The sequence below is a fragment of the Lathyrus oleraceus genome, chromosome 5 (assembly GCF_024323335.1).
Source record: "Lathyrus oleraceus cultivar Zhongwan6 chromosome 5, CAAS_Psat_ZW6_1.0, whole genome shotgun sequence".
NCBI lineage: Eukaryota > Viridiplantae > Streptophyta > Magnoliopsida > Fabales > Fabaceae > Lathyrus > Lathyrus oleraceus.
This window is the reverse complement of record NC_066583.1, coordinates 638,952,859-639,024,947: the sequence shown is the minus strand read 5'-3', so window position 1 is coordinate 639,024,947 and position 72,089 is coordinate 638,952,859. Positions and strand designations below refer to the sequence as shown.

At 33.6% G+C, this 72,089-nt stretch overlaps 3 protein-coding genes across 3 annotated transcripts in view; 1 reads left to right on the top strand and 2 right to left on the bottom strand.

Moving 5' to 3' along the window:
* The first annotated feature begins 12,946 nt into the window (after window positions 1–12,946).
* LOC127087519 (protein CHROMOSOME TRANSMISSION FIDELITY 7) lies at window positions 12,947–15,795 on the top strand. The gene is made up of 5 exons (XM_051028408.1): window positions 12,947–13,521; window positions 13,611–13,700; window positions 13,804–13,872; window positions 14,837–15,177; window positions 15,429–15,795. Exons 1-5 carry the CDS (start codon window positions 13,138–13,140, stop codon window positions 15,553–15,555), a joined length of 1,011 nt encoding a protein of 336 aa, XP_050884365.1. The 5' UTR covers window positions 12,947–13,137; the 3' UTR covers window positions 15,556–15,795.
* A 15,369-nt stretch (window positions 15,796–31,164) lies between these two features.
* On the bottom strand, window positions 31,165–43,648 carry LOC127087518 (N-terminal acetyltransferase A complex auxiliary subunit NAA15). Its single transcript, XM_051028407.1, has 26 exons — window positions 43,342–43,648; window positions 42,545–42,623; window positions 42,240–42,322; window positions 42,002–42,151; window positions 41,308–41,423; window positions 39,895–40,000; window positions 39,478–39,549; window positions 39,269–39,384; window positions 38,728–38,860; window positions 38,497–38,574; window positions 38,361–38,414; window positions 38,171–38,241; window positions 37,142–37,196; window positions 36,946–37,041; window positions 35,940–36,068; window positions 35,743–35,825; window positions 35,418–35,648; window positions 34,670–34,802; window positions 34,485–34,592; window positions 33,590–33,721; window positions 33,343–33,399; window positions 32,884–32,981; window positions 32,680–32,738; window positions 32,466–32,577; window positions 32,223–32,323; window positions 31,165–31,875 (listed from the first exon to the last, which is right to left on the bottom strand). The coding sequence occupies exons 1-26, from the start codon at window positions 43,390–43,392 to the stop codon at window positions 31,673–31,675; spliced, it is 2,706 nt and encodes a 901-aa protein (XP_050884364.1). The 5' UTR covers window positions 43,393–43,648; the 3' UTR covers window positions 31,165–31,672.
* Window positions 43,649–71,303: 27,655 nt separating this feature from the next.
* The window catches only part of LOC127087517 (DNA-repair protein XRCC1), a 4,439-nt gene continuing 3,653 nt past the window's right edge, over window positions 71,304–72,089 (bottom strand). Inside the window, exon 8 of the mRNA XM_051028406.1 lies at window positions 71,304–71,850. Within this exon, the coding sequence (XP_050884363.1) occupies window positions 71,509–71,850 (342 nt within the window). The 3' untranslated portion in view covers window positions 71,304–71,508. The remainder of the gene's footprint in view (window positions 71,851–72,089) is intronic.

Sequence of the window (72,089 nt, the reverse complement as noted above, 5' to 3'; positions counted from 1 at the left end):
TCTCAACATGCAAATGGAAAACAAAACAAACATCTCTCACGCATATGTCGCATACTAGGGAACAAACATAATTAAACAACCTGGATGGACAAACCGACTTGCTCTGATACCACTATGTAACATCCTAAATTTCCCCCCGATTAAATTTAAAACATTTATCAGAGTACAACATATCAACATGTAATTTAGGATGATACACTACAACATACAATCAACCTGCTCAATCAAAAAGACATGTAACACTTGACAGTTATAAAAATAGTAGTAATAACTACATGTCTGAATGTTAACTTTTATTAAATAGCAGCGGAACAACAATAACAAACAGTTAACTCACATATCCAACATCAACATAACATGTCATTATAAGAAATGTTAAAACATAACGAAAGACACAATGTTCCAAATTCCCCGATGTTACGCATCAGAGCAGACACCGACACTAAAATAAAATGGAAGTATCTTCCACTTGCATCAGAGCTCCTACTGCAGATTATCTGCATGTTACCCACATGGAGGTAACATTCAAATATAAGGGGTGAGATATCAAGATTATATAAAGGAAAGCATGATAATAAGTAAGCATCATATTATCACATGCACGTCACTCATTCCACAACACAATTCCACATAATCCACACAATGGCTATTCACACATAATAGCAACATATAAACCATTCAACATAACAACAACATAATCAACCATCCTACAAATATCAACATAATCAACCATCTAACACAATAACAAATGCAACCAATGTACAATGCAATGAGACTCAACAACTCGACTCAGTGCATATGCTACCAATACGCGAACATTCAGGTTCACCACTTCGATCCTCACCTCCTAGGATCAAATTCATAAATCCATTACCATCACATTTGATAACATCTCATTATTCCATCATCTCTGAAATCAGCTACCGACCCAATCCACACAATGGGATTTGAGCTTTACCAGCAACTAACCATTCGTTTAACAACATGAATGCATGCAATATACAACACATGCAACAACAATATCATGCACAAAGACCCGTCTCCATTGTCAATGTATGCTGCCAATACTGGCCATCATGCATCAAACACATGTTATACAACTCAATAACTTCAACATACAACATAGTAAGCAACAATAATGCATTAAATGTTATGGCACGCCACCGCATAAATAGTACAATGTATATCAACACCATCACTCAGAAAAAATATTCTATTTTAGGTACCGAAACTAATTTTAAATGACAATACACACTCTTAGTTTTACGACGCTTTAAATCGCGCGTCAAATGGAGTTACAAAGCTCAAGTTACGTCATTTTCAATTTCTCAAATTTTCACGTAACGGTGATAACATGTTACGCTCAAATCGATAACCGGTTATGAACTCAAAAACAGTCCAGAAACCTATTTTTCAAGTGGTAACCGGTTACACTTAGATCGGTAACCGGTTACAGGTTCGAAGAATAGCCTAGAAACTTATGTTTCACCGTTTGAGGCCTTTCAGATATCTGATTTCGATTTCGTAAAAACCTATGATCTCATAATTCAACATACTATAATTATTTAATGATCAAAACAAAAATTTACATTATATCACAGATTATAATAAAAAACCACTCATTCTCATCAATTCATATGTACCCCAAACCTTCCAACAACAACAATTGCAACAATTCATCATTCCAACTCTGACCCGAAACCACATCAATTCACACAACTTTTACATCACACAATCTAATCAAATTTCATGAATTTAACAAAAACATTTTCATCATTCACACAATTCAACATTCATCATTCCCACAATTCAACATAGAGAAGAAAACACAAAACCTACATGGCAAATCTACCCACCATCATCATGTTAACCCTTAGATAATCAGAACCCCACCCTTACTTTATTAGAGTTCCTAACAATAGCTTCTTTAACCTTCAAATAATGGTGAATCTCCCCTTCAGTCCTAGTCTCTTCTTCTCTCTTTCTTTGCTTCTTCTATTTTCTCCCAAAAGTTACGTACTCCGAGTTTCTATCCCAATTCCCCTTTTCTATATTCCTTATATTATAATTCCTATTATTTTATTAACTTATTATATTATCACTATTTTCTTAATAATAATAATAATAATGATAATAATTCACTCAAATTAAATAATTAAATTAATATACATATAATATTAATTAATTAAATAAATAATAACTAATATAATTAATTAGTTTTACTCACCACACCACCCTTTCTACACTTTCACTCATACACTCTCCAACATCTTAATTCATATAAATCTAAGACAACTACCCCACACCAAGGGTACACAAATCATCAAAACACCAATCAACACAACACGGCCACATCTATCACATAATTAAATTACGAAAAATAATTTAAATAAAATTGGGGCATTACACCAAAGAAGTCAGATCTTCACCTTTGATACCCAAATCTTTTTAGATTCTGATGCGTTAGTAGTTCTTAGAGGTCTAAGGTTACTACCTTTTGACTTTCTTAGTTTATCATAATAGGAGGCCTATAAATGGATAAACCTATTATAAAACAAGCATTTATAGATATGGATATTCAATTCATTCCTATTTAAGCTTTTCTTAAGTGATCCATTCTTCTTAAAATTTAGTCCAATTTTATTTATGGAAGACCTTTTATTTGATAAAATCAAATATAGTTTTTATTTACTTTTTACTTAGGGTTTCATGAAAAAACTTCACTTCCTTTTTCATTGAGACACAAATCTCACATTTACTATCTTGGTTTCTAAGATTATCCATTTCATATCTTATCATTTCATTGTTATTCTCTAGAAACTTAATATAGTCTTTAAGATCTAAGTTGTTTTTTTAAATCTTACCATGTTTCTCAATTAACTTTGTAATTTTGTTTAAAAAGTTGATTGTATGATAGATTTGTTACCGCACAATCATCTTTTTCGCGATAGGCTTTCGAGGAAACTTGCTCATTTTCTTTATTTGATGAAGGATATTCGAAGATTCTATCAAAGGTTGATACTTCAATATCTCTCCTCGATGTTGAATCTCTGACGACATTGCTTATTAAGACTTCTTTCACATTTCTTCTTTAAAATATTCCATTGTATGAAAATTTTTCATATTCTTCATACTTTATCCTTAATGAAGTTTCTCCATTATTAGACGTTGAATCTTCTGATGATCGTTCGTTCACTGATATTGTTCTTTCAAAAGAAACTATTGAAGATGACTTTTCTTATTCTTCTTCTTCAAAAGAGTTATTTGATGAAGTTGCTAAAGATCATTATAGGTTTGAGCTCATTCTTTCATCTTTTAATAGTTGAATCAACTCATTAATTTTCTCGATGACTTCTTTTTTGGGATTTTCCTAAAAATTATAGGTATTCCCACCTTTCGATTTAAGGATTGGATCAACTTTCTGATTCCAATTCTTAACTCTTAGATATTTGTTAGAGACAAATGTTCTAACATAACTTCCAAGATTTCTAAAGTTTGAACACCATATGTGAAAGTAACATTCATATTCATCTAATTTTCATCTCGTATGTTCACTCTCTCTTGTTCAATACTTGGAAATACTCCGTAAATCATTTAAAGAGTGTCTCATATTTCCTTGGTGAAATTACAATTAAATACATACATAAATTGACTTTCATTTAAATATATAACTAAACAATTTTTAGCTTTGAAATCAAGTGTAAACTGTCTCTTGTTTTCTTTAGATCAAAGGAAATAAGGTTTATCTACTACTTCACCATTAACACTACGAGTAGGGATAAACAAACCGTTGATTAATGTTTCCCACAATTCAATAATAAAATTTTGAATTAATATCTTAACTCTAACTTTTCATAATTCAAACATATCATCATTAAACGGTGGAAGTGTATTTAGGAAAGTCCTATTGTTGAAAGAAGTGTTAGATGTCATCTTTCTCCTGAGATGGTTAGTTTTTATGTAGGAGTTAGACTCTGATGTCACTTGTTGGACATGTGACTCCATACAAAAGAGGGGGATGAACTATGGAGGTTAAAATAAAATCATTTGTAAGTTTGAAAACATTTTATAAATAAATGAATAAATAAGCAGCGAAAGACCAAAGAAAATGAAATTATTGGAAAGTAAGAGATAGGGGAGAAGAAAGGATACCATAGAATTATACACGTTCATCGCTAAGGTGAACTACTTATGTCCCAAGAATCGGTAAAATAGGAGTGACAACCAAAACAAGTTGAAGATCTGACGAGAACAAAATGGCTTGGAGGTAGAATGAATGAACCATAAACTGATATGAGCAACCTCAGTCATTGTTTCTTGTCGAGACTCCTCACCTCTTTTCATTGTTTTCATCTTTTGATTTAGTGAGCATACCATGTCTGTTTTAGAAGTTGGACAGTGTATTGTGTCTTATAATACAACATTGAATTGTCCATCCTTGTATATGGTCACATGAGGAATGCATAAGTGTTTTTGGAATTGTTAAGCTAATAATCATGATTGAGCAATGAAAAATGAATAAATCCATAGTAAAAAACATGCAATAGTTAATTGTTGAAACATCTTGAAATTCAAATCTTGATTCTATTTATTCTTAAGTAACGAGGAGATTTGGCTTGTTAATCATATTTCATGCTTTCTATTGTAGAAAAGAAGAAGATATCACATAGCAAGAAACTGAATATTCATTATTCTTTTATTAATTAAACCGAATTTTCATTTTAATCCATCAACAAAAATGTGATGAATCATGAATTATATGGTATTTTAATCAAATGATTGCTTTGGCAAAAAATACTTAATTGACTAATAACTTGTTTTCAGATCCTTTCTTCATAATTTTTTCTTCATATCTTGCTACTTTCCTATCTGAAACACGCCTTGATGCAGTATATAATTTAAAGTATCGTTCAACACACTAACTCTCACCATGGTTACGACAAAGAAGAGAAGGATGGCTGAAACATCGTCATCGTCGATTCACGCTCAGAAATCATAAAGCATGCATGTTGAGATTATTGATTAAAAGTGTTTGAAAGTGGATGTTATGTTGCCCGAGAACAATGGACAATGCATGTGCTGAACTTTTCTGAAAATGGTTGTTTGAGAGGAATCAGTGTCAAATAAACTAGTGGTTTAGTGTAAAAAATGGTTGAAAACCAATGTGTATAGAAGAAGTCACTGATTTTGTAATACATAAAGTCCCACAACTCGTAGAAACTATTTAATTTGAATATATCATTCAGAAATAAGAATTAATAAAAACTTGTGGGCTACATAGATGGCTGCATAGATGAGCCTTATGTTAAGTCCAATAAATATGTTTTTAAAATTAATTAATTAATTTCTATATGAAATTTTAAAAAAACTTTAAAAAAAATATTAATTCATAATTTATTTATAAAATGACATGGACAATAAAAAATCAACATGTCTCATGACACATATACAAATTTTTTACACTTTAGCGTTTTTTTGATCAAAATTGAGGATGAGAGACCAAAATTGTTTAAAAATAAAATAGGGGGACTGATTTCGAGAATATAGCAAAATAGAAGGGTCAAAACTATAATTTAACACACACACACACACACACACACATATATATATATATATATATATATATATATATATATATATATATATATATATATATATATATATATATATATATATATATATATATATGTTTAAAAATAAAATAGGGGGCTGATTTTGAGAATATAGCAAAATAGGGGGTCAAAACTGTAATTTAACACACAGACACACACACACATATATATATATATATATATATATATATATATATATATATATATATATATATATATATATATATATATATATATATATATATATATATGTGTGTGTGTGTGTGTGTGTGTGTGTGTTAAATTACAGTTTTGACCCCCCTATTTTACTATATTCTCGAAATCAGTCCCCCTATTTTATTTTTAAACATATATATATATATATATATATATGTGTGTGTGTGTGTGTGTTAAATTACAGTTTTGACCCCCCTATTTTGCTATATTCTCGAAATCAATCCCCCTATTTTATTTTTAAACATATATATATATATATATATATATATATATATATATATATATATATATATATATATATATATATGTTTAAAAATAAAATAGGGGGATTGATTTCGAGAATATAGCAAAATAGGGGGGTCAAAACTGTAATTTAACACACACACACACACACACACACACACATATATATATATATATATATATATATATATATATATATATATATATATATATATATATATATATATATATATATATATATATATATATATATAATAATTTAATAACAAATAATATTTAATACAAATTTTGGATAATATTTGTTCTTCATAATTAAACATTTAAAAAGTTATTATATGATTAAATTATTTATTGTTAAAATTCTATAATGAGTTATAACATATAATTATCGATGATATTTATTATAGAAAGATATATTATTAAATTTTATTTTACAATAATTTGTTAAAAAAAAAAAGAAATATTAGTATTATTTACAATTAAGTCGTTTGGCTATATAGACAATAAACTATATTAATAGATTTAAAATATTTTTGAGCAATTTGACTTAGGTTAGTCTAATCTAACACGATATTTATAAGGTTTTATAATTTTTTTTAATTGGTTCGACTTTTTTCATGCAACTAAATCAATTGTAATAAATTTTTGAGGTCCATATCATAGTGTCTCAAAACAACTTTGTCTCATAACACAACATTTTAAATTTTGAAAGAAAAACTCAATTGTGTTTCTTAGAGAACATCCAAAAAAAAATTCAAAATTAAAAAAAAAATACATTCATCGTAGAAGAAGAAACACACATAGCAATTAGATAAAACTTAATAAATAAATATAAGATCTTTTATTGAAACATCACATAGATCATTTGAGAGGTGTTGTTGGTCTTGGATCTTTACGTGTGAATAAGATATAAAGATAAATCAATGTAGGTGGAAAAATCGAGAAGTGATGTAGAGTATGTGTGATGTTGTAAAATCTTAAAATACCTAAAGATATAAATAAATGAAAGGAAATATGAGAAAGATGTTGATGAATGATTTAAAGACGTCACAAATGAAAAAATGTTAGGGATAAAATAAAATACTTCAATTCAAAGTGAATAAAGATCCAAATTTTCACTTAAATAAAATATGATCTTTTTTATTAGTGATTAGTTTTAAAAATTAGAACAGGTCCTCCATATTGTTTGAGACAACCTTGATAACAATATTTTAAATATATTGTTTATAATTTTTGTCATTACATACCGATATTAATGACAATAATCCTTTTCACATATCTTTAATTATATACTACACTTCAATTTTATAAAAAATCGCCATTAATATGATTATATGGGAAAAGTATGTCACTCGTCCCTGTAAGTTGCCGAGATTTTGGTTTTCGTCGAAGTATCTTTTTCCTTAAATATTCCTTGAATGTTGAGATTCTTTTACTTTTCGTCTCAGACGTCAACCTTCTGTTACAAAAAGGACAATGTGACAAACGTTTATGTTCCAATTGTTGATTCAGTATGTGGCATTGCTTCTATAGCCCGATGGTTTTAAAAGGAATAGTGAAATAAAAAAATATTTGATATTTAAAATTCATCCTTCTCTTCCTCATTCCAAATCGTTCAAATTCATCTTCTTCCTTCCTCGGTTTCTGCATATTGAAGCATGTATTCTATGTCTATTGGGAACTCCACCGCATTTCAAATCCTAGAATGTGATTGCAATATCTCAATGAGGATGTTCATATCCAATTCCAATGAAACCCTAAAATAAGATATTATGAATGTTCAAATTGATGGGTAAGTTTGATTTCAACGTGTTCATTTTCTCTAATTAGGTTAATGTACATTCACTACTACAAAAAACGCATATTACAACGATTTGAAAAGGGATACCACCATGTTGGATAAACCGTTGTGAGGTAAAATGTGATTATATGTATAATTCTTTCCATCATGGTCGGGCAACCATGATTATAAGCTATGTAGCGTGCTGCCTACCACAACTGTTACTTTAATCAACTGTTATGATATTCTTTAATGCATAACATTTAACAACAGTTAGTATAAACAACCGTTGTGATATATACACCGAGTTTATTATAAATTATATGGAATACTTATTTCCTCAATGCTCACTAAACATATAACTTTTCAATCTGATCTAGAATATTATAATATGACTAATCAAGTCATATTAGAATACAAAGTTCACGTTCAATGCTAGACAAGAGTTTTTCAACTCCTTATCCGCATTTTACTCTTTAATAGTTAATTTTTTTTAATGATCCTAGTTCTTCAACCACACATTCCTTCACCTCTAGTTTATTTTACAAAATATTATTTACTTTGTAAACAAAACTAGAGGTGGAGAAATGAGTGGTTGAGGAACTACAATCATTAAATAAAGTTCTAACAATTAGAGAATAATATGCATATAACATATTGAATTTTTTTCTTCTAGAATTGAATGTGTACTTTATAATATAATTTTATCTATCTTATTATAATTTTCTAATGCAATATGAAAAGTTATATATTCAGAAAGGGATTGGAAAAACACTCAGACCATATAAGATATAATAAACTCATCTTTTAAACAAACATTAATAACAACATTTATCAACAACAAACCATAAACAACATACATGATACAAAAAACATATCAACTCATAAAATGTTTCAGAAATGCACACTTGTGCTATTTTGAATGGATGTCATTATGGATCTTTCACACAAGTTTGCAACGCTCACTTTAGCTTTGTCCTCGTTATTGAAACAAGCATCCCTACCTAAAAGTCAAAACAAACAGAAAGTTCAAACATTGTGAAACAAGATATTGAAACATAAACAATAATACATAAATAGATTTTAAAACATAAACTATAGTAAGACGGGCATGTAAAGTAGCCATTTGCTAAGATTTGATGCAACAAAGATATCCTTCGAAGAATACGAGTTAGATGCATAAGTTTGGAGTTTCCATATGAGAGAGACGAGTGATAAAGATGTTGGGGTTTTATTTTAAGAGAGACGAGTGAAAGGGATGTTAGGTTTTTTTAGAGAAAGAACTGTAATGTAATGAAGTGAGAGATAACTTCTCTTATATATAAATAAGTAACATCTTTCACCATGATTGACAATACAAACCATGATGAAATGATTGTAACTTACACCACTGTTCATTATAAAAATCACGGTGATATACAATGTTAAACCCGTTATATAACGAGAAATGGAAAATTGTTGGTGTTGGGATTCAAACCATTTCACTTCAGATACATTTCAATGTGGTTGATACATTTGACCGTTGTGAAACATCCTTTAGCAAATACAAAAAAAAAACGCCCAACAAAGAACTATTACCATGGTTAACAAAAAGTCGTTGTCATATTGGTGTTACGAAAGGTTTATTTTGTAGTAGTGATTATTCATATTAATTGACAATCTTGCTTTTTCTCCAAATTTATAGGTAGTGACAAGTTGTAAGTTGTTCTTATGGGATGATACAATTGATTTCCATCATCCATATGTTTGTACCATATCAAGTGAACCCAAAATACCACGCGCTTGCAAATTCTCAGAGGTTGTGAATGACTTAACTAGTATTATTAAAGACTTTGAATGTAAGAAAAAATAGAAGATGAAGATGAAGTTGAACAACGAAAGGAGTAAAGCCAAGTTGTTTAATATTTTGTTAATTGTCTATTGGATTATGTTATTTACATATTTAAATATGTCTAATTGATGATTGTAAAGTGTTTGAATGTAATATTTTAAGCATGTCTCATTTTGGTTTTCGTCCCTGTAAATCTGGGAGTTTATGATTTTCATCTTTGTTATGGTTTATTAATGAATGAAGATGAAGATTTTGCAAGAATTACACAACCTATCTACTTAAAATGGCATAAACTGTTAAGTACGCAATGCACATATTGCAATCAAAGATGTCTACTTAATAAATATAAAGTATTTGAATGTAATAATCAAATGTCTGTATCTTTTTGCTTATCGTCCCTGTAAGTTTCAGAGTTTTTGATTTATGTCCCTGTAATGGTTTATTGATTAATGAAGATCAAGATTTTGCAAGAATTACACAAACTATTTAGTACAAATTAATTAAATTTTTTAGTTAGAAATTAACAAATTGCATCATAAATATTGAATTTGTTTTATATAAAAAAATGCATATAACCCAAAAGACATATGAGCTGGTAAAAAAATACATATGAACTTGTCTAAAAATACATAACAAATAGGTCTCAAAACACATAATTATAAAGTCTCAAAATGCATATGAAGTAGTCTCAAAATACATAGCCAATAGGTCTCAAAATACAAAAAGACATAACTCTTACTACATAACTAAGTTGCATTATGTCTACAAAGTTAAAGGTCGTGTTTGATCATTTCCACCCCGAGTTCAATTTTCTTGCAACCTTTAGTTTGATTTTCTTTTTCTGCATAACAACGCAAACACATATCAAAGGGAAATTATGTGCATATAAACTTATAAACCACATGACATAAAAATATGTGCATAAAGTTGCATAAAATCAACTAGTTTAAGAACTGCATGAGTTGCAGAAACAAGAACTTCATGTACCTCATTATCAACAATGTCGATAAAATGTAATTAGGTGTAGAAAAACTTATATCAAAATCATCTACAACATGAGCAATATGAACAAATGCAGATGGAGCAGTATGAACAATTTCAAATGTAACATAATTTATATTTGGTTGAGGTTGTGTTGCCTTTAATGATGCAGCAAGATATGTAACAAACATTTCAAACTCAAGATCAATATCAGTACAAATGTTGTTGGTGCTTGTGTTGAAATACCATAAATAGATGGATTCTTGGGTTGAAATACCAGATGTAGTTAGTGCTTGTGTTGAATTACCAGAAGCAAGTGGTTCTTGGGTTGAAGTATCAAAAGCAGGTGGTTATTAGGTTGAAGTACCAAATGCAGTTGGTGCTTGTGTTGAATTATCAGATACAATTATAGCTTGATTATTCTTTAGTTTTCTTTGAAAATATAATACTAATAGGCCAATAACATAAATAAATGATACAAATTATGACTTTGTATACCTTTATTTTTTTAGAACTATAGTGTCAACCACAAAACTAGTGCATCTTCTTGCATTATGGCCATGTATACCACATCTTATTCAACAATAACTTGTCTTTGTCCTTCTCTTGTTAGTGTTTTCATAAGGTTCCCTCCTCCTCAATTTCTTTGGCCTTCCAGGTCCTCTTTTAAACTTCAATATCAACCTTTGCCCACATGTCTTGTCCATTAATAAGACTTACATTAATTTTATAGCATGCCATATAAGTATCCTTTGAGTAATAATCATCCACAAATTCTTCAAGGCGTTGGCTCTTAATGCAACTGCTACATGTCTACAAGGGATTGTTGTGTTAAAGTGGATACTCATCCAAGTCCCACATCGAGTAACGTGAATAAAAAAGAGTAAAATGTTATTAAAATATAGAGAGTTAGTTTGAGTTTAATTTATTCACCATAACAATTCTAGTCTTTTGGGTGTATTGAGGATTTGGGTAGTTCTGTGTCTAAAGAGGGTTTACAATTTTTCCGTACAAAAATTATGGTTGAAAGAGTTTTATATTTTTCCGTCCAAAAATAGTTGTTGAAATGGTTTTATATTTTTATGTTCAAAAATAGTTGTTGAGAGGATTTGCAATTTTTCTCTCAAAAAATTGAAAGTTAGTAATAAATTTTTTATTGTGAGTTGATTTTATTTTATTTGTATAAGTTATTGGAGATTTACTTTGGCTATATTCCCAACAGGGATGCATACTAATCCGTAGAAATAAGAAATACATGTCCTTTTTAACATGTCAACAATGAAACTATGTATGACATGCATATGTTAAACTTGTCATATTGTTTCACCGTACCAATTTGGAACCCAATTACCTGCATGTTCAACCTTCTTATCTAACCTAAACCTAAGTTTATGCATTATTCTATGTTGACACCTATCAATTGTTTCTATTAAACTAATATTCATATTCATCAAGTAATTTCTTATCCATTCACACATGATTAAGATTGGTTTATCTCTTACAATTAATATTGTGTTATTAAAGACATCAGACAAATTATTCATAAGTACGTCACATTTAGGATATAAAGAAAATACATTCTTACACCGTGATTTGATAGGTATTTTGGACATCCATTCTCAAGCCTTCACATTAATAACCTTAAATCGTTTCATTTTAGCATCACAAACTTGAATATATGGTACTTTAGCAGCTCCTATCATTAAGTCTCTAATGCGCGTGCATACCCCAACAAACCTACTCCATAATGAAATTCTACACTAAAACTAATTTGTGGAAACTTCACTTATAAATTTCAAGAACAAACATCAAAGATAGAAGAAAAGAACCACCTTTACCTTACAATAATGGCAAATGTCGAACATGGATAATGAATGAATCGTGGGCTCATTTCGTCTACCTGAGTTGAATGCTCCCTTCGTCTCCCTCAGACATCTACCCCAATCAAATGCTCCATTTATCTACCTCAGTCATCTCTCTCTGTCGCCGTAAACTCTTGGAGTTTCTAATTTGTCAAAACTAATTACAAGGACCATACGAAAAATAATATATAAAGATTTTTTTTTGGAGAAGAATAAAACAAAATCACATTATGAATCAACCATTGTATCACGAAAGTTTCTCCCATATACCTTTTGAAAATAGAATGTTGATATGAGAAACTAAAATAAAAAAAATTCAATATTCAAGAACTATTTTTAAATAAAAAATAAATAAAGGAATGAAAATCATAATCTCACAAAGTTATAGGGAATATATATGAAAACGCGGCAAAATTGTAAGCTGCTAGTATTTGATTTCAGATTTGAAGTATTTGATTTTCGGATTTTCTTTTTGGCGCCAAAGAGTTCCCTCTCATAACAAAATAAAGCAATCTCCATCTTCAAGGGCGTGTGAGTGAGTGGTAGTTGTTAACTATTTACTTTTCAGAACCGTGCAAACAAAACGCCAAGTCGTTTAACACAACATTGCAGATGCAGTCAAAGCTCAACAAATTTTTCAAATCTTCCTCCGATTCCACACCTCCTCCTCCCGCCGCCGCCGTCGCCGCCGATGACGGTGACCATGATTTGGCCAACTGGAACTGGGAGAACAATCAACACCATATTATCAACACTTACACCCGAACTCGTCGGAACCCTAATCCAATTACTTCACCTCCCACCTTAATCGAAAAACCGATAGTAGTCAAGAACAAGAAGAGAAGCTACGCTCAGTTCCATTTGGAGTTAGGTCAATCGGATTTCCTATTACGCGCGTGTTCCACTTGTGGTATTGAGTTCACTCCCGGAGATGTCGAAGACGAGAAATTACACGCCCAATTTCACAAACGTTATACGCAAGGAATCCAATTTAGAGTAACTAAATTGAAATTCCCCTTTTCTGATCTCTATCTGCCAATTTTTTCTTATTCATATTATTGATTATTTATTCTGTTTTTGTTTAGGGTTGGAATAATGAGAGGGTTGTTTCTTCTGACAAAAGTGGTCGAGTTATTTTGGTGTTGGATAATGATCCATCTTCTCACAGAAACAAGGTTCTTTATTTATTTACTGCTTTTAAGCGTTAACCCCCATTTCTTATGATTTGTTGGATTTTGGAATATTGAACAAGTTCGTGTGAAATTGTTGTTAAGACAGGTTCAAGAAGTTGTGAAGATGATGGAAATTGAGATAGGAAGTGGATGGACAGCTCATCAACACTGTAAGGTGGATAATATTCTACTTCACCTCAAAAACTTACTTGCAGTTTAGAGTTAGATTTTGGTACTGTTTAGATTAGCTTTTGAATTATATAAGTGTGTTTGGTACTCTCAATCACATTAGCTAAAATTGATTATCTAGGTGTATATTTGATTTTAATATATTGGAATGTAATTGATTTTTACTTGAAGCTAGATTTTGGAGCTTTTTCCTTCCTAATTGATTTTTATTCTTAAATGTATTGTTCAACCCGGTGTTATATGAATATCCCAAACACTTTTAGCCATACTCAATTTTGATCAATGCAAGGCCAAACACATTTAAGTTTCTAGATTAAAACAAGTTTATGATTATTCATTTATGGAAAAATTCTTTTAAAGGTGTAGATTTTCATGGATATATCAAATGAGACTTGAGAGAGTTTCTTAAATAAATAAAATTAAAATGCAAAAGGTTAAGTTCTGTTCATTCTAATTTATAAGCAATACATATTTGTTACTATTCCTTATCTGAAAGTACTTATAATAAATACAATGCTTTTGATAAGAGTCTCACATTGGACCATATATGGCTTGAACATGTGCTTATGAGTGAGGGCAATCTTCACCCTACAAGTTGGGTTGTAGAGATGAATTAGGTCTAACTATATTTCTTAACATGATATCAAAGCTTGGTTTAAGATCCAATGAGTCACCTGCTTTTAGGTTTTTGCTATTGTACCACCTGTCATTTATTTCTACACTCTAGATGTCCAGCTCTAGGCGTCAGGATGTGTGTTTAGAATTTCACATTAGACAATATATGATGGGCAATCCTCACCCTACAAACTGATTTTGTAAGGATGAATTAGATCCAACCATATTTATTAACAATTTTTAATATGTGATAATAACATGTTAAGTTGTTTTATATATTATTTATTGGCATGTTGTTTGATATGTTATTGATTGGCATGGTTGTACATATACAGGTTTATTTGTTCGTTTCTCTCCAGAGGATTGTTGGTTGCGTGTTTGCAGAACCAATCAAAGAAGCTTTTAGAGTAGCGTCTTGCTCAGATGATGGGCATTCTGCTAGCGCAAGGAAGAGGGAGAAGAAGCTGCGTCCAACCACTCTCCAGTTTGGGAATATTGTTTTTCAAAGGGAAGTTGGAAAAAGAGTGGTGAATGTGAGTGATTCTGAGGCGATGGATAGTAGGGCGATCTCTTGTGAAAGCCAACCTGTTGCTGCTGCTTGTGGCATTAGAGCCATTTGGGTCACTCCCTCCAACAGAAGAAAACACATTGCTAGCCAATTGCTGGATACTGTGAGGTAAACAAAACTTGGTTTACCTGTTTCTCATGGAAAACTAAATCATGCATGATGCAACCATAGGTCCCTGCAATATCTGAATAATACATAGATTCAACTAGTACACTAGCAATGGAGGATAGTGTTAAGTAACATCACATCTTTTAAGCATTCAATACTAACTATTTTGAATTAGTGTTACTTGGTTTATTATTTTTTCAATTTCGGGCTTGTTGATTCTTTCTTTTTTTTCTGCATTAAATTTATGGCAGGAAAAGTTTCTGCGTGGACGAGCTTGAACGTGCTCAGCTAGCATTTTCTCTACCAACCTCGGTTGGGAAGGCATTAGCCAGTAGTTACTCCGGTACTGGATCATTCTTGGTGTATAAAGCAGTTTAAACAGGGAGTAAAAACAAATGTGGAAATCAAAGGAAGAAGTGTAGATGACATGTTCTTCACTTTCTGGAAAATGTTTAGGCAAAACATTAGTGTCAGTGGTGCAATGGAGGCTGAGTAAGAGATTTCATGTGCACTTAAAAATGTATTTATGTTTTGTATGTTCAGTTATATGACATTTAACCATTAATGGTCATCGATAATGAGCCACCATCAATGAAAATGCTTGTTAGTATTTGATTATTCCCATGTAGTATGTCTTGTTAAGTTCTGTTTCAAAATTCATCTGTCGAATTAAACCCGTTGTACGAGAATAAGAATTGTGAATTAAACCATTTTTCAAACTACCTTTACTAAGTATTCTGAAAACAAAATGTTGATTATGCTGTTATTTAACCACTAAACAAACAATGTCTTCATTATAAACACATTTGGTAAGACTTGTCGGAAACAAGTGTGAGTTGTGTTGGGAAATAAGTGTGAGTTTTAAGTTCTATATTACTTAGAAAAGTGGAGGTTGAATATTTTATAAGTGAGAGAATCCATGTAACTATCATCTTAAAGTTTTTGGTGAATATGTGGTGTTTCTCTAATTTGTTTGGACGAATCTTTCATCTTTAGGTGAGTGTTTGACTTAATGTGAATGATTTTTCCTCAAGATGACCCATCAGTGTTATCAGAGTCTAATTCGAGTAAGAGATCGTTGAGGGAGAGATTGTTAGATGGACTTACACTTAGGGAGAAATTGTTGGAAAATAAGTGAGTTGTGTTGAGAAACAAGTGTGAGTTTTAAGTCCTAAATTGCTTAGAAAAATGGGGGTAAGTCTTCTGCTTGAGGGGGTGTATAGTAGATGGACTCACACTTAAGGGAGAGCTTGTTGAGAAACAAGTGAGTTGCGCTTGAGGGAGAGCATATCAGATGGATTCACTTGAGGGAAACATTGTTGGGAAACAAGTGAGTTGTGTTGAGAAACAAGTGTGAGTTCTAAGTTTCACATTATTTAGAAAAGTGGAGGTTGAACACTTTCTAAGTGAGAGAATCCTTACACATATCATCTTAAGGTTTTGGGTGAATCTTTGACTTTAGATGAATGTTTGACTCAATGTAAATGCTTCATTCTCATGATGATCCATCAAGACTTTATCAAAACAATCACATACTTTTGCAACAATATAGTTTTTCTTTTATTAAATTTAAATTTTCAATATAAACTAATTTATACTAATACAACCACAAGCGGACATATAATTTTTAAAATTTCATTTAAATTTTTAATATTTGTTATAAAATATTACAATAATGTAATTAGTGGTACATACAAAGCTAAAGTTGTTTTTGTTAGAAAATAAGTTTGGGATAACTTTTTGCAAGAATGAAACAATTCCTATCATATTTGCCTCCCATGATATCATTGGTATAATCAAGTATCAAGCCACTAAAAGACAATGCCACCATTATACCCATATTACCTTTTCCTTTTTCAAGAATTATAACTCAAAAAGGGTTTATTTGTCACTTCAAAATTAGGTCATTTTTTACACTTATAAATAGGGATGACAATAGGCAGGGTACTATAGTATCCATCCCCATATCCGAGATTCAAAAAAATTCTCGTGTCCGAGCCCATATTCGTTTGGATGCCAAAGTTAGCACCCTTACCCATGCCCTATGGGTATGTAAGTACCCATACCCGTACCTGTGACCCACATTCCTATTAAAAATAAATAGATCAATTATAAAATATCATATAATTTTAAGTTTTTAAAAATATTAAAAAAATTCAAATGATTTATTGTTGGAATAAACAAACACTTATACGTAATGATTTAACATTGATATACGTTTTATAATTGATAGACATGCATTTTATATAAAAATATAAACTAAAATATATAAATATAAACATAAATACATAAATATATAGTGTGCAGATATGGGGCGAGGTGGGTACCAAGGTGTCCATACCCGCACCCGTACCCGCTTATTTTTATGGGTAATTACCTGAACCCATGTCAATATCCATTTTTACGGGTTTTGACCTACCCGTTGTGGGTAAATTTGGGGGTGTCCATTGGGGATGAGTCAAATTGTCATCCCTACTTATAAACAAACTCGGTTAAGCCATGCATAACCTTTCCGCTCCCTCATACTCTATAGATGATTTCAATTCAATTTTACTTCACTTCTACTTACCTTTCTCTCTCTGGCCTTTTTCTCTCCCGTGTTCTCTCTTTCCCCCTAAAACCCTAGACGTTGCCGCCCCCTTTCTCTCTCCTGTGTTCTCTCTTTCCCCCAAAACCCTAGACGTCGTCGCCCCCTTTCTCCATCTTATCTACGACTATCCCCACCTCCAATTGAGAAATTAAATCCATTTTCTTGCTCATCTCCTCACACTCTCTTTAGAGAACCAAACATCCTTTAGATCGGAGAAACGTTATCGGAAAACCCTTTCTGGTCTCCATCTCCGACCATTCAAATATGAAAGGTATCTCCTTTGATTTACTGATTTTATGTTGCTCTATGACTTTCTCTTGATTTACTGCTCTTGATTTTTTATGTTTGATTCATTTTTTTCATGTTTTTATGCCAACGAAAATCAAAGACGTTGTAATCAGACTTGAGGTTGTTTATAATATTTTTCTTTTTTCCTTTTTTAAGATACTAAGAGATGATATGAAAAAATTTCACTTAACAATTTTCTCCATTTTTTATCTAACTATTACAACCAATTTACTTTTGCAGATATATGGTGTTTGTAAGATGGTGAGAGTGATTTGGAAAAACCATTATGAGACAAATTGTTTAAGAGGTACACATTCATTTTCCTCCACTTGCACATGTTGTTTGACATTAGAATAACCAAATATACAATGAATGCATGCATATTTAAGAGCAACTTGCTATAAACTTACTGAGTGCTGATGTTGATGCTTCCTTCAATTGATATATGATAAGCATATCGTGTTCGGATTTTAACCCTACGACCTTCTATCAACAATTTGAAACAAAACTCCAGATCTGTTATGGAATACTTTCTTGAGTTAAAAGGGTTATGAGAGGAAAGTAACTCTCATAAACCATTACCCATTTGCACATGTGCACATATATGTCGTTCTAATGCAGTTAGAAAAGCTCAAGCACACAAACTTGAGGAATAAGCAATCCAATTTTTCACAAGATTATATGATAACTTTTTTGTTGTTAGATATTAGGTCTTGATCATGGATCCTCTACCCTCTATTAATCGTATATGCTCTTTTGTGATTCAAGAAGAAAGTCATCACAAGAATCTTACACCTGTTAAAGATCCATCCATACTGCTGAATGTTGCACATAAATATGATTTTAGGCACAAAGGTGGGTTTCATAACACCAAGACTGCTCCTAGAGTGTGCACATTATGAAATAGGACTGGACATACAATATACTTTTGCTATCAAAAATATGGCCACCCTAATTTTAACAAAAACAAATCTTCAGTGAATGCAAGTCAGGTAGAAACTTGCACTGCTTCTCAACCAATCAAGATACTCCTGATAATTCCAACACAAGCAATCAAATGCCTATTTCACAAGTTCAGTATGAACAACTCATTAGCTTGCTTCAAACTTCAATTGTGTTTTCATTTTTTCATATCTCTAATAGCAATCATATTTTGACCAATCAAACTCAAGGTGATCAAAATTCAGGTATTGTATGTAACAATACTTACTATACCAATGAATTATCTAATATATGGATCTTAAATTCTGGTGCAAACGATCATGTATGCTCTTCTCTGAGTGTCTTTGATTCTTACTACAAAATTAAACCTCTTAAAATAGCTTTCCCAATGGCAATTGCAGTGTGGTCCATTATGCTGGCAGTGTCAAGTTTTCACCTATTTTGTATCTCAATCATGTCTTATATGCACCAGATTTCAGCTTGAACCTCATTTCCATTTCTAAACTATGTCATAACTTGAAATTTTCTACCATTTTTTCTATTGATCAATGTGTCTTATGGGAATTGAATACAATGAGGATGATTGGTTTGGGTAGTGAAGAGAATGGCTTGTATATGTTGCAAATAAAGGACACTCATCCTGCTGCCAAATACTTTCTTCCCAATACTCAACACCAGTTCCAACTCATAGCACAAGCTCATACATGTCATGCCAATAACACCTTTCCTCTTCCACACTTCCAAAATGTTGTAATTCCAAAGTATGCTTTATGGCACTTTAGGCTAGGCCATGTCTCATCCAAAAGGATATCATAGATGTCTAAAATATATTCTTCTTTTACTTTTGATAGTAATGCCACTTGTGATATTTTCCATTTGGCTAAACAACAAAATTTTCATTATCATTCAAGTAAGTCTATTGCTTCTCATAAATTTGAACTCTTGCACATTGACATTTGGGGACCATTAGCCATTCCATATATACATGGCCAAAAATATTTCTTGACCATAATTGATGACCACACACGATTTGTATGAATCATACTCTTGACATCCAAATGTGAGGTATCTAGACAAGTCCAAAACTTTATCACCATGATTATCTCCCAATCAACCTAAAATTGTCAGGTCAGACAATGGATTTGAATTTATGCTACACCAATTCTATACATCTAACGGCATAACACATCACAGGTCATGTGTTGAAAAACCTCAATAAAATGGAAGGGTTGAGAAGAAACATCAACACCTATTAGATGTAGGAAGAGTTATCCTATATCAGTCCAAACTACCTAAGACATATTGGTCTTTTGCCCTTCAATTTGCAACCTCTATTATCAATAGAGTTCAAACCCATATACTACACAACAAGTCACCTTACCAAATATGAGAAACTCCCTGCACCTGATACCTTCAAAGTATTTGGCTATCTATGTTATGATTCTACACTTCAAGCTCATAGAACAAAATTGGATCCTAAGGTAAGAAAGTTCATATTCCTAGGATATAAACCGAGTATGAAAGGATACATCTTCCTTGACTTTCATACAGATGAAATATTCATCTATAGGAATGTTATATTCCATGAACACATCCTACCTTACATATCCACAAGCCAATCCCTAAACACCTCATGGTCCTACTTCCTATCCAAACCTGATAACTATACTCCCACAGACCAACCTGACATGTCTGCACCCTATCAACCTAACATTCACCTCTCTGTACCAGATGACCATGCCACACTAACTCAACCCAATACTAACACTCATAACCTAAACACCATTAATTCTAACTTACCCTCTCCACCAAACAACCATGATCACATACCTTTACCAACCATAATTTCATCAAGGGTAAGACATTGTCCCTCTTATTTTCAAGATTATATATGCAACTCTCTTGCTACATCAAATCAATCCTCTAAAGGTATTCCTTATCCCTTGTTAGATTTCATTTCTCATCAACATCTATCTCCCATACATTCACATTATGCATTGTCCTTGGTGTCTCACGTTGAACCTAGGACGTATACTAAAGCCTCTAAACATGAATGTTGGAAGCAAGCCATGCAGCTCGAACTTCAAGCCCTTGAAAAAACAGGCACTTGGAGGTAGACTTACCACCTGGTGTTAAACCAATAGGTTGCAGATTGGTTTATAAGATCAAGCACCTAGCTGATGGTTCAATTGATAGGTTCAAAGAACGACCAGTAGCCAAGGTATATAATCAGGTAGAAGGCCTTGATTACTTTGACACCTACTCACCAGTTGCCAAAATTACCATTGTGAGAACCATCATATCATTATCTTCATTTAAGCAATTGTATTTACATCAACTTGATGTGAATGATTCATTCTTACATGGAGAAATTAAAGATAATGTGTATATGACAATTCCACTAGGAGTACTCCATACTAAGCCTAACAAGGTTTGTAAACTTGTTAAGTCTTTATATGGACTTAAACAAGCTAGTCGAATATGGTATAAAAGACTTACTACTTTTCTTACCTCTCATCATTACAAACAAGCCACTTCAGATCACTCAATATTTGTGAAAGCCACCTCATCCTCCACCACAATTCTGCTAGTGTATATTGATGATGTGATCCTAAAAGGGAATGATTTCAACATCAAAGATCTATGAAATCTAAAGTACTTTCTAGGCATTGAATGTGCACACTCCAAAGCATGTATCTTTCTCTATCAAAGAAAATATTCCCTTGACTTGATAGAAGATGCAGGTTTCCTTGAATCAAGACCAATATCCACATCATCTAATCATGCCATCAAACTTCATCAGGATTCAAGCACCCTTTATCCTAACATTCATGCATACATAAAGCTCATAGGTAGGTTATTGTATTTGAATGTAACCAGGCCCAACATCACCTTTTGCACACAATAACTATGTCAACTCCTATCAGCGCCTACAATTATCCACTTCAATGTTGCTTGCAGAATTCTAAGATACATCAAAACTTGTCCAGCTCGAGGCATTTTCTTCCCACGAGACTCAGCTTTACAACGGAATAGTTACCCAGATGGTGACTGGGAAGGCTGCATTGACATACGTAAATCAATTTCATGTTGGTGTAAGCCCTAGAGGCCAATACTTTTGGTACTTGTATCGAATTATTTATTAATAATAAAAGGTTTTTTTTTCTTTATTATGTTTGTTTAATAAAGTCCCTAGAATAGCTAGTCCATTTAAAGTATCGAGTGTGACTTGATCATGAGATCCCATTAAACATAAGGACATTATTCTTAAAGTATCCGTAGTCGAGCTTTATTGTGAAGTGGGATAACATAAATCATTAAGACTATTATGTATATAGACTGATGATCACATCTCATGGATCATGGATAAGGAGTCATCAAGTCTTAAACATAGGTATGAATATTAAGAGTAATATTTATACCGGATTGACCCGCTATGGGAATACTATATAGAATGTTATGCAAAGTGTCATAAGTTATTCTCATGGTGATAATGGTGTATACCACCATTCGACCTGAAAACACTATGGACCCTAGATGTAGAGTCGAGTGCCTTATTGCTGATCAAACCTTGTCAGTAATTGGGTGACCATAAAGACAGTTGATGGGTAGTCCACGAAGCATGCTGAGGGACATGAGTGGCCTAGATGGAATTTGCCCATCCTGCATAACAGGATAAATGTCTACGGGCCCAATATTGAACTGGACAAGGATGACACGGTCTATGCCTTGTGTTCAATATAGACATAAGGGCAAAAAGGGTAATTGTACACATAAGTATTATCACAAAAGGATTTGTCAGATCACATGACACTTTCGTGTCTTGGATAGCAGTGATGTGTTTCTAGATACCGCTCACTATTTATTATGTTAAATACGTGATTTAATATAATTATCAATGTCGCGAGAACCTACAGGGTCATACACAAAATGACAGATTGATGAGAGATAGAGTAAATAAGGAACACCGTAAGGTACGGTGCACTTAAGTGAATTGTAGAACATCGTAAGGTACGATGCACTTAAGTAGAATACGAAATATGGTAAGGTACCACGCACTTAAGTAATTTTGGTACATCATAAGATATGGGCCACATACACTTAAGTGGGCTTTTTAGCTTGCATCCCATACAAGTGATTCTATAAATAGAACCCCTGTTCAAAAGCATTGTATTAGATGAAATTTTGTTTCTCTCTCTCTCTCTCTCTCTCTCTCTCTCTCTCTCTCTCTCAAAGCCTTCAATCGTAGCAGCTGACACTGAGATTGAAGGAATCCGTTCGTGTGGACTGAGTAGAGGCATTGTCACCATTCAACGTTCGTGATCACTCCTTAAATCTGCATCAAAGGTTTTAATCGCTACAAGAGGTAACAATTCTATCACTGACCATGCCCATTCGTAAGGATCACTAAAGGAGAAAAAAAATTAAATTCCATTGTATTTTGGATCACTATTCTCCTTCATTTCAGGCCATTGCTTCTTCCATGGTCGATCCCTCATTTCATGGAGGACAGAGAAACAATTGACAGTTCTACGATCTTCATCAGAAGCCGAATATAGAGCTCTTGCAGTAGCCACTTGCGAGTTCCGATGGCTTTTGTATCTCATGAGTGATTTACATATCATATGTACTAAAACATGTGTTATATACTGTGACAATCAAACTGCAATTCACATTGCTTATAATCCTGTTTTTCACGAAAGAACAAAACACTTGGAGATTGATTGTCACGTTATAAGAGAAAAACAAAGCCAGGTGTTTTGAAGCTACTTCTAGTCAAATCCAAATATCAACTTGTTGATTTGTTCACCAAAGCTCTCCATCTTCAACCTTTTAATGCATTGTTACTCAAGTTGAAGATGATAAACATTTATCAACCTTCAACTTGTGGGGGGATACTGAAGCATGATGATAATGAGCATCATGAGCAGGTGAAGCATGACAACAACACCATCATACATCACCGATTAGCTTGATTACAGTTAAAAAGTTGTTATGAGTTAGTTAGATTTTGTAACTTCTTCTCTAAGGCACAATGTAGTGTGGTAGAGTATAAATTTCTTATGGTGTAAGTCACCTTGGTGTATATAAGAAACTCTTATTTCATTACTCATTTCAATGATAATTATTTTTCATCATGTTCATCTTGATCAATTTAATAATTCGATCTTGTCCCTCGTGATTTTAATGTTTCAATTTTTGAGCAATTTTGACCATTAAATTTCCCTTGCAATTTTGAATTTCTCGTGTCTCATTTTGACCTAGTAATACGTATGATGCAAAAATAAGTGACCTACTTTTCAAATTTAAAGAGTTTGCAAAAGATTATGTATGTCCTTCTACTTTTCCATGTTTAACCTGTGACCAGAGGATATCCTGCACCAAACAAACCTTTATTGTAGCATCCTATTGTTCAAGATGTGGGAGAACACACTCATTAGCACCTCTCATGATTTAAAATCATGAAGCGGGAACTTAACTCACTATACAAGCAGTGATTTTTTGATATATAGTCTGAACTTTAAGGTGTGAAACCAAATTGATAGAAATGAATTTTGTGAAAGAAAAAAAACTGAAATAAGAATGGTGAAATGTGAGATAAAAAACTTGATTTTTTGCTCAAGAATTTTAACAAATATCTAGGATTGAATATAATGAGACATATTTACCTATGTCAATATTGCTATGATTTTGTTATTATTACAATTTATGTTAGTTGTTGAATATATGTTAGGCTTTCTCTAATTGTATAGAAATTATAGGATTATAATATTTGTATCTTTAGTTTTGTTTATGACAGATGTGTTATATATGAAGAGTATCATATTAATGAAAATGACACACACAAAAACAAAAATTCTGACATGGTATCAGCAGGTTATCGATCAAACCCGTGTTTTCTTCGTTGATAATGTGTTCTCTTCGACAATACTGTTGACGTTTTTTTGGGTTTGGCTTTTGTTTTGTTTTGGGTGACTCTTGTTTTGGTCCCCTTCTCTGCACATATTTTTTTTCCATTGTTGTTTCTTGCTTTTGATTTGGTTTCATGGCTTTGGAAAAAGAAAGAGAGAACTTTTGTGTTCGATTTACTAGGATCACCTGAAGGTTATATACGATCAGAATAATGCAGTGAAACGCTTTCAACTTGAACTAGATATTACAAATTATCGACAAGGCACTATGACCATTCAAGATTACTACTATGGTTTTCTAAATTTATGGGTTGAACACTCTGAGATCTTACATGATGATGTTCCTAAAACATCCCTTGAAGTTGTTCAAAATATTTACGAAATCAGCAAATGGGATCAGTTTCTTATGAAACTTCGTGCAGAATTTGAAGTGGCTTGTGCAACTTTGTTGAACCACAATCCAATCCCTGATTTAGAAGTTTGTGTAGGGGAACTTTTTCGCGAAGAGCAGTGCCTACTCACCCAAAACAACATGTCGCATGATCAGAGTAGTCGTGAAAGATCTCACAGTCGCCTATTCAGCTCAAAATACAGCCGGCGAATGCGACACGCGGCGTGTCTAGTGGTTTTCTTACAAACAATTTGGTCATATTGCTCGCAGACGCAATAAGAAATTCTACAACTACTGCAAAGAATGTGGCCACATTATTTTTGAGTGCCCCACGAGACCTGCTCGACGTCCTACCCAAGCCTTTCATGCTACTACCCATGTTGTCGATTTGTCTACTCATATCATCGCCAATGCATCTGATGCATTGACTCCAGAGAAGGTGCAACAAATTGTTCTCTCTGCTCTATCAGCTTTGGGCATTCAAGGTAAGTCTACTAGTGCTTCAACACCTTGGTTTATGGGTTCAGGGGATTCTAATCATATGACAAGATCCCCTAAACACTTACAAAATGTCCATGTTTATAAGGGCACCCAAAACATTCAAATATGTAATGGTAACACTCTGCCTATTTCGGTTGTTGGTGATATCAATCCTTCCTTTAACAATGTATTTGTGTCACCGGGGTTTGCCTCTAATTTAATTTATGTTGGCCAATTGGTGGATAATAAATATAATGTTAATTTTTCTGGTAATGGTTGTTTTGTGCAGGATCAAGCGTTGGGGAAAATGATCGTGAAAGGACTTAAATTGGGCACATTGTTTCCGTTCCAGTTTCGTTCCTCTAATTTTTATTTTTCTTGTACTGATGTTTCACATCCATTTGCAGATTTGCATAAAAAATTAGGACATCCAAACTCTGTTGTTTTGTCTAACTTAATAAAAACAGGTTTATTGGGTCACATAAATATTAGTGTTGATTCATCCTTTAATTGTTCAGGTGTAAACTTCCAAAAAGAAAAACTCTTATGTTTCCTCTCCATGCTCATCATGTTTTAAAATGTTTTAAAATTATTCATAGTGATGTTTCAGGCGTGTCTCCAATTTTATCTCATGCCAAATATAAATACTTTGTGACGTTTATTGATGACTTTTGCCGTTTTACTTGGGTTTATTTTCTTTGTTCTAAAACTATTTTTTTTGTAATGTTTAAGAAAATTTTGGCTTATGTTGAAATCCAATTTCTGGCCACCATTAAGATCTTACGCACGAAATCCGGTAGGGATTATATTTGTCATGCTTTTCTGGAATTTTTGCAACAAAAAGATATCATGTCTCAGCGTTCTTGTCCTTATACACCACAACAAAATGGCATCACGTAACGTAAAAATCGGCATTTGCTTGATATTACACATTCATTGCTTCTTGTTGCCTCTGTCCCTCCTCAATTTTGGGTTGAAACTTTGCCCACAACTGTCTTTCTCATCAACCGTCTTCCTTCTTAGGTTCTTGGGCTTGATTCTCCCTATTTTCGTCTCTTTCATGCACATCCTGATTACACTAATCTTTATCCATTTGATTATGTATGCTTTGTTCATCTTCCACCTCCTGAACCAAATAAACTTGGTGCCCAATTAATCATATGTGCATTTTTGGGTTATAGTACCACTTATAAATGCTTCTTGTGTTATAATCCCACCTCTCATCACTTACGCATATTTAGGAATGTTGTTTTCTTTGATCAACAATTTTTCCCATGTTTTAAACCTTCCTTTATTGATTTTATTACTCTTGTTTATTTTTCTAATGATCCTCCTCCTATAGAACGATTTAAACCAGGTCAAGTTTATGTCAAACGTACTCATACTTTGTCCCTTCCCTCTTGATTCGTCGCCTGAGCCTGCACCAACACCTATACTTTGTCCCTTCCCTCTTGATTCGTCGCCTGAGCCTGCACCAACACCTCTACGACGCTCACAACGAGTGTCTCACCCACCTGATAGGTATGAATATAGACCTATTTCTCTTACTTTTACTCTATCTACTACATCTATTCCTACTTGTTATTCTCATGCAGTTAAAGATGCTCGTTGGGTAACGATAATGAAAAATAAACTACAAGCCCTTCAAGAAAATTTCACTTGGGACATTATTCCTCGACCTCCAGGTGTTAATCCCATTGGGAGTAAATGTGTGTATTGGATAAATTTGAATTCATATGGTACTTTTAATCGTTAGAAAGCTCGATTGGTTGCATTAGGTAATAAACAAGAGTATAGTGTGAATTATGACGATACCTTCGCACCTGTTGCAAAAATGAGTAGTATTCGAACCATTTTGACTATTGCTGCCTCTCAAGGATGGCCACTTACTCAAATGGATGTGAAGAATGTATTTCTTCATGGAGACTTGACATAAGATATTTATATGACCCTTTCTCTAGGGTTGCCTTCCTCATCTGAAGGGGTGTGCAAGCTTAAACTCTCTCTATATGGATTACGACAAGTTGCATGGGCATGGTTTGAAAAGCTTTGGACTACTATACTCGGTTTTTCTTTTACCCAGAGTAAATTGACTCATATATGTTCATTCATCGCACATCGAATGGTATTGTTCTTCTACTTATCTATGATGATGATGATATGATTATTACCGGTTCTGATCATTCCGCAATCCAGCACATTAAACAATAACTTCAAGTTTCTTTTCATATGAAAGATCTATAGAATCTTTATTATTTTTTAGGGCTTGAGGTTTGTTCTAATTCCAATGGAATTTTCTCCATTAATATAAATATACTGAAGATTTGATTTCTTTGGTGGATCTAACTTCAGCCATTCTAGTGGATACTTCTCTCGAGATTATTGTTAAATATCATCATGATGAAGGTGATCAATTGTCTGATCCTTTATTATACTGGAAGCTGGTAGGTAACCTTAATTATCTGACAATTACTCGCCCCAACATTTCCTTTGCAATCCAGCAAGTGAGTCAATATATGCACACTCCCCGCCATCTTCACCTAGTTACAGTGTGTCGCATCATACGGTACTTGAAAGGTACATCTACACGTGGCTTGTGTTTTCCTATTTGGCAGCCTCTTAATTTGATTGGTTATAGTGATTCAAATTGGGCTGGTTGTCCCGACACACGAAGATCAGTTACTAGTTGGTGCATGTTTCTTGGTCCTACATTAATTTAATGGAAGAGTAAAAAGAAGTCTCGCGTGTCCAAGTCTTCAACAGAATCCGAGTATCGAGCAATGTCTACAACCTGTTCTGAAATTACCTGGCTTATTGGACTTTTGGCCGAACTCGGTTTTCCTCAACATACGGTCACACCACTCTTTCCTGACAATACCAGTGCTATTCAAATTGCTACTAATTTGTTTTTTCATGAACGCACAAAGCATATTGAGGTGGATTATCATTCGATTCGGGAAGCCTTGGACAATCGTGTTATATCTCTTCCTCATGTCACATCACAACTTCAACTTGCAGATATCTTCACTAAGGTTGTACCTCAACATCAATTTCTCATCAGCAAATTAATGCTTCTTAATAAGCCGCGTCAATTTGAGGGGGGTGCCAATTGCTGGATGTATGTTAGGTTGTCTTTAATTGTACATAAATTATAGAAATTAGAATATTTGTTTCTTTAATGTTGTTTATGGCTGATGTGCTATATACGGAAAGTATCATATCAATGAAAAGGACATCAAAGAAAATGGAAATTTTGACAACCTGTAGTGGATACAAGTTTGTAGCACATGAAAGAGTAATTTTGCACATGATGAATATTGTAATAACTCATTTGTATAGTTTAATTGATAGTAAAATTTAGATAAAGCTCTATAAAAGATTTATTCATCCAAGACACATTATTTTGGAGCTAAAAAAGACTACTCAATAAAATTGAAGAAGTCTCTCTACGAGTTAAAACACATCTTATTGAATATATACCAAGGGTTGATATAAAAATGAACTAATTTATCCTTGTATTTTTTATGAAAAGATCTATAAAAAAATTCTAAATTTCTATCTATGTTGTTGACATAATTATTATTAAAACTCCTTAAGAGTTTCCAAAAACTATAAATTATTTAAAGAAATTATTTGAGATGAAGGACTTGATAAACACAAAGTTCTTACTAAGTGAATATTTGAATAGTACAATTTTATATATCAAGAAGCTTATTAAAGCAAAAGTGATAAATATTTTTATATGTACAAATCTCATATGTTCTCTATCCCAATAATTGTTAGATCATTGGATGAAGAAGATCTTTTCATATCTCAAAAAGAGGATGAAAAACAATACATGATCTTGAAGTACCATATCTTAGTGTAATTCAAGTGTTTGTGTATCTTTCTAATTATACACATCAGGTATAGTTCTTCAAATATTAGAACTAAGTTGGACATATATTTTATTACCTTAGAGTTGAAAGTTCCTTGTGAGATGCTCATAATGGTATATCACAAACATGCTACTAGTTTACTTGAGGTGGTACAACCATTTCATATAGGTTTGTAAAAAAACTTATGACAAGAACTACATCAAATCAAGTAGATATTATAGCATTACATGAAGTCACTACCAAGTAAAAATTTTAACCAACAAGTACAAAATTTTAATATTCAACATTGAAGAGATGATTGTTCTGTTAAGGGATGATTTAAATACATTAGTAAGTATTCACACCATAATTTATCAATTTCGATCAATCTATTAGTAAGATATAATTTTTCACCTACACAAAGACGTTGAAACAAATTCAGACAAATACTTTGTTACCATGGAGTTGTGTGTTACTTATCAGATTTTTATAATGATAGATCACAAACATGTTACTTTTGGAGGTACAGCCATCTCATAAAACTATGAAATAATATTTTTAAGCAGACGCTATATATATATATATATATATATATATATATATATATATATATATATATATATATATATATATATATATATATATATATATATATATATATATATATATATATATATATATATATATATATATATATATATATATATATATATATATATATATATATATATATATATATATATATATATATATATATATATATATATATATATATATATATATATATATATATATATATATATATATATATATATATATATATATATATATATATATATATATATATATATATATATAAGCAATTCCCTTAATTATATATTAGACTATTTGTGTCATATAAATAGGAGATAAGTTACTATAAAATAAGACTTGAGAACAAGACAATAGAAAATTATATTCTTTGCTTTTTAATCTTTTCCTCTTTCTTCTTGTTTCATAAGAGTTTCGGTTTTTGAACAGTTTTGACCATTAATTTTCCCAAATATCACGCACGACACAAAAATAAATGACCTGCGGCTAACTCTTATTCACATGTTACTCTTGTTTTAAATTCAAATTTAAAGAGTTTGCGAAAGATTTCGTCTTCCCTTCTAATTTTTCATATCTAACCAGTGACTAGAGGATATCCCGCACCAAAAACCTTTATTGCAGTGTAGCATCCTGTTCAACTTGTGAGAGAACATATTCATTACCACCTCCCATGGTTTAAAATCATGAAGTGGAAACTTAGCAAAATGAATGGATGAATATGAGAAGAAATGGTGAAGAACGCACGAATTTAATTTAGGATCTGAAGATTTCAATTCTAGAAATTTATTTGTGCCTTCATATTAGTATTTTATCTAGTTTAATTAAAAGATATGCAACATGAAAATAATGGTTGGATGCCATAGTATTTATTGAAAGAAATTGGGACGAAATTTGCAAAAGAAAAAGAAAAGGGGGGACCCAAATTGCACAAAACAGTAAGGAACTAAAATCGCACATACAATTGTGATATTTGGGTTACAAAAATGGAAATAAGTATTTATTTTATCATAACTCGTTACAATGTCCCAACCATGCTAAAACTCAACCAACGGTTTTCAGATAAATTAATGTACGATTTCTAAGCCAAAATTTTCACATAATTAAATATTTATACATGATTAAGAAGGCAACAGATGGAAAAGTACAACATGCTCTGGATGTATACTAGGCCTCATGCAGGACCAGAAACTTAAAATCTCAGTAGCTCTCCCTGCTTGCTACCCTGGACTATGATGCAAATCCATTGACCCTGCTCTTCAACATCCCTCGGGAAAAAAGGGTGATCAGATAAAAAATTCAACCCTAAGAGATTAAATTATACACATTTTCAAAAGGAATACAAATCAGTTTAGAGGGAGAACTTGTGCAAGAAAAATATATCTTTCGACTTGTTCCCAAAATTTGATATAACCTGCACCAAAACTCAGAAGTGGGAACTTTGCTGTCAGATAGTGAGATCTTTAAATGTGTCAAGTTTGCCGTTTGATGCGACATGTTCCACAACGTGATCGCCCAGTGAATGGCTAGAAGTACCATTTACGGCGGTCTTGCATATTTGATTGAGAGCAGAGTTGGGTGTGGCAGAGCTTTGGCTACCCTCAAAGTATGTAGAGTATGGGAAAAACTCGGCACAGCGCACTTTCCATCCTGAAAGCAAATTTACCAATTTTAAATTTATAAAACATGGAATATGATAATGTACTAGGAGGTTTTTTCCCTTCCAAATGGTAACACACAAGCTTTCCATACATGAATTATTATTGAAGTGGGAGATTCTTGTGATACATTACAAAGTTAACAGGTACAAATACAAGTATATAAACAAATCTAATTTTGGTAAAAATAACGATAATAATGCTTGTAGCAAATATTTCCTTGTTCTTTTATATAAAAAAATCTAGTTCTCCCTACAGCAATTACTGATTTGTTAATCTTAAAATGTAATGAAGATGCTTAATGTTAAAGGAACATAAATATGTCCTAATGGTACTTACTCAATGCAGCATCCTGATCCTCAAGAACTGATCCAAGAAGTTTATGAACTGCAATACAGTCTCTAAGTCTCCATTCCGGGATTGGTCCAAGTGCGCCATTACTATTAGTAAAATATTGCATGCTTACTGATCAGTTTTTGCATAACATGCCATTGTCATATAAGTTTGAAGACAGACAGACAGAATATACCAAGTAGATGCTTTCACAGCATGAGGAAGCAAAAGATGTAAAAACATCATTACCTTGACACAAGGTTATTTGTTGACCCTTCAATCAACTTGACAGCCTCAGATCTTCTATTGGGATCTAAAATGTACACCATTTCTCCAACAGCAGCTCTATGCATCAAAGAACCTGCAAACAAGATGGGAAACAACACAAGAAACCTTCAAAATCAAAATCAAAACACGAATCCCAGATTCACAGACAAATGTTCATGACATATAGAGTATAAACCTTCATGTTTTTCAAGGAAAAGATTATTTGCCTCAAGCAAAGATTTTCCATGCAGCTGACTGCTTACAATGAATAAAGAGGAAAGTTAGAGTTGTTGAAGTTATGACAGGCATTAAATCATGAATTAATCTAAAAAAACTGTAAATATGATTGATCACACTTAAAGACAATACAAGAAAAATGTAAACAGTGGCACTATAGAACCTTATAGTTTGGCGCTCAGCTTCTAAAACACTCCAAACGAGTTTCTCACCATCAGTCACGGGAGTATTCATTGATCCCACTTTATGGAAGAATTTAATCTGTAACATATATAGACTTAGAAATGAATGACAACAGAAAGATGATTCATTTCCTTGGTGGAGAAAGGAACAAAATCACAATAGAGAGGATCATAAGACAGAACAATTTATTCAAAAAAATAGGACAAAAAAGAAGGGGAGGAAGGAGAGGATTATTCCAAATTCAAAGAATATGATTTTTTTTAAGTACCCCATTTGTCACATTCTAAAAATAAACAGTTTAAAAAGATGACCTGCAGTGGCAGGACATTAGACAGCAGATATTATGTAAGTAATATCTTGATGCTGGTAAAACATAAACAACCTAAACTTCCTAACCCCAGTAACATAAATTCAATTTGTTCTTCAGAAGAAAACATACCACGCAACGATGAGAATCAGGGTGTTCTGCATCCAACCTCAGCAATTGCTTTACAGCCTACAATAGAAAGATAAAGCGAATGACCGGCATACATTATAAACTGGCAAAGTGTAATATGAAATAACAACACAGAACCCCCTTGAACTCTAAGCTTTAATGTCTAGGAAAGCAACCTTAATAAATTACTATAAGCCCAAAATAAGATGCTGGACCAAAATCTAGGCACCTCGTTTTAACAGATTAATACCTGGAAGGCTAGCAAAATCTTCTTTTTTCTCATGTATAATTCAAAGGAGAGCAAGTGTGTCTCCAAAGAATCAGGTGAATTCTTCTGCAGCAATTTCAAGTATTTTGTGGCTTCCAACAATGGATCTTCAACCTATGCAGGACAAAATTGCACAAGAAACGGGATAATATGAGTCTTAATAATTATGACAACAAGTTTTCATCAGACAAATTTCCAGGATACGGTCCACATGATTTTTTTTCACAAATCATTTCCTTGACAAAGTTAGTATTTGATAAACCAGATACCATTGATATTAGGTCTTAACAGTTTAGTTATGACATGTTGCACGGTAATGATGAAACTGTTAAAGCTGGTAGCAGGTTTCCAAAACAACCAAGTACAAGCAATTTTTCTCAGAATGGTATCCGAATCAAATGTTGTTTGAGGATCCATCCAGCTTTGGAATAAGAGAGATTTGTTAGATATTATATTAAATATAATAAAGTCAATTATGGTTCTTCACCTAATAGGTGGGGATTTCGGAAAAGAGCTTAACAAGGTATCAGAGATGCTATGAACAAGTCCTAATCATTATTGTCTTCATTCCTAATTGGAAAAAAGGTCAACTTAAAGTAGAGTGTGCATGAGCATTGTCCATAATCTGCACTTAAAAGATCCATGTGCTTTTGCATAAGGGGCCATGTTATGTTAGAAAGAAAGAAAAAAAAAGCCTGATTTAATAGTTGCGAAATTTTGGGAGAATTGGTTCTTTACAGGTCTTACTTATCTTCCAGGTGAATTTACAGAGGAAAGTTTGATTTCGTTTAATTGTGAAATTTAAAACAGGTCTCCATGTTGGATATGGAATGCAAATATAAGAACGTTAATGGCAATATATGTACTGAAATTTAACCTGCAACAACTTTTCACCCCGAGGATCAGGATCTACAGGTTTTGTATGACGTTTCCCAGACTTTGATATCCCACTAGCACTTGATTCTTCATTTTTCTCTTCTGCCTCCTATAAAAGAAATAAATCAGTACCACAAATACTTCCACAGCAAGAAGTTCAATAGAAGGTACATAAATTATTAATACTTTTTTTGCTCTTGCTTCTGCCTTTCTCTGTTTTTGCCTCAGTTTCTTTTTCTGAGCAGGAAGCAACTTAGACATTTCACTATCCTCCTCATCAGTTGACTTTGGAGGAGAGTCGTGCAATTTTATATAACATCTGCAGCAAAAAGAGTTATATCCACAAGATCAGAAAGAAAGTGCATTTGCTTATACAAAATTAAAACTGGACTGTTATGGAAGTCCCAAAAGGAGATTGTTTTAAAGCCACAAAAACTATGAACACACACCAAATGTTATGCAAAAATAAGAAAACTCTTGACTTTATGAGAACCAAGCCAAAGAAACTGTTAGAAATAGAAATATAATATAATATATTCCTCACTTGATAAACTTCAACTTTTGAATAATTAGTCATGAAATGATATCAAAGCCACTATATAATCAAGTGGTCTAGGTTTTATCTACCACCCTTCAAGTGAGAAGTTGAATTTCTACACATGGTAAGTAGAACAAAGCATTGTCCAGAATTCAAATTCGAAGGGCTTTTGCTTGAGAAGACATGTGAAAAATATGAGATAAAGACATTTGTGTCTTCAATTAAATAGTTTAAGCTTTTGAGACAATTGGTTCATGACCGAAACAATTGGGGGGAAACTTGCTGTTCAGGTTCCAGATGTAATTTGCAACCCAAGTGTAGCAATAAGATTAATGCACATAACCCACAAACAACTCATACAGTAAACCAATCAAATCAAATACAACGAACATTCACCTGATAGCTCCAGCAGCCGCTTTACGAAAATATGCATGTGAATGCAATCTGTCTTGAAATTGAAGCATTTCCACATATGTACGCAATGTCATTTTCCTTAAGCAGTATGAATGAAAATCAAATTGGTCTTCGGTAATATCTGCATAATGCTTCTCCACTGCTAAGAATTTTTTGAGAGACAGTCCAAGATCCCCTTGGCGGAAGTAGCTTTCAGCAGAGGCAAGCTCATACCTTCCAAAGATAGATGATGCAACCAGAGTTACACATAATGAAACCCTAACATTGCGAAGACAGCACAGAATGTTATACATCATTAAAGACATACCACATGCACTGCATGTCATGGAGGTTGTTGTGTTGATCCCCATCTTTTGTGAATAGCACGGCAGTTTTTTCTGCCAAAACCATCTGGAAATCAAGGGTATAGGCAAAAAAAAGTCAGAAATAGGCACCAGAAAAAGCAACCAGAGTTACAAAACTGAATGAAGCTAGAATGAAATTCAAAGAAATAGATAGAAAAACCTGATCAGCCTGCAGCATGCGCTTCACACAATCACTATTAACATAACGATCGCCGAGATCCATACACCTAGCTTCATCTGCCAATGCAGCAGCAGCAGCCAAATCACCAGCATGCTTCAGTATCCGACTCTGTATTCAAAAACATTCAACGATTATTCAACAGTTTTTCAGTATGCTTTACTGTCAGAGTAAATTATTATCATTACTAAAGCCAACTGCATCAACTCATTTTCACTCTTTGATATGAACACAACTCTTATGTAATCATTCAACCGACTCTGTATTCAAAAACATTCAACGATTATTCAACCGTTTTTCAGTATGCTTTACTGTCAGAGTAAATTATTATCATTACTAAAGCCAACTGCATCAACTCATTTTCACTCTTTGATATGAACACAACTCTTATGTAATCATTCAACCTGCTACCCTTTTCTTGGTCATAAAAATACAACAAAGTAGTCTTCAATAAACCTGTTCAACTTTATTCAACCTAAAAACCACTGTTTAAGCTTAAAAAAGCTCAGACTCTTGGGGCATTCATTGCATGGCATCAGAGTAGTTTTTATGATACATTAGATATCATATATTTAACAGAAAAAGAAAATCAAATAGTTTTCTAATGTAAAGTTCATTTTCAATACTTGCAAATTAAATTGTTTGATCAGACATGGTATTTTTTATCATATTTTCGTTTGATATTTATAGGAAAATGCTAACTTACCTCAAAGGTTTAGCCCAAAGAAAAGAAAAGAAATGTATATCAAAATGCAATATTTCACAGTAACTGCATTTCCTAGTGTAGCAAGTCTCTATAAATTACTTATGCTATTTACACTTGCCAAAGATAATTTGGAAAACCATAGAGAAAAGTGTCCTTTAATTAAAGTATTTTGTTGACTGGAATATAAAGATATACATACATATACATACAGACAATTATAGCAGAAGGATATGTAGGAATGAAATATTTCTGAAACAATTAGAAAGTTAATTATAAATAAACCTTGGCAGAGTATAGATCAATGACGGTAGGTGTATGTTCTATAGCCTCATTAATTTTAGAAAGTGCGATTTCATATTGACCCCGCCTGTCATAATGCTGCACCAATAAAAATTTACTGAATAAGAAAAACAAAAAAGAAAATGGAGGAATCCAAACAAAAGTGTATTTTAAAAAATCCCCAAAAATAGTCAAAAACCTGAGCCAACAAGAACAAAGTCCACATAAAAGTTGACGGTGGCTCTTTTTCCACTCTGTATACAAGATAGTTGATGATTAGTGATCCAGCACAAGATACAAGCGCAGCAGCATCTAAATTTCAAGGTCAACTATAGGTCTTTGCAATAGTATTTCAACCAGATAGTATTTTTATGGGCTCTTTTTCCACCGTGTAGACTTATAGCAACTTTTTATTTTTTAGCCAATTTGACTATTTCTCCCCCTAGATTTGCATTATTTATTTCCTTTTTTCTGAAAAAATTTCTTCTTTCATCAAAAACTATAAGGCTCTGAGCTTTTGTTATTTCATTTAAGAGAGCGGCTATGAGATTTTTCAGAAAGTGCATATCTTGGTAATGAAGTCCACGATATATTTGTGGCATGTAAAACCACTTTTTCAGTTTCACTTTCGGTAACAAAACTCGACAGGTAACCACAAATATTTATCCAAAATATAGCAGGTTTTACCTATTAAATGGGTCAGGGACCTGCACTGAGGAATTACCCCCACAAATTTATGGATGATTGCATGTATGAGTACTAACTAACTCAACCCATATCCACACAATAAGTTTGTTATATCTTATAATTAGAATTTGAAATATATTCAAGTATTCTTTAAAATAAGTTAGATGCTGCACTTATCAATGTTCTCTTTTTTTCGCTGATGTTCAATAGCTTAGTAAAGTAACATTTCTGATTTGTAGTAGTCAGCAAGCCAACCAACCTAAGGGAATTTCAGTAAAAAAACATAATATACTGCAAAACTCGGCTAATCCTTCCGAAGTAAAGCACTAAAAATTTTGCATAAAATTGAAATTAAAATTTGTGAGGGAATAATGAATTCATAAAGAGACGTCTCACATGATATATTAACATAAGCACTAACTTTGATTTCGTGAAAAAAAGAGAAAAAAAGTATTCAGCTTTCCCTTGAACCACATGAACCCCGTAATCATAACTCTTATGCTGCACACAGTTGTTGAATGACTAACTGTATATATCTTACCTCCCAGGGTACTGACCAGTCATCCTAATAGAATTCTCTAACTCAAGAATAAGTTTTTCCAAAATGTCTGCCTGGAGAAAAATCAGAATCCACAAAATCAGAAACAGAATTTTCTACCATCAAAATATACAATAAAATCATAAGACAGGCCAAAATATTTAAACAGACAAATTTAAGTAATAAAACTAACCTTCCCAGGGTGATTGTATAATGAAGAAAGATCCGAGAATAGAGATGGAACTCCCTAGAAACGGAACAAAATCACATTTTAATTTTGAAGCTAAGTAACCAGGAAGAACATTATACCACATAGGCTGTGTGTATACCTTAGTTAGAAGAGGTCTAATATAACTATCTGCTGCTTCTCGAAACCTATCACCTTGAAGAAAATCTAGTGGTATTCTCTGACAAAAATAATAATATCAGACTTGTTCATTCCAAAAAATTAGGCAAGGCGCTGATTTACTAAAGTGATGATTGTTATGCATGATGATGAAGGCAGACTATTTATTAAACTAAAAGTATACGTAATGCAATAAAAGTATTGACTGCACTACCTTAACAGCAGATGACCACTTAAATTGCTGCCCAAGTGTTTTGTACAAGGTATCTAACCGATCTATTTCATCAGGAGAAAAATGGCCATTTGCTGAATATAATCCTACACATTGTTGAAGGCCTTCATAATATCTGAGCATCAACATGAAGCACAAATAATTACTTGTCTTTCTATGAATCAGTAAGACAACGGACGAGAAAAAGTACAGACTAATAGGAAAGGAATTATTATACAATTATTTTGCATCATATATTTAAAATGATCAAAACACGCTATAACCCAAAACACTTCAGAGATGTTTAAAGCAGCTGAATAGTAAAATGAAACGTGAAACTTTTGACTTGTGATTTGCTTCCGCAAATCAACATTATCAAAGACAAAACCGTATACAGGTACAACATAAAAAGTTATTGCATCTGAGATAAAGTTATCCTATTATGTGTTTGGCTAATGCAAAAAGGAAACAATAATAGTGGAAGAACATAAAGAAGAAATATTTTTAGACATGCAAAGCTAAAAACAGTAGCCAGAAAGTTCACCTATAATTGTCTGGATTCATGGAAAGCAGTGTCTGGTACAATTTATCGGCTTCTTCTAAGCGACCAAGCTTGACTAACAGTGAAACCTCTTGTTCCTTATACCCAAGCTTATCAATCTGAAAAGATATAATCCGAAGAAAGTAACAAAATCATGCCTTTCAAGAATAACAAGTTCATTCTCAAATTATCTCAATAAATAAAACTCGTACAATTTTTGACTCCTTCTTCTGCAATTCCTCAAAAGCTCTCTCAAAAAATCCACATTCCTCTAACAATGAGACCTGGACAAAGATGATTTATGCAGAAAATCACCATATGAGAGCAATATTTAATACTCATATTAGAATAATGTGAAAGATGTCATATTCATAATCCATAACATGCACAAGAAACAGCAGAATGATAACGTTAAAACAAAATATAACTTGACTAGGGTCAGCTGAGAAAGGTTCATTTTATAGTGACCATGATGCATAAGGCCATGGGCATTTACTAAAGCCCACAAATGGTAAAAAGACAATTAAAAATCTAATTGTGGCAAAAGTTACATTGAACAACAAAAAAAATATATAGGCATTATGCAATCAACAAGAAAAAATTGTATAGACAATAACCAGAGGAAGTACCTTGTATAAAAGCATTTCGCCATGCTCAATCCGTTCATTTTCTGGAGGATAATCATCTTCTAATGTCCCTTCATATGCTTCCAGAATTTCAATAGCTTTTGATGCACTGTTTCACATTTGAAGTTCAGTACAACACAACCAAAATAAAATTTTCAAAAATTGTCGTTTCAACAGCACCATCGATGATACCAAGGCCAGGGTACTGGCATGATATTTTGAAAAAAAGGCATTTACATCTTTCTATGCACCATTTCTGCATATAAAAAATGGAATGAAAAAGCCGAAAAAAAGGCATTAGAAAATAGTTCTTCACCTTAATTTGACCACTCTAGTATTCAGTTGTTATCTGAACATAACGAGAAAATCTTTGAATTTTTATTTTAATACATTATACTAAAAATTTCTGAAAGGAAGTATCTACCAGAAATTATATAAGATTTGTTCTATATAAATCTGACTAACATAAAATTTGTGCAAATGTTCTGTTCTGATATAGTAGAGGGCTTCAAAAATATTTCAGAAAATGTGTCCCCTAACCTAACTGTCAGTAACCCTATGAACATGAAAAATAACAAAAGAAAGCTCTTTTATTGATCATCTCAATAAACCTCGCATCTAATAACATTTTTGTAACAGGTAGAATATGAGACCGGTGTCTGATACAGTTTGTACCTAAAAAAGTGTTATACTTAATGATCCATCATTAAAATAAAATAAATCTTTAATAATTTGTAGATAATTCCTCATATAACTTTTTAGCAAACTTCCATATATTTTAATTTTCAAAGACTACGCTAGTTAGACTACATAACTTGAATCCCAATCAACTTTAGAGTCTAATACTTTAGCCTTCGGGTGCATGATGAGTTATTTGGTTTTGAATGTTACAATTTCACGTTTTAAACAAGTTAACGTGTGAAAGATGCATGATGTGCAATGTTTAAATAATGTCATGAATATTGTGATTCATAAATTAGGAAATTGGCTTACCAAATTGCTATTTGATCAACAAATTTATAAACATATATACTAAACATAGTAAACACCATGAATGTATATATGAGAATGTCATGAACCAACTCTCCCTAAGGTTGAAGTCTTAAAGTGAAGCCGCGTGAAATTTCAATAGTCCTCTGTACTGAAATTCAAATAACATCTCACCGTGGACCCCATTGCAATATAAAGAAAGGAGAGGAGACCAAGGTGTAATTGATATTTTGGGTTGATCTTCTTTATCTCATATCATTATCTTACGTCCCTTACTTCCCAATGTGTAATGTGTATCATTAAAAAACTTGTAAATAATCTCATAATATATCATCTCAAAAGAAGCAATAAATTAAAGGCAAACAAAAGAAGGTACGTGACTACTATTTAATATAAAGGCAGCTCATATGTAAACTAGAATCATACTTAGAGTTCAAATGATGTGAAACAGCAAATCCAATCCAGTTCATGCGATGATTTGACTTGAGAGTCAGAAGTTGTTGCCTTGTCTCAACAAAGCCAGCTAAATCTCGCATTTGAGCCTGTGGATGAGAAGTAAATAAAATCATATCACATGTAAGAAGTAAGTACATCATAGAAGAATCCATTAAGTGTGTGGTTGTGCATTATGAAATGTGATGGTAAAATGTCATTGCAAAACATTTGTTAGCTCCAGACACCAGTATGTGACGAGAGAACCCTCCTATGGTGTGGCCCTGGCTTATGCATTTGAAGATTACAATGGGAAAAGGTTGGAGAAATAGTTTTTAGGTTCGCCTTTATGTTTAATAATCCAGCATAAGTTCAATGACAAGATAATTCTAGAAAAATTCTACATGAGACTTATCCCGAACTCAAACAGATGATAAGACAGTAGCATTTATTTATTACTGACTTAAGTACCCACAAACGTCACCAAGAGTCATAAATAAATTTAGATGGGAACAGAGTTCACTAAAAAGTGTTTTCCATATTAAAGTGACCCACACCAACATGAAGAAATATGTTTACTTCAGGAAACTTAGATATGAACTATGATGCTAGTAAAAGAATACTCACACCCATGTTAACTTCATTGCAGAGAAAGAGATGAGAAAATTTATAAATTTATGACTGCTACCTGTAAGAGAGATAGGTCACGTAAGATTTCAATATTGTCAGGATCTATCCTTAGTGCATTTCGATAGCACTTGATTGCTTCCCTGTATTCTCTGTCCGACCGATAGAGAAGACCATAAACATGCCAGCAAACATGACTCTTAAGGTCATTCTGCAGAAGAGAAAAAATTAAGCTTGGAGCATCAGATAAAAATAATGTTGAAAGATTGATAGGTCGTGCAAAACCAAAAGCAGCATACCTTCAATCCTTGGCGAACCAGTTCATATGCTTCAGATTTACGATCCATGCAATTTAATGTCAAACCCTTCATCGATAAAGTTTCTATCAACCAGAAGGAGGAACAGACACATCATAAGAAAAACACCCAAAGAAACATAATAATTAAGAGATGGAAAGAAAAGAACATATGTAAAAACAAAAACATAGGTGTTTTGTGTTTCTCAAACATATAATAAGGAAATAAAACTATTCAAGATAAGGAAGTTAAAGCTATTCAAGATAAGGAAGTTAAAGCATGCAATAGCAATTATTAATAAAGTATACCTCCATGATCTGGATATTTTTTCAAAATGGCATCGGCTGCTTTGAGACCCTTTTTGTATTGTTTGGTTTCATAGGATTTCTGCAGCAAAATAACAAAGAAATTTGAGCACCAATTAACAGCATATTTCCCACTCCAAGATAGGCTAAAAAAGCATTTCACTTACTCATATATTACCAATAACCAAGATTTACCAAACTTGATTATATATATAATTATAAGCACACATTTGCTTTCTTTTTCATATGAAGAAAACCAAAACTTAACACCGAACAATACTACTAGAAAACAGAGATAGTCCTAGAGTTAAATCTGTTTATTTTGAGAAACTAAACACATTCTTCAAATGAGACAGAGTAACATCAAGAATCATTCAGAAGCTTCTCTGTCTCATTCAAAGACAAGTAGCATCTTTGTTTCATTTCATTCCCTTCTAATTTCAAAAAAGTATATATAGTATCATTATCTTCATATATTCAATGGCAGAGGCAAATTATTAATTCAGGTAATCTACTAACACATTGATAAATTGATAAATATTTAATTAAATAAAACTAGTTCATCCATAATCTCAGTGAAAACCTTCAAAGGCAAAGTAACAGAAAACAGCACGAATTAACACTGCATATACCGATTCATTCAATTTCTTCAATTTCTACAAAGTATTTACAGTGAATTACGAGCAAGTAAAGCAAGTATAAGAAAGTTAACAAAATCTAGGGTTTATAAGAGAGCGAATAAGAAAGCGTGAGAAAGTGAAAGAAGCTGGATCGAGCGAAGAAGAGGATGAAAGGTTTACCACAATGAGTTTGAAGAGGTTAGCCTCTTTGGGAGGAAGAGTAGCACCCATGGTTGTCGTAGCCGGAAGGTGAGTGGGTGAGTTGGGAAGAGCGAGTTGCGAGAGAGCGAAACGAAAAAACAAAGGGGTTTATGATTATGGTTGTGGTGAGAGTGATGGTGAATTTGTGAGAGTGATTTTGAAATTAATTGAGATTCTGGATGGCGTTTTTGTTGTGAAGTGAAGGCAGAGAGACGCTTTAGCGTGCAACCCTACTACTCTTCTCAAGAGCACTAACCAAGGAATCTACGATACAACTAGTATTTCACTGCGTGGGTGCTTTTGTCTTTGTCGATAAATAACTTTGTTCACCAAATATTACTAACATAAATAAAAAAAGGTTAAAAAGTTATTACTCCATAGATTTATTTGTCTTGCATCCATTTTATTAATAATTCTTTCAATATAAGGGCAACAAATATAGATTATCTCAGCTTGAAATAGTTAGTGTTAATCGTGTGGAGATCACATATTCAATTGAAAAAGATAATAATATTACTTTGGTTCTAAAATTGGATTTTTAAAAAAAAAATAACCCAGTTTTTTAAGGAAATTCCGAAAATACCCCTGATTTCAAAAAAAATCTCAAAATACCCCATTTTTAGGAGGAGTCTCCAATTGAATTGGCGACTCCTCTTAAAACTTGAATGGAGGCGCCAATTGGATTGGCTATGGCAGGTGCCCTAGCCAATCCAATTGGCGCCTATGTGTAGGTTTTAAGAGGAGTCGCCAATTCAATTGGAGACTCCTCCTAAAATGCATTTTTTGTCTTATAAATAGATGCGTTGTGTGACCAATTGTTCCACATCTCATATAATCATTTGGCTATCATGTTTGGTGTTCGTCGCCGATACGGAAAGGTGATTTATGCGAGAGACAAACCTCAAATGCTGATGTTGTTTTGGAACATCACCATGTTCGATCAACTGAAGAGGGAGTTGGTTCGTTGGTTAGATGGGAAAATACCATAAGGGGATAAAAATCAGAAGTATTAAGAGACTTGACAGTATCTTTGGTTGGGTGCGAATGAAGACTGATAAGGATGCTAGGGAAATGATGTTCGGTCGAGACGACATCAATTTGATTGTTGTAATCAGTTAGAAATATTTATGTTTTCAGATGTTTTGTACTGATGTTTGTTGTGAACCTCGTTGTAACAAGAACTTAATGATATATAATGATTGAATGTTACAGAAATACAATGTTACAAAAAGCTTAAGACCTAGATGATGCTCCTCGATTGGGACAGTTGTTCTTGTTGTGTCCTGGTTGACGACAAATACTACATAATCTTATCATTTTATCTGTGGAATCCATCTCTGTTCTGATACGTGTGCTGTTTGGCCTTCCTTTCTTCTTTCTACGCATCCCGTTATTGTGCCAAATAATATCTCCTTCATATGGAGGACAGTAATCCTCCATTGATAGTACTGAGAAGCTTTGAGTATATACATTCATGATGGTGTTGGCCTTGTACACATCAGATAAATGGTTGTAAGCGTCTTGACGAGTATAAGCGCATGCTATTATGACATGGGAGCAAGGTATGCGGAAGGCCTGGAATTTTCCACAATCGCATCAACTTCTGTTTAGTCTAACAGCGTAGGCTAAATTTGGTCTCCCCTCGTTGTTGCCCATTGTTTCCTGGACGCTGAAATTTTGTCTATGACGGTCAAAGACTGTTACAACGTGTGTGCTAGCTTTGATGATCTCCTCTTTCATGACCTTCATGCAACACTCACTGAATACTTGCCCGAACATTAACATTGCACTCCATCTTTCACTTTGCGAACATAGAAGTCAACCTATAATAGGTTGATCTTACCAAGGCGGTTATCGGCAGATTTCGAATTCCTTTGAAAACTCCGTTCATGCATTCCACAATGTTTGTTGTCATGTGGCCCCATCGACAACCTCTGTCAAATGCCCTTGTCCACTGCTCTACTGGTATGTTATTTATCCATCTCCCTGCGTCTTCATTAGACAGTCTAATTTCATCACGATAATATTGAAATGACGGTTGAGTTAAAGCATACCCAACATTCACCACCTTCTTGCGGAGATTCTTATCTTTTATAGCACGCATGAAGTTTTGTGCAATGTGTCTGATACAGTAGACATGTGTAGAAGGAGGATCATGCCATCCGTTGTCATGGTTGTTGTAGGCACTCTCAATGGCAGCATGTCTATCATAAATCAAACAGAGATTGACTTGTGGAACCACATGCGTTCTAAGATGTCGAAGAAAGAAACCCCATCCACCAGCCGTTTCACCTTCAACAAGAGCAAAGGCAGTGGGAAAGACATTGTTGTTGTCGTCTTGTGCAACCGCCATGAGCAAGGTACCCTTGTATTTTCCGTATAACCAAGTGCCATCAATTTGAATAATAGGTTTGCAGAATGCAAAACCTTTGATGCACGGGTCAAATGCCCAAAAGAGACGGTGAAATATTCGATTACCTGTAGCACAGGTTTCGTCTGGCATCATTGTTGGCACTGTCTCCATAATTGCCACAGTTCCTGGGACATATGTTTTTAGTGCCCATAAAAACCGTGGCAATTCCTTGAATGAATCCTCCCAGTTGTCAAAAACCTGTTCAACAACCTTTGTCCTCGCAATCCAGGCTTTCTTGTAAGATGGAGTATAATTATATGTTGTTCTGATATGGGATATAATTATACTTACCTTCACTGATGGGTCTTTATTAACCAACGGCAGAATGTCTTGACATATCAAAGTTGCACTTAGTTTACGGTGATCTTGTTCAATGTTAGTTGCAATGCAACTGTGCGGTGGGTCTATTGAAGCGATCTCCCAAGAGTCGTTTTTCTTCTTGTAAGACGCAGCCAAACGAAACTTACAAAGCATGTTACGACATTCGATAACATACCTTCTAGAATCAGTGCGTTTAACTGTAAAGTCAACAAAGTTGTTCATGTGAAAATTTTTGATTGCCAGAACACATTCTTCTTTGGTACGAAACATGTCTCCCACCTTTAATTCGCCTTCTGATCTCGGATACGGATTATAGAAAACACCGTTGGATGTTTCATCGTCGTGAAGATCCACATTTGTCATATGTTGAGGCGGATTTTAGACATGACTAGGAGGTGTTGGTGGTGGTTGATCATCATCTTCATCGTCGTTGTTCAGCATGGGATCAACCTGTATCTCGGTCTCCTCTTCTTCTTCATCAACAACGTCCACTTCTGATTCTGCTTCTGGGTTGAGTTCATCTAACCACTGTGGATCATCTTCACCAGCTCCATCCTAATCGATTAGTTGTGACTGTTGAGATGGTATACATGGTTGAAGAGTAATGTACAACTCGATACAGTTGCAGCCTGAATGTTTATGACTAACAAACATGTATTCAACATCTTCATCGTCTCGTACCTTAAGGGGGAAATACTTGCATTGGCCATTCTCAAAAAATATTGGATTTTGATATGTGATCTTTGACACAATACCCAATCCTATAAAGGATTGTATTCTTTTTTTCAAATGCAAGAAGGTTGCATTTCTCTTGATCGTGATTCTAATGGTATTAGGGTTTCGAAAACAAAAACCATGTAGCTCAGACTCGAATGTTTCATTGTTGTAGTGAACGTTGACACTGTATAATGATGAAGATGACATTGTGCATATGAAAACTATTTTCTTACTGCAGATGAATGTGAGTGAAGTGTCTTGGATGTTGATAGTAAGACACTTAAATAGATGAGTGAAGTGTCTCACATGCTAGCTAGTTCGGAGTGACATGTCGGACATGCAAGATAGTTTGAGATGACGTGTCGGACATGCAAGCTAGTCTGAGATGATGTGTCAGACATGCAAGATAGTATGAGATGACGTGTCAACCATGCAAGCTATCAAGAAGTGACTTGTTCAGCATGCAGGAGACAAGACAGCCACGTGTCAGACATGCAAACACACACTCCAAATGGATTGGCGCCTCCACTTATTCCTTGTACATGGTCGCCAATTCAAGTGGAGACACCATGCATTCAGACCTCGAAACCAAGCATTCAGACCTAGGTCTTGCATGCATGTCCCTATGGAGGCGCCAATTTGAATGGTGACCCCTCTTAAAGGACGTACATGGTCGCCAATTCATGTGGAGACACCATGCAAGCACAACTTTTCATGCTCCCATCCATTTGCCTATAAATACATCCACTCCATCAACACTTCTTCCACACCATCACTCTCACTACTTCCTCTACAATACTTATTTTACAATTTCATCTTCAACAACATCTTCTAGTTTCATTTACACCAACCCCCCAACAAAATGTCTTTACTCACAATGGGCGAAGCACATAGAGGAACGGTTGCAAACATCGCAACATATGTAAGTTTTTTCTTTTGTTAACTTTTTATCTTTCATCTTCACCAACCCCATTTTATTTTGACATACCAACTTAGTCAAGTGTTTTATTCTTTCTTTTATAGGATGTATCAAGGTTTTGAACTCGGGTCCACGAATATGTCCATATGGACCCGATGATTCAACCTTATGTTGAACTCGCCGGTTTTGGTCATATTAGCAAGATTTTGTCTTGGTCTATAGATAACAAATTCATTCTAGCCTTATGCGAAAGATGGAGACAGAGACACACACATTTTGGTTCTCAACCGGTGAATGTACTGTGACGTTAGAAGACGTCTACATGCTTTTAGGACTACCAATTGAAGGCAAGGCTGTTAATGGTAAGACCAACTATGAAAATTCAATTTGCATGGAGCTCTTAGACACTGATTTGTTAGATGATAATGCTAGAGGTTAAGGTATACTACTCTCATGCCTAAAGTCATATTATAATAGTTTATACTTAGATGAGCATTCTACCGAAGATGCTCGAATAATAAAAACTAGGTGTTACATTATGTTGTTAATAGGATCCTTTTTATTTCCCGAAGGTAGTGGTTCTAGCATGCATATTATGTATTTACCTCTATTTAGACATGTAGATAGAATAGGAAGTTACAGTTGGGGATCTGCTTGCCTAGCCTATCTCTACAGCTCGTTGTGTAAAAACTCCCACAAAGACACATCTACATTTTCTGGCTGTGTTGTTTTGCTACAAGCATGGGGTTGGTCAAGACTACCGTCTGTAGCACCGGTCAATAACAACCCTTTCACTTTTCCATATGCATAAAAGTAAGTTGTTTAAATTGTTATATCTTTACTTACTTCCTTAAAGTTTATTGTCTCAAACTAATTTTTTTTAACTTTTTGGTGTAGATGGTCGGCACGTGGTATGAGTTACAGCAGATGTCCGAGACACTGTATTACTCAGTATCGCAACTTGTTGGATCACCTTCGACCGACAGACATAAGCAAAATAACTTAATTATTTCGGTATATTTTGTTAACTTTTTCTACATTCATTATAATCCTATCTTCTTTAACATTTCAGTTCATTTGGCGTCCATACCTTAATTTGGATCATGACCATGAGGTCAACACTGAAGACGCAGCCGTATGGACAACATGCACACCGATAATACGGTTCACATCTGTGGAGATGCACAACATCGATCGTGTGAAGCTGCAGTTCGGTATGGTCCAGAATATCCCAGATCCCCCAGCTAGCCTAGGAGAATGGCATCTGCGAAAAGTTAACGACCAATGGAACTTCAACCCATGGCAACACTTCGCAAGATCGGAGTGTCGCAAGTGGAAGCACCGTCATGACCATGTCTTAACTGACGCAGTCATGCCAACTGAGGTAAAACCAAGTCGTAATTATATGGCTTGGTACAGATGGTTGGTTTTCAGTTCATCGCCGAAGATATGTACCTATACGACCCACGCCAGGCAAGTTACACACAAGAAGGATCAACATCTAACCCCCAACAACGTTCTCAACCCGGTTACTCACAACCCCCTATCCGTCAAACTTTTCGTTCCACAAACACACAAACATACAACCAAAACATGTCATTCACCCAACCCCAATACCAAGAGCATACCCCATACCACCACCAACAAATTGACCATCAACCTGAGACCCAACATCGCTTCGCACTCACACCATCACCCTACCAGAGTCGCCTTAGCCAAAACACCAACCGCCCCTCCTCCTACCGTAGCCAAGAAGCCCAAACATCACAAAACCAAAACATCCAACAACCCTATCTCTACCAAACACCCCAACAACCTTTCCAACCTTTCCTCGACGCATCATTCACACTCATGTCTCCCTTCAACCGTCCCGATCGCCCATCCATGAGTCAACCACATCCCAACATCTCTGGCATGGGTCATGAGCTCAGCTACGGCGGTACACCATCAATGCATACTGAAGACTATGCTGACCTGTCTGAATACCTCAACAGACCTTCTCCTGTAGTTGGTAGTGACGCTCCTGGCCCCTCAGATGATCAAACACCGGTGCAGAATCGTCAACGTGGGTTACGGCCAAGGGTTAGGGTAGCTAGAGGATGTGGGACCGGAGGTCGGTTAGGTGATCCCGGTCATCACCATTAGGTTTCTTTGTGTAAACTCCAAACTTTATTAATATCAAGTCGTATTATATCAAATTTATCTTTCACTTATACCATAAAACACAAAAAATGCATTTTAGGAGGAGTCTCCATTTGAATTGGCGCCTCCATTCAAGTTTTAAGAGGAGTCTCCAATTCAATTGGCGACTCCTCCTAAAAGTGGGGTATTTTGGGATTTTTTTGAAACTATGGGTATTTTGGGAATTTCCTTGAAAAAGTGGGTTATTTGAGTAAAAAAACCTCTAAAATTGTGTCCTAATTTGTTAGAAGACTTGAAAAATATGTCATATTAGTTACCTTACTACTTTTTACTCATGAGTTTAATTGTAAAAATATATTTTATATTAACTATACAAGTATCATATTATAAAAAAAATGGGAGGTTTGAAATTAAATTGATCTTAAGAAACAAATAAATTAAGAGTAAAGAGAGAAAAATGGTCAAATTATGTGATACAAACATGAAATGTCGTAAGTGATTCTTCTATAGAATAGAGGTGTGTGCGAAATATCCAATTTTTTTAAAATATGTTAAAAATACAATATTAAATCAGGTGAATGAGAAAATAGTTTGTGATTGGTGATGAGAGTCTTCACAATATGTTTTAATATTGGTCGATTCTCCCTGTTGATTCCGACAAAAAGATCTTTAATTGTTTTGACAAATGTTATGTTCCTTTCTAAAAGTGTATGTTCACCCGGTTAAATTTTAGATTTCCCTACAATGAATTTTAGGGAGGGGTGTTGAAGCACTTAAAGATTGCGTCAAATGCCTATGTCTTTGTGAAGGTGTTACAATTTTTGTGTGAATATTGGAATCGAAAGTCGTCTCTGAGTCTCTTCTTTCATCTTTTTTATATGATGTGTATCTCATAGGACTTCCTATGTGGTTAAGATTGATCTCGGTGCGATAAGATGTCAAACAGTTTGACGTTTATGTTGAGAATTGGGATAATTTTAGGGACTATTTCCTCTTGGTGGGCCTTCAGACTTAGGAGGCCCATAATGTTTTTGTCGGGTTCCTAGGAGGAAACCTCTTACTACCAGCTTCCTTGACTCTGAGTCGACTAGATGTACAAATAGGTATCCATCATGATCACTACGAATCAATGCAATGTTTAATCCTTTCTCGTTCTAGATAATCTTGGCAAGTTTTTGAAAGGCAACAAACATGTTGCTTTTCTAAGATATAAATAATGTTCATGTATAGCGATAGCAGTCATCCACAACTACAAGGTCATAAAAATTGCCATCAAAATTTTGATTTCGGATGGGCTAAAAGTATCCAAGTGCAAAAGTTGTAAGGACTTTTTGTAGAAACAACATTTTTATATTTAAAAGAGGCCCTTACTTGTTTCTCTTTTTGGCACGTGTCACATGACCGACTTTTCTCAAAGCACGTGTTAAAAAGGTCAATCACTAAAATTCTTATGGACCAATTTGTTTAAGTGGTTCATGTGGATATGAGTTATTCTCATATGCCATAGTCAAGATTCATCCTCGTTACTAAGAAAACGAACATCATTTGAAGGGATCCTATTTAGATTCACGATGTAGGTGTTTCCATTTCTAGAGTTGGTGAAAATGGTTTGATCTAATTTGGATTTTATAACCTTGCATCTAGAAGAATCAAGAGTTAGATTTTTTTACCTTTGACACATAATTGACTAATACATAACAAAATATGCTTTAAGTCATCAACTAAAACAACATTCCCAATTGTTGGACTGGGGAACTTACCAACATTAATAATACCAATAATTCTCCCGTTATTGTTATCATCATAAGATACAAAACCTCGTTTCTTGGAAGAGAAATAGAAGAACAAATTTTTGTCTCCAGTCATGTGCTTTGAACAATTATTACCGAGATAACACTTAGTGTTTGATACTGTAAAGCACTCCTAGTTATCTCCATGATATTCCATGATACATATATTGGCCTATTCGGTTGAGGAGTTCATGTCATTGTCGTCTCAGGAAATGTACGCTTTCATTTTTCCTTTTGAGGTTTCTTCAACTTTTTTATGGGTTTTCTTTTGAATTTGAGGAAATTTTGATCTTACTTGTTCTTTATTGCCATAATGAAATCATATACGAATGAATAAGGATTTTTCTTCATTTTTTATTTTTCCTTCTTGTTATCTTCCACCCTTTATGGATCTCTTGAAGTTTTGCACTATTAGCAACATCTTTTCATCGACGTCATAATCATTATCTTCTTCAATCTTAAGAGCTAGACTATTCTTATTCTTCGTATCTCCTTCTTCATCATCAGTGATAATTCCATCTCATGTTCCTGTAATTTTCCAAATAAAGTTGCCATGTCTATGGTACACAAATCCCTGGATTCAAAAATCGCAATGACTTGTGGCTGTCAATTACAGTTTAGAAGTCTAAGGACCTTTACAATCAAGTCCTTATTTTGAAAAGTTTTCCCAAGAAATCTCATATGACTCATGGTATGTTTTCTTTATATTGCATTCTAAAGAGTTCATATTCATAGGTCAACGTGTTATGTTAGGTGAGAATATGGAAGTAGAAAAATGGTCTAGAATAGGTTGAGTAGACCCTTATTGAAAAATTCAACCACTTTTTCAAAACTGAATATCATGGATTTTTCAAAAGCGCGCATGGAAGGTTTGAAGCAAAAATATGAAAATTATACTTTTTGAAAATTGATCACGTTAACACTAAATCAATCTATAAATATGAAGGATGGTTTTCATGATGATACACAAAGGTATACGATTAATTTAATTGTATATTTCATAAGATGTGATTATACAATGATTCAATAACAATGAATTATAACCTCAATTGTTTCTTAAATTTAATCACCAATGCAGCTAGATTAGGCACCAATTCTAACAAAAATTAATCTTACGCAATAAATCGCTATTAGTTGAATAAATGATAAACTACGCTATAATTGAAATACCTAAGCATGCAAATCCTATAAAAATTAAATGCAAGAATAAAGAGAGAGATGGCACTGAGATCTATAATGATTCAACATTCGTTCTCGCTTTGCCCACAACACTCTTAAGTGGTTTCCCATTAGAACCTGCATTATTCTTTTTATTTGAAAAATATTTACAAGAGTTCATACAATCACCAATCCACAATAATGTTGAGAAATATAAAATCTCCTATCATAATATTGACTTGTATACGGCGTAATTCCAAACCCTTATGTGTAATCTTTACTCGATTAACGCTTTTTGAATCTTCCAATATCACCAATCTACTATAAACATACGTGTATAACAACCAACCCCTTGATCATATCAATTCCTTAAGCAATGAATTGTCAGAAGAATTGAGAAGAACTTGGCCTTATTTGTAGCCTTCCACGCAGTTACTACCAAGGCAATCTATAGAGGATAATGTTCTTCATTTCACTGGAATTTGTCAGCACCAGTGACAACAACCTTAATCTTGCAAGCTACTTGAAAATTTTAACCAAATCTTCAAGAATGATTAGTTTCAAGTAGGGGTGGCAAAACGGGTCGAAGTCCACTGGGCTGGCTCGCGCATCCGCCAAAAAATGGCGGGATGGGTTGGGATTTTGAGCCCGTCTACCCGTTTTGCCCACCCCGCCAAAACAAAAATACCCGCAGGCGGAATACATAATGGGGCGGGGTTGGCCCGCTAGCCCGTTGAAAAAATTGAAAAAAAAACTACCTGAAATTGTCCATGACCCATTTTGAAGAAAAAAAAGACATATGGCCCAATAATAATATCCATTAAAGAAAGGCATATGGTCCGCAATGTTATTATGGTTTTGGTTGGTTAAACTTAAACTTTGATGTTGTACTTAATACTTATTATGGTTTTGGTTGGTTGAACTTAAACTTTGGTTGTTTGATGGTTAAAAGTTAATGGTTGCTTGATGGTTTAACTTAAATATTTATTTTGGTTGGTTGAAACTTGAAAGTTAATACTTGTTGATGATTCTACTTCTATTTTAGGTAAATACTTGTTAAAGGTTCTATTTTTTATTGAAGGGTATTACTTTGATGGTCTTAGTATTTTGCCATTTATATTTTCTAATTGTTGGTTTGATGTTTTCTTATTGAAATATAAAAAAAATAGCCTTTTAATTTCTTTAAAAATGAAAATAAAATAAAATAAAATAAGGTGGGCAAGCCCGCCGCCCGCCAACCCGCCACCTTGGCGGTGCGGGCTAGATTTTCATGCCCATTTCAACTTGGCGGGCATGCCTGCCCTGCTTCTTTTTTGGCGGGCTTTAGGCAGGGCGGGGCAGGCGGCCCGTTTTGCCACCTCTAGTTTCAAGAGAGTGTCTCTCTTTCAATCAATTATAAAGCTCTCGTTATCAAGATCTAGAATCAAGTTGAAGTCGAAGATGTAGGAGTTTCGTTGCAAGAACTTTGAACTTTCAAAAACATATGGTGTTGATTTTTCATAGAATCATACAAAATGATTATTAGTTTGTTAATTTGTTACATAAAAAATGATGAGAAAAAGGTTTTATATGTGTTTGAGATTAAGCATAAAATATGGTTGAAAAGTCATTAGATTCGAATCAATAACATTTCATGATTTGAATCAACTTAACAAGTGAAGTGGAATAAAAGAAAAATAGAGTTTTGACCCGTTTTTCAGTTGATTCAAATCAAATACCTCGTGATTTAAATCAAGTGTTAGTTATGATTCTAATCAATCAAGTTAAGCCAACTAAAAAATATGAAAAAATCGTCTGATTCGAATCACGTGTAAAGTCTGATTAGAATTAGTTCTAGCAGAGGTGACCCGAAATTGGCTTATTCGAATCATGAGTAAATTTTGATTCAAATCAAATCATTTGAAATTTTATGGTTTGTCTCTGTCCAAATTGATTGGAATCAAGATATGTGCCTGATTCAAATCAAACACGTAAAATCTCAATTTTTCATAATTTAAGACCTTTAGATTTTTCTTTCCATCTAACTTAAATTAATATATTATATGGCTCTTATTCCAATGACTCATGGAATTGATTAAGCACATCATGATCAAGTTCAAACCTAATGAATGGTTTATACATGCTAAAAGTGAGTAATTTCAAATTTTGATCCAAAGAGGTGTAATCATGAAGGAAACTCAATGATCAAAAGTAAATCAAAATGAAAGCGATAAGGCAAGAAACAAAATAATCGTATTTGGCTGCTCCCCTGAATGTATTAGCAACATGCAACTACATTCTCCCCTCTTTTGATGTTTGACAAGCTTTCACTTGAAATTGAGTCGACTTTGAGTAAGACACGAAAAACGATTATGCTACGCCTTAAACATTGCACACAAACCATAATATAAAACGCACAAAACTATTCTAGACTGACATTATAATTTCTCCCATTTTGACAACATAAAAAAGAGATAGATCGAAATGCGTCTAAAAATAATCAACCACAAACAAATAACTCTAGATAAACATATGAGCTAAACAACTAAGAAGAATATACAACAACAAAATCTCATATTAAACATGAAGATAGACATGCCACATGCAACAAAGTGTAAATAGACATGCAACACCAACATTCAACAACAAATAATTAAGTGATCACAACCATTATGTAAAGGAATGCATTAACAATTATAAATAATGCATCAACAATTACACAAATGCTCAAATGCACATAATTAGTAATACACATATAAAGAGACTTAAATGCAAAGTAGACCAATCAAGAACATATGTTAGAGATGAATGAGTGAGATAAGAAGGAAATAAGCAAACCAATTCACAACTCTATAACAAACATATTAGAACAAGATTTGGTTATGTATATATACCTTGAGTTTTTATGATAACAAGGTTGCATTTGTGTGAGAACAATTTTGGTACCCTAATGGTTTGTTATTGTGTAACTTTAACAATCCGTTTTTATTCTGAGTATATGACGTGCAACGTCATCGGTTTCTAAACGAGGAGTTCAATTTCCGCTTATTCGCTAGTCATAAGAAGTTCTGGAAGATGTTCAACGTTGTTGCTGCAATGATCTTTTTGCTTTTGTGTTGATTCACTCTTGAGAAGCTTCAGAGGAGACGCTATGTTGTTGATGTAACGTTTTCTCAGTTTGTGCTTTGGATGTGACTCTGATCACCAAACTTATGAAGAATGACAAGCTTCTGAAGTTGTGTTACTTAGCTGAAGATTTTGAAGATCTTAAGCCATACGATTGAGGTTATCAAAGTTCTGACTGTAGATTCTGAAGATACTAAAGATCTCAAGCCAGACTATTGATGATGTCAAGGTTCTGACCGAAGATTATGAAGTTTTTGAATTCAGCATTATGTTTCTTCATTTCATGCTTCATAAACTTTCATTAGAAGCTAATGAACTTGAACATAAGATCAAATGGGCATGTGAACAGATAGTGCATAATACAAATCAAATATCATATCCACTACCTGATATCATGGGTAAAGACAACAATATACATCACACTTATCACTGAATACGTGATCAAAGGATAATATGCAATATCACTCATTTCACCATCCAACAGTGGACAGTCGCTCTATGAGGTTTCCCCATTTTGCCCTTAAACGATATTCTTCTTGTGATATATAAGTATAACTTAGAGACTTTAAGAAAAGAGTTGGTGCTACAACAACTTGAACAATTTGTTTCTTTGTGAAAAACTATCATCTTTTGTGAAAAACTATCATCTTTTGTACACCATTTGTATTTAAGTATTTGTTTATCATTTGTGTCAAATCTGCCTGTACAGAAGCAACTTGTTACACATAAAATATTATCCAAACAATTTGTTTGATTCCTTAAGGAGACTAAGGTATAGTCGTATCATTGAGAAGATAAAGAAGGTTATTCTTTGTGAGTCCTTAAGGAGACTATGGTATAGTCGGATCCTTAAGAAGACAAAGAAGGTTATTCTTTGTGATTATTGTAACCAGTTAATTATAGTGGATTAAGTTCTTATGTATAAGGAGAAATCACCTTGGCGGATGGACTGGAGTAACTTTGAGTTTCAAGCGAACCAGTATAAAAATACTTGTGTTTTTATCTCTTTGTTATTAAATTTTAAGTGGTGTTCTTGAGTTGGTAAAAAGCTTTTGTTTGTAAGACCCAATCCCCCCCACTCTTTCTTGTTTTTTTCACACCTTCAATTGGTATTAGAGCTCCGATTCTGATTGTGATAAAAGTTTTATCAACAATTCACCGTGTTTAGTACCGATCCAGCTTTGCGTGAGAAATAATGGTTAACATTGTTAACAATAATGAAAGAGATCACTATATTGCAAAACCACCAATCTTTGATGGTGAGAAATTTGATTATTGGAAAGATAAAATATAAAGTTTCTTTCTTGGTTAGGATGTTGATTTATGGGATCTTGTAGTCGATGGCTATGTTCACCCATTTAATGTTGAATGAAATGATATAGCAAGAGGTGCCATGACTGATCAACTGAAGAAAGATTTCAAAAATCACCATAAGGCCAGAACTATATTGCTAAATGATATCTCTTATACTGAGTATAAGAAGATAACAAACAAAGATTCTAACAAATCTATTTTTGACTCTTTGAGGATGACTCATGAGGGGAATGCTCAAGTAAATAAGACAAAGGTCTTAGCCTTAATATAGAAATACGAGGCATTCATAAGGGAGGACGATAAAACAGTTGAAACTATGTTCTCAAGGTTTTAGATGCTTGTTGCAGGACTGGAAGTTTTGGACAAAGGATACTCTACAGTTGATCACGTCAAGAAGATTATTAGAAGTCTTTCTAAAAAATGGAGACCTATGATAACTACTTTGAAGCTAGCAAAAGATCTCAACAGTATCAGTCTTGAAGAACTTGTTAGTTATTTAAAGAGCCACGAGATTGAGCTCGAGGAAGATGAACCTCAAAACTGAGGTAAATTTGCTGCCTTAAAGTCTAAGCTGAGAAGGCAAAAGCCTATCAAGATGAGGAAGAATTAGAAGGTTCAAATGAAGACTCAAAAGATGTTGATGAGTTGTCTCTGATTTCAAAGAGAGTCAACAGACTCTGGAAGCACAGGCACAATGGTCAAGGGAAGTTCAGAGGATCCAGAAGGACGGTTGGTCGTTTTAATTCTTTGTCTGGACAAAAGAAGTAAGGTTTTGGAAAAGAAGTATTTTGCTTTGAGTGCAAGGAGCCATGCGACTACAAAAATGATTGCCCTTTGTTGAAAAAGGACAACAGGCCTAAGAAGAAGAATTTTAAAGGCAAGAATGGGTTGATGGCTACATGGGACGAATCAGATTCAGAAGAAGATTTTGATGAGGAACAAGCCAATGTTCCATTGGTGGAAACAATAGTTGATCCAGAAGGTTCTGACGAACCAGAAGACAAGGTGTTGTTAGAATCAGAATCTGACTCCAATTCTGAAGAGGTATTTTTTAACCTATCTTGTTCTAATTTCGAATCATGACTCTCTTAAATGCTCGAAAAGTACTAGAGTCTTCAGAGTAAATACAAGGACCTTAAACAAGTCAAAGTAGTTGCTTATGAAACTCTCAATGAGCATGAGAAAGATATTTCCTCTCTAAATAAATAAAAAAATCTTTAAAAAGTAACAACTCTGCTTTGAAAAGCAAAATTTAAAAACTAGAGGAGGAAATTGTCTCAGAAGTTTTTGGTACTGATTGCATCATTAGATATGACAAAGCATTCCAGTACTTTCTGGCTAAAAGCATAGATAGAAGCAAGATGACTTCTTTGATTTATGGAGTTAGCATAAATGGCAAGAAAGGGTTAATTTGTACAAAAATTATAACACTTGACGAAAGTCATAAGGTAAAACCAAAACCTATCTATGAGCATTTTGTGTCTGCTGGCTCTGATCTTGATGTCTCTGCATAGACACAAAAACATGCAAATGGTAAAAACTCAGTTATGAAACCTAAGTATCATGCATATATTCCCAATAATTATCCTTCTACACTAAGACCCAAAGTTGTAAGAAACTATGGGAAAACTAACAAGAGAGGACCCGGAAAGTGGGTACTTAAGGATAAAATAATTTATGTTGCATACTTCCTTAGCAGCTCAGTTGAAACACCAGTCATGGTACCTGAACAATGGATGATCGCGACATATGACGGGTAGAATGTCTATGTTCCAAGATTTGGAACTTAAGCCTGAAGGTTTCATTAGTTTTGGAGGAAACTAGAAAGGAAAGATCATTGGCTCTGGAATTATTGGTAATGATAGACTTGCTTCTATTACTAATGTTCTTCTAGTTGATGGTCTAATGCAAAACCTATTGTCTATTAGTCAACATAGTGACAATAGTTATGATACCATTTTTAATCAAAAGTCCTATAAGGTTGTTAGTCAGAAAGATGGTACAATCCTTTTTAAAGAGAAGAGAGAAAACAATATTTGTAAAATCAGACTTTCTAATCTTAAGAATCAAAATGTAAAATGTATAATGTTTGTTAATAAAGGGCAATGGGTATGGCACATACGTTTGGGCCATGTTAGCATGAGAAAGATTTCTCAGCTAAATAAGCTTGGATTAGTCAGAGGCTTACCCAACCTGAAGTTCGCTTCAGATGCTCTTTGTGAAGCGTTTCAGAAAGGCAAGTTTTCTAAAACATCTTTCAAAGCAAATATTGTTGTTTCTACCTCTAGACCATTAGAACTTCTACATATTGATTTGTTTGGACCAGTGAAAATTGCCTCTATCAACGGAAAGAAGTATGGATTGGTCATTGTTGATTACTATAGTCGATGGACATGGGTAAAGTTCTTAAAATACAAGGATGATTCACATTTTGTGTTCTCTACTTTCTGCTCACTGGTGCAAACAAAAAATGAACTGCAAAATAGTCAGAATCAGAAGTGATCATGGTGGTTAATTTGAAAATAAACATTTTGAAAAACTTTTTTAACAAATGTCATTTCCCACGATTTCTCCAGTCCTAGAACTCCATATCAAAATGGGGTTGTAGAAAGGAAGAATAAGACTTTGTAATAAATGGTTCGCACCATGATCCAAGAAACTGACATGGCTAAGCATTTATAGGCAGAAGTAGTGAACACAACTTATTACATTCAGAATAGGGTTTATATTAGACCTATTATAGGTAAGACTCCCTGTGAATTATGGAAGAACGGAAAGCCCAACATTTCTTACTTTCACTCTTTTGGTTGTGAGTGTTTTATGTTAAACTTTAAAGAGAGTCTTGGAAAGTTTGATTATAAAGCACAAAAGTGTTTATTGTTAGGATATTCTGAACGCTCTAAAAGCTACATAATCTTTAACACTGAAACATGAATTGTTGAAGAATCAATTAATGTTAGATTCAATGATAAGATTGGCCCTGAAAATTCAAAGCTAGTTGAGAAATTTGCAGATTTGAAGATCAATCTTTCAGAATCCAAGGATACTGATTCTGAAGAAAAAGACTCATAAGAAGAAGCTAAAGAATCTAAAGCAAATGTCTGAAATTCTACTCAACCAGAAGTTGTCGTTGGTCCAACTCATCAGAAGAAGAGTAGACCAAGAACCTCTCATCTTGAAGAACTGATTATGGGAGATAAAAATGCTCCAGTCAGAACTAGACCTTCATTCAAACCTTCTGAAGTGACTCTTCTAGGTTTTGTATCTCTAATAGAACACATATTTATTGATGAAGCTCTTCTGGATAATGAGTGGATTCTGGCTATGCAATAGGAATTGAACCAATTCATCATAAATGATGTTTAGGATCTTTTTCATAAACCAAAAGGTTTCCATGTTATTGGAACCAAATGGCTCATCAAAAACAAGCTAAATGAGAAGGGCGGAGTTGTCAGAAATAAAGCTCGGCTGGTAGCACAAGGTTATAGTCAACAATAAGGTATAAACTATATAAAAACCTTTGTTCTAGTTGACAGGTTGGAGTCTATTCGTCTTCTAATTTCGTTTGCAGTCAATCATAACATCATCCTTTATCATATGGATGTTAAGAGTGCATCCTTAAATGGATATATTTCTGAAGAAGTATATGTGCACCAACCTTCTAGTTTTGAAAGCTCTCAAAATCCTGACTTTGTTTTTAAACTGAAAAAAGTCGTTATATGGTCTAAAACAAGTTCCCAGAGTTTGGTATGACAGACTAAGTAACTTCCTTTTGGAAAATAATTTTACTAGAGGGAAAGTGGACACAACTCTCTTTTGCAAAACCTTTAAGAATGATATTCTAGTTGTGTAAATGTATGTTGATGATATTATTTTTGATTCTGCTAATGCTTCGTTGTGCAAGGATTTTGCTAAGTTAATGCAAGTAGAATTTTAAATAAGTTTGATGGGAGAACTCAAGTTCTTTCTGGGAATCCAAATTGATAAATGTTCAGAAGGAACGTACACTCATCAAATCAAATATACAAGGTAACTTCTGAAGAAGTTTAACTTGTCAGAATGCAAGCAAGCAAAGACTCCAATGCATCCTACATGTATTCCGAAGAAAGAAGAGTGTTTACTTATGTGCTCGCTTCCAATCAGATCCTAGGGGAACTCACTTAACTGTTATTAAGAGAATCTTTAGGTATTTGAAAGGTACTACTAACCTTGGTTTGTTTTATAGAAAATCAAGTGAATACAAATTAGTAGGCTATTATGATGCTGACTACGCTGGAGACAAAGCAAAAAGGAAAAGTACTTCTGGAAGTTGTCAATTTCTAGGAGACAATTTGATCTCATGGTCTAGCAAGAGACAATCAACAATTGTGCTTTCAATAGCCGAAGCTAAATAAATTGCAACTTCTGGATGCAACACTCAGATACTCTGGATGAAGAGTCAATTGGAATATTATCAGATATCTGAGAGTAACGTTCTTATTCTATGTGATAATACTTTTGTTATCTACTTATCTAAGAATCATATCTTGCATTTTAGGGCTAAGCATATTGAAATTAAACACAATTTTTTGCGTAACTATGTTCATAAGGGTATTTTTCATCTAAAATTTGTTGATACATACCATTAATGGGATAATATCTTTATAAAACCCCTTGTTGAAGATATATTCGTTTTCAATCTGAAAAACTTATTTATGGATTTATGTCTAGAATGAAAAGATGTATTTCAGAATATTTAAGTCTTCAGAACTCTAGATTAGATTTTCAGAATTTATTTGTTAACTCTAAAACATGAGCTTTCTAAAGTAAGGAAGTTTCGTGAATCATAAAGGTTCTGATCAGAAGCAACCGTATCGATTTGTGTTCTTAATTTTGAATAGTCGTTGCATTAAATGGTTGTCTAATCGTTTGATTTCATATGGTTCTAAGTGGTGACAGTTGTCCCACTTTCTGAGCATGCATGATGATAACGTGACACATCGGGTTTCACAATTCTTGGAATTAGGTTAAAAACTCTTACGTTCCCCCCTATGACTGCGTATTTTTACCTTGTCATTATTGCAAAAAAAATTATATATAAACCCATTTCACTCATATTTTCACACTACACGTACAATATTTCCACACTTTCTTATTTCAAACCTAAAACACCTATTTGCAACTGCTCAACCTCTCCTTCAACTTCAACAATGGTTGCTCCACAATAATAGATTCAACAACAACTTTCTCTCATTCGTTCCATGGATGATGAAAATCATCTCGTTATGGAAGGGATCTCTGAGTTAACTCTAAATACTCTTGTAAATGAGTTAATGGTGCTCTGTGAGACTATCGTGGACTTTAAAAATTTGAAGGATAATGGATTTGATTTCTCTAAAACCTTGGAATGCCAACAATGAAAGGGTTTCTTTGAAAGGTTAACTAGTCTTGTTTACCCAATGCTTGTGAAGCAGTTTTGGGTGCATGTTACTGCGGAAAAGGAAACAATAACTTCTTATGTTATGAACAGGAAGTTTGTCATCACTGAGAAATCCATTGCTGATTTAATCTTGCACGGTGGAAAGGGGAAAAGGATTCATATTGCCAAGATTAATGCTAAGAGATAAGCAACAATAACTTTTGTCATCTTCAAGGCTGGAACCAATCTTAAGGACGATAAAGATCATAGTGCTAAGGACTTGACAAACAACCAAAGAGTTTGGTTCAAGATCATTTTGGGTTGTGTTCACCATAGATCTAACACCAATAGTTTAGAGTATGTCGACACTTGTCATAAGTTTATGTTATTATTTATGGAAAAGGGTCTCAAGCTAGCACTCCCTTCTATCTTGTTCAAATTTCTGAGGGATTCAATCAGAGAATCTATAACTAGTAGTTCTTCAAAGAAAAGCAAGAGTAGGTTCATTCCAAATGGAAGGCTTAATTTTTATATTCTTGTTGAGAACAGTCTGGTGGATGACCTTCCAATCAGTGGTTTAACTGATGAGTTGGTGAGGATGCTAGAAAGATCTTCTAGGGGAAGAATCTCAACACCATGGGTCTCATTTCTAAGGTAGTAAGACCATGTTTAATTCCCTCAACGGATGATATCCATTGGATGAGGATTCCAAATGATAACTTTCTAATCTTTACCAAGATTGATCCTCTAGAGGTTTTGAAGTACTACTTGGAAAACTGTCTAAAGGATGGAATTGATCCACTGGTTGATCCTTTCAATCTACTAGAAACTTATCCAGATATTCATGGGAAAGGAAGAATGAATTAGGAGAAGAAGTATCTTGAAGGCCTCAGAAGAAGAAGAAAGTTGTTGTCCTTATGGATGAAGATGTGATACCTCTCAATAAGCGTCAGAAAGCAATGCTTCTGAAGGCCACGTCTGGTGTTATTAATCAACCTTCCAAAGCTTCTGACGCCACTACTTCTAGTAAGCTTCCTAAAGTTAGTAATCTTTATGTCTCTGATTTTGATATTTCTGAAAGGATCTTACCAGTCCAGCCTCCTCCCACTTCTCAACCATTTTCATCATTCTCTCACCCAATTTTTCCCAACCAATATCTGAACCTATTTTACTTCCACCTCCCACAAAAACTCATATCTTAGAACCTGTTACAGAAACTCCTCAAGTTTATGAAACCCAATTGCAACAACAACAACATTAACAAATACCATAAATACCACCTCTTTCACAGTTACAATCTTCACTCATTCCACCTTCATCTGTTTCTGCTCCCCACACCGAAAATCCAAAGATAATAACCCCTAGAAAATTACCTCAAGATATTTTGGAAACCATATGTCTAAGGGTACTCCCGAAGGCATGTTCAATTATGAACTTGAACCAGAAGTATCTGATTCAGAAACACCTCTGATCATTTTCCCTACACTTCCAACTCTTTATGGCCCTGATCATGATGAAACCAAAATAGACCTTTTTGTCAAAATTCCTAAACCACCAAAACCTGGTCCCAACACTGGTAAGATTCTGAGGAAGTTTGAGTTAGATTCAAGAAGTCATTTGCATGAAGCTATGCCAATCAGTTATTCTTCAATAAATATGGATGAAAGTGATTCTGCTTGGGAAGCCTGCAGAAGATGGATTAATTCCAAGATCTCCAAGCTAAAGAACACTAGGTGTAAAGTATCTGAAAGATATGTCAGTTATGGGTTTGTTCCATTAATGGGGATCTGGAAGTTATGGAATACACAATTGTGTCTTCCTGCTTCGGAGATTAAGGAAGTTATTCAGGATGTTGAGGTAGATTTTGGGCATCCAAACTGTGTTATGGAAGAAGCTGTTGGTTAGATAGTTGCTTCTGAGATCCAACAGTCTGAAGACCAACAAACTGAAGTTTCTCTTCCTTAATAATCTGCTATAACTTTTTCGGGAGAAATTCTTGATGCGCTTCGGAAGGCCATTAATGAGATAAAAGTTGATAATTCTTTGTCAAAGAACATTTGGACAGACAGGAAATGATATTTCAGTTGATTTTATCCATACTTCCTCCGCCTCCTCCTCATAACCCTTAACACTTTTAAATTTTTTTATTACTTTAAGTATTTTTCTTTCTAAGTGTATCTTTCTGCCTTTTGGCATGTTTAATGAAAATCATGTTTTGTTTCTTTCCAATATTTCTTTTATTTTTATTTGTCTATGTATTTTTTATTGATGACAAATAGGGGGAAACATATTGAAGGGGAATAATCGTAATTAATTTTTGACATACCTAAATTCCTAAACTAAGAACCCAAACATTGTTTAATGTTTATACTAACAACTAATTTGAATAATAGCTTGTTAACTTTTTCACAAGGTTAAGTTCAAAGATCGAAATGGTTAAGTTCAAACATCAAAAGCTCTTGTGAAGTTTCCAAAGATCAGAATGTGAGTTACTAGTTTATGATGAAATGGTCTACTATTTGAGTCCAAAAAACTTTCATGATGATGATTGAGAATTAAATCCAAGCATATGAGTCTTAAAGGAATTAATAACCATGTTCTAAACTTGGAACCATGGGTCCTTGGCATCAAGTTCTGAAGAATCGGAAAATTCAACATCAAACTGATAAAGTGTAACTTCCATAGTCATCAGACTTGGCAATCAAGATCTTAAGAAGAATTCTTAACCGGGTTTTGAAAGTTCTTCTCAAAGAGTTCAGCTCTTCAAAGGTAATCTAGCTCTGAAAGAGAATTTCAAAGAGAACTAGAATTCAGGCTTATGAAGATAACCAACTCTAAAGCTTCTTCAAAAGAATTCAATCAAGCTTCTAAAGTGAAGCTCATCAGAATGTTGATGTTAACAAACTAGTGCTCTAGACAACATCAAGCAACTTCTGAAGACAAACCAAATTCTGATTGAAAATCATTCTGGTACTTCAAAAAGGTTAATCAGGAAAATGTTCTTTCATTTTGATTTTATCTTTTTAGCATTATATATCTCAGGGGGAGCTTTGTACTTTTGTAAGATGTATTCTTCTTTGATTACCCTGTACAAAACTGTTCGTTAAAATACATGTTTTGTCATCATCAAAATGGGGGAGATTGTTAGAACATGATTTGGTTATGCACCTATACCTTGATTTTGATGATAACAATGTTGTATTTGTGTGAGAACAATTTTGGTATCCTAATGGTTTGTTATTGTGTAGCTTTACCAACCAGTTTTGATTATGAGTATGTGACGTGCAACGTCATCAGTTTTTGAACAAAGAGTTTTATTTCCACTTCTGCGCCAGTTATAAGAAGTTCTGAAAGATGTTCAATGGTGTTGCTGCAATGATCTTTCTGTTTCTGTGTTGATTCACTCCTGAGAAGCTTCTGAGGAGACGATATGTTGTTGCTGCAACATTCTCTCAATTCGTGCTTCTGGACGTGACTTTGATCATCAAACTTCTGAAGAATGGCAAGCTTATGAAATTGTGTTACTTAGCTGAAGATTCTGAAGATCTCAAGCCAGACGATTGAGGTTATCAAGGTTCTGATTGTAGATTCTAAAGATACCGAAGATACTTAAGATCTCAAGCCAGACTACTGACATTGTCAAGGTTCTGACCGAAGATTATGAATTTTCTGAATCCGGCTTTATGTTTCTTCATTTCATGCTTCATCAACTTTCATCAGAATCCAATGAACTTGAAGATAAGATCAAATGGGTGCACACTCAAATAGTACATAGTACAAATCAAATATCATTTCCACTACCTGATATCGTGGGCAAGGACAGTACTATACATCACACTTGTCACTGAATTTGTGGATAAAGAATAATATGCAATATCACTCATTTCATCAATCAACAATGGATATGCTCTCTATGAGTTTTCCCCATTTTGCCTTCCAACAATCTTCTTCTTATGCTATATAAGTAGGACTTGGAGACTTGAAGAAAAGAGTCAGTGCTATAATAACTTGACAAGTTTGTTTCTTTGTGAGAAGCTATCATCTTGTGTACACAGTTTTTCTTTAAATATTTTTTTATCATTTGTGTAAAATCTGCTTATATAGAAGCAACTTGTAACACACAAAATATTATTCAAACTGTTTGTTTGATTCCTTAAGGAGACTATGATATAGTCGGATCCTTGAGAAGACAAAGAATGTTATTCTTTGCGAGTCCTTAAGGAGACTAGGGTATAGTCGGATCCTTGAGAAGACAAATAAGGTGATTTATTGTGATTATTATAATCAGTTGATTATAGTGGATTAAATCCTTGTGTATAAGGAGAAATCACCCTTGCAGGTGGACTGAAGTAGATATGAGTTTCGAGCGAATCAGGATAAAAATACTTATGTTTTTATATCTTTATTATTAACTTTTAAGTGGTGTTTTTGAGTTGGTAAAAAGCTTTTGTTTTTTAAAACCCAATTCAAACCCTCCATTTCTTGTGTTTTCACACCTTCAAAACATATACAATGATATTAAATTCGCTACAAAAGTTTAGAGACACACCAATGTAGTTGACAAAAGCTTATGATTTGCTAAAAGATAGTGTTAATAAAAATGAAATATATAGCAAATGAAAGTAAACAAAATCCTTATTCTATTTAAAGCATGTAAAGTCTAAGACTCCCAAATCTCTACAAATCTTGTGAAAGGGATTAGATGACAAAGGTTTTGTAAAAATGTCAGCAAACTGACCTTTAGTGTCAAAGTATTCAAAAATAACATCCCCTTTTCCACGTGGTCTCTAAGAAAATGATGTCGGATCTCAATGTGTTTGGTCCGTGAATGAAGTACCAGATTCTTAGTGAGTTTTATTGCGCTAGTACTATCGCGCTTAATCGGAATGCATTCAAGTTTTAAATCATAATATAGTAATTGTTGTTTTAGCCATAAGACTTATGAACAACAACTACCAACAACTATATATTCAGTCTCGGCGGTAGGAAGAGTAACGCTATGCTGCTTTTTATCGTGCCAAGAAACTAAACAAATTCCAAATAAGTGACATGTACCAATAGTACTCTTTTTATCTGACCTGCATCCCGCAAAACTGGAATTAGAAAAACCGACTAAGCTACACACACTAACATTAGGATACTAAAGACCGTGATGAGAGATTCCGTTAAGATACCTCAAAAAATATTTTACAATCTTAAAGTGGGATTCCTTAGGTGATGTTTGACATCTAGCACACATGCACGTACTAAACATGACATTTTGCCTACTTGCTATTAAATAGAGTAAGAATTTGATTATACCTCTATATCTAGTTACGTCGAAACCCACTCCTCTTTTATCTTTGTCAATAAGCATATTTAATGGCATGGATGTTGAGATACTCTTCGAATCTTTCATATCGAACTTCTTGAGAAGCTCTAGGCAGTATATTGTTTGACTTATGAAAATGTCTTTTTTCGCTTGCTTGATTTGCAATCCCAAGAAATATGTTAGCTCTCCCATAAGGGACATCTCAAATTCTCTACGTCAAACTAGCAAAATCTTGACAAATTTTTTTATTAGTGGTGCAAAATATAATATCATCAATGTAAGTTTGGGCTAAAAAAATATGTTTTGCTTAGCTTAAAAAAAATTAATGCGAAAACTGTTTGATACAAGGAGAGTTTAATAAAAAAAGATTTTAATGCAACTAAAACATTATTTTGATGCAAATGAAAATTAACTTCAATGCATATGCAAACTAATTTTTGATGCATGTGAAAAATAGTTTTGACGCATATGAAAAATGGTTTTCATTATCATAATGCAATGAAAACAACTAAAAGTGAATGAGATAGATAAATTGTAACTACACGAAGATAAAGGAGAATGAAACGATCATACCAATTACGATTAGGGTCGGCCTTGTGCAAGTGCCTAATTTTAGTTGGGTCCTTTAGGATTAATTAAGGTACACTTAGAAATCCATATCATTTTACCATTAGAAACTTGAACGTTCCTAACATGAGAAAGAGACCTAATGTGACTCTTATCACCATAATACTGAAACATAACTTTAGATGAAAATATTTCTTATATTTTATATCAAAAAATACTTATTCTATTTCTTTCATTGATATGACTGTTTTTATTAAAAACCTTCCCTGTCTCACTTGAAGAACTAGAACAAGTGCAAGACCGTGAAGTAACATGTGTTAGTTGTCCTTTAAGAGTTTTAATTTCAAGTTTTAAAACTAGACACTCAATATATTCCACTATTTCCATCTTTTCAACTAAAATATCTGAAGCAATATAAAGCTCATCAACTAGAGATGTATGTGTTTTCTTAAGAGTTTTCAAAGTGCGATTAAGATCATTTATCTTCTCTTCAAGTTTTAAAATCATTTGTTTTTGGAGAGAAATCTTATTAAAAAGATTTATGGAATAATCATAAATATCATTGACCGCTTTAGAAAAATCACTATAATAATACTTATTATCGGAATCAAAATTATATACCTTTAAAGTTTCACCTTTCTTACGTGCCAACAAACATAGGTTGACAGACTCGTCATCCAAAAGCGAACAAAAATTAGAGGAGGAGCTTTCATCCTCTTCTTCCCATGAGGTATCGACTCTACGCTCTTTGGAGCTTTTTTCTTTCGTCTCGTATAATTCATGATCTTTCTTTTTATGATGTCTGGTGAGACTTGGACAAAATGATTCTAAAATGTTCAGATTTTCTACACTCGTAACACATAATATCATCATCATTTTTCTTGTGTTATTTCTTAGATGGGTGGGTATTTTTGAAATTCACGAGTCATTTGTCGTTATGCTTGAGCTTGTTACTCTTTAAATGTCTATTGTAGCGTCTGGCGAATAAACTCATATCTTCTTTTTTAGAAGATTCTTCATCAGAGTTGTCACTTTCTTCCTCTGAATTCTTCCCTTTATATGACAAATCTTACAAAAAAGATCATGTTTCTCTTATTTTCTTTCTCTTTCTTTTTCGACTTTAATTCGCTATTGGCTAGTCGTTTAAGCTCATTCTCATGCTCGACTAACTTTCCAACCAGTTTTGTAAAATTCAAAGTATTAAGATCGTTAGATTCTTTAATAGCGTTAACCTTTGGTCGCCACTATCGACACATAGATCTCAATATTTTGTTAGTACAATCTTTTTTATAAAAGGTTTTGCCAAAGTTGCGTAATTTGTTGATTAAATCGAGAAATCTAGTTTGCAACCATAAATTTTTCGGGTTTCATACGAAATAGTTCAAACTCCTATGTAAACATATTGATTTTAGAATCCTTGACGTCATATGTTCCCTCAAAGAGAGTTTGGAGAGCGTCTCAGATACCTTTAACACTCATATAAATTGAGTATAATACTTTCGCGCTTAAAGCAGAGATAAGTATATTCCTCGCTTTCGAATCATATGAAGCCTTCTTGGTCTCATCATCCGTCCAATCCTTAGGATGTTTGATAACATCATCAACATCCTTAGGGATATTCGGTCCCTCGGTGATGACACACTATAGGTTTTTGTTAACCGATAATAAATGTACATACATGTTTGCTTTTAAATAAGTATAATTTTCGTATTTAAAAACATGTGCTCTATTATACGCTATCTTAGGGTCGTTATCATCCGCCATACTCACAATTTTTGGATGTCGATTAGACACAATCAAAAGATCAGCTCTTGATGTCAATTGTTGGGTGATAATATGGAAGTAGAAAAACAATTTAGAAGGGGTTAAATAGACCCTTATTGAAAAATTCAACCGTTTTTTCAAAACTAAATATAAAAAAATTTCAAAAGTGTGTGTAAGGTTTGAAACGAAAATATGAATATTTGAGACACTTTTCTTTGTTGAATGCTAATGATTTTTGATATTTTCCATTTTGAAACGTTGAATTTGGATGAAGGTTAAGAGAAATTTAAGATAGAGCGAATGAAAAATGGAAATGAGATGAATGAAAGACAAAATATATGATTAAATGAAATGATGGATGAATTTGATTAAAAATTCAAGAAATTCAATGAATGAGATTTGATATTGAGTAATTCAAATCAAGATATATGGTGATTTGAATAAGAAGCGAAAAAGCTCTTGATTCGAACAAAACTCAAACTCAACAAGTGCTCTATTTGATTAGAATTAGGCTTTTTAGGGATTCAAATCATGTTACCAAAGGTGAAGCGTTTGAGAATTGTTAAACCGTGATTCGATTCAACCAATATTGTGGTTGGAATCATCTGCCCATTTCCTTTTTTGATTCAAATCAATATTTCCTTTGATTCAAGTAAACCCATAACTCAATTTTTTTTTAAATTAAAAGCCAAAATTATTTTTAATGTAAAATGACTTAAAATTTTAAATGAAAAATATGGCATTAATGCAAACAAAATTTTTAATGCTCATGAAAATTTGTTTTGATGCATATGAAAATGATTTGTTGCAATGATCATGATGCACAAAGATATGTCATGCACAAATAACACAATCCACTTATCACACATAGCAAACAGATCGCATATGAACAACAAATCAGGCAAATTAATTAACATAAATCAAATACAACTGTGAGAAGATTAATATGATGATGGAACGATCAGATCCAACACCTCCGCATAGGCGTGAAACCTGTGACCAACTCTATTTAAGATGGAGTCTGTAGTGAAAAGCAGTACTATATAGTATATATTGAAGCAGCAAAACAGACATGAGATGTGAAGAAGTTAACTCTAAAGTCTAAACAGAGTCAGGTAACAGGCTTGAGCCTTTTCTGTAGTATATTGACATAGAAAGACAAACAAAAAATTCTATTAACCAAACTAACTACTTTTCATCCCTAAAGAAACAAGTTCAATCAAACATTCATAGGTGACACGTGTTAGAGGATAAAGTCTTATATGCAAGGTCTATTTCTTGTTCTGTCATTTCGATTGTATCATCACTATCATAGTCAGCTGCACTAGAAGATGCGGCATTTGTTTTTCCCTTTTTGCTCCTCTGCTGTTCATTTATCTTTGATTTCTTTGTCAATTCATGATCTAACCTGTTTAGTTCCTCCTCGTAAATACGTTTACATTCCAGTGCTTGTTTGTGGATATCTTCCTTTGACATTGAAGTCTTAATGTTTCCCACGACATCCAACTTTGCAAGCTCCTCAACAACTCGAGGTAAGAATTTCCAGTCCTCAGTTCCTCGCCCAATGTCCTGGTTAAAGTTACCAAAATAAACACAATCAGTTCCAAAATCCTGCATTTCATTTAATCTTTGATATAATAGCACCACACTGAAACTAAGTAAGAATACCGAAATGGCACGGAATTCAGACATTTGTGTTAGGCCAAATATAATGGAAGGAACAAAGACTAAGCATACTAAAACTATATAAGCACTTTAACAAGTCTAGATGCAAATTATCAATGACTTCAAAAGGACATTTTTAATGT

Bases quoted from the DNA above. Each gene is read 5' to 3' on its own strand.
- LOC127087519 (XM_051028408.1), top strand. From the start codon at position 13,138: ATGCAGTCAAAGCTCAACAAATTTTTCAAATCTTCCTCCGATTCCACA. The intron at 13,522-13,610 runs GTAACTAAATTG...GTTTTTGTTTAG, and splicing joins CGCAAGGAATCCAATTTAGA to GGTTGGAATAATGAGAGGGT. The intron at 13,701-13,803 runs GTTCTTTATTTA...TTGTTAAGACAG, and splicing joins CATCTTCTCACAGAAACAAG to GTTCAAGAAGTTGTGAAGAT.
- LOC127087518 (XM_051028407.1), bottom strand. From the start codon at position 43,392: ATGGGTGCTACTCTTCCTCCCAAAGAGGCTAACCTCTTCAAACTCATT. The intron at 38,861-39,268 runs GTGAACTTTCTG...GTTGATGCTCAG, and splicing joins ATGAATCCAGACAATTATAG to ATATTATGAAGGCCTTCAAC. The intron at 31,876-32,222 runs GTAAGTACCATT...ATTTGCTTTCAG, and splicing joins GGATCAGGATGCTGCATTGA to GATGGAAAGTGCGCTGTGCC.